This window comes from Camellia sinensis, chromosome 6 (genome assembly GCF_055761805.1).
Source record: "Camellia sinensis isolate YWXY chromosome 6, ASM5576180v1, whole genome shotgun sequence".
Lineage (NCBI taxonomy): Eukaryota > Viridiplantae > Streptophyta > Magnoliopsida > Ericales > Theaceae > Camellia > Camellia sinensis.
The window spans coordinates 197,783,553-197,834,087 of NC_138966.1; the positions used below are offsets into that span (position 1 = coordinate 197,783,553).

Sequence of the window (50,535 nt, forward strand, 5' to 3'; positions counted from 1 at the left end):
ATAAAATTACTTGAATTATTAATTAACTTGATAACTTATTAACAAAATAGACATTGGTTATAAAATTAAAAATTTCAAAGACTGAGATATAATTTTCAAAACCATAAGAGACAATTTGTATTTCAAACGAATCTATTCTAAATTTTAAATTAGGACAGCTTTTTACTAAACTCATTTACAACTTTACGTTTTTTACATGGTGGATTAAAAAGAAGATTCTCCAAGGACCAAATGCTATTGCTGCTGCCATTGACTGAGTTTTTGGAAATTGGATTAGATCAAATAGATCCCCTGCCTAAAATGGTCAGAAACATTTGTTTCATCATTTTTCATGTTAGTGTGAAAATAGTTTTTGAAAATTCAGAAAACAATTTTGAAATCAGTGTTTGTTTTTTCTATTCTCAAACAGTTTTCCACAAAATTAAAGACGGAATACAAAAAACACAATCAAACTAGCTAAATTTTCAGAAAGTGCAGTTTCATAGCACCAATAAAAGAATTTCATTCCACAAAGCAGTCCATAACTCTTAAATTCTAAAGATTCGTCTGAACATTGCATTCCATGGCAATACAGATCAAGAGGAAAACTACTCAACAAATTGCTCGTCAAAATAGATAACTAAACCACTATAATGAACCAAAATCCCATGAAATCTGAATGACTCAGTTTTTCTCAACAATGCTACAATTTGTTAGATCAACTCAAAATACATCAAAGATGTAACATTGGAACAAAAAAAAGATAGGCATAAACAGAGATGTTTCTGAAGATGGAACCAAGAAAAACAGCACCTATTGAGTTAGGTACTTCTCACTGAGCTGAGGAGATGTATCTGAAGATAGCCTTGGCGATTGGAAGAATACCCAAGACTGCAATTTGAAGTTGCTCCGAGCTGCTTGTCCTAATAGAGATCTGTCCGCTTAACTTACTATTCAGTCCAGCTCGAACAACCATTTTAGAACTCCGTCCTACGGAGAACTGAGACTGCAAATTGCCACTGCACACAAGGTCACCTCTCCACCACATTAGAGACAGACCGAGCGTGGTTTGGTCCTGCCCAACAGGAAAATCCTTTTCCCTGACACGCACTTCGAAATTGGCCCCATAGGCAGTGTCACTTTGAGACCTCATGGCTCCAGTACTTCCCACCAAAACCAGCCGTTTTCCAATTGCAATCTGATCCTCAATTTTCAGTCCAGTGGCAACATTTTCACCCAAGAAAGTAATTGATACACCAGCGGTTGTTTTGTTTGTTTTGAAATTTCTTATCTTGGTTTCACCCTTGAGAATGTAGGCAAGTTGCTTTCCAACAGCTTGGATGTCAAGTCCCGCCATGGTTGATCTGTTCTCCCCTTGCTTTGCTGCAACGGACGAATCCAAGTGGATATTGAAGTCTTTTTTGTCTTTCGTGATCTGAACCGCAATTACTGCTGGAAAACAACCTGCAATGGCAAGACTGCTCTCTAGGCTGACACCATTATATCCACAATCATGGTCCCAACCTTGCACATCCAAAACTGGCCTCGTAAGAAGCTGGGACGTGGGCTCCAGAAATCGATACCTGTGAGCAGGATTGTCTCCATCAAATGAAGGAGGGAGTGCCATGTCGGGTAAAGGAACCGATACAGCTGCTGGACTTCCATTTCCATCATCCCCATCTTCCTCCACGTAACCATACTTCTCTGGACCATCTTTGCCTCTCTTCTTCATCTCCCTTGACCTTTTTACCTCATCTCTCCACTGTTTCTTCTGAAGAAGCCTCACCCGGTAATCATACTCCTCAAAATAAGCTTTACTTTGCTCTTTGCCGAGTTTCACAATCTGGGATCTCTTCAGGGGCTTGAATGGTGGAAGTTGTTCATACTCATTTTCATCTTCTTGGTCAGAATCAGACATATCACCCAACTCAGTATCCGAGTCAATATTGTCACCGCCTTGCTCAGATGAAAGTTTTGGATGAGCATTGGACTGCAACAGAGAAGACAATAAATAGTGTAGAGGCGGAGTACGTGCCCTGAAGCCAAAGAGCTTTCTATGATCAAAAAGATCTTGAGTTTTCACCGCAGAATTTGCCTCTGATAAGATCTTCATTGAGTAGCACAAAAGCAATAATCGGGGCCTCCAGCATTCTCCACTGGGAAGCACTACTTGCCCATCTGCCCTCTTTTGACATAATGGGTGGTTTTCAACAAGAGACACCGGACTCATTTGACTTGGATTCATCATACGCAGATCACCAACTGCTTGGCAAATCAACTGTAGAACAACGCGTGATCTTTGCGCAACAAACAAATCATAGCTTAAGGGTGAACCAGACGGTCCATCAGGGGGGCTAGATGCCGCATGGGTCAGGGTAACAATGGCATTGTGCCATATTGAAGAACCAAGCAAACTAGTTATTGACCTTAACAAAGGCAAATCATTAAGATCTCTTGTTTGTGTGTCTAACCGATCAACATAGAGGACAATATCAGGGGGGCATTTTTTTGTTAATTTCTTCACAGACAACAAAATTTTCCTGTTAAAAGCTTGTTCCATTACGGAAGATCTAAGACCGGGAGTATCAAAAATCCTAACCTTAATTCCATCTATCATTCCAACAATATCTTTCACGGCAGTTGTGGCAGGCTCAAATGCATCAATTATAGCTTTCTTTTCACCAAAAATAGAATTTACCGTTGCACTCTTTCCAACTCCGGTTTTCCCAAGTACCAAGATGTTCAATGAGAAATCTAAATCATTTTTACCCTCTTCTTCGAGCTGCAAAGCTGTCCTCTTGGCCGATTCAAGGTTTAATGATTGACTTGAGGGCCTCCCTGCAGCAAGGACCAACCGATATAGAACCTGCGAAGCCATCGAATCTTCAGGAGACAAGCCCACTCTCTGAAGAAGCCTAAAAAATTTCACTCTTATCATCTGTAGCTTCTCCAGCTTCTTCTTTTCCTCTTCACTTACGATTTCCTCAGACTCAACCCTAGCCCTAGTCCTAGCCGTGAGCTCTGAACCAGTAAAAAGACTAGGACCGTTTGGTTGGAGAGCAGGGCTCAAAGAGTTGACCAAGGTGCTTGAATGTGCAGGGTGCTCAAGGGAGAAGGCTCTAGAACCATTAGCAGAGGCGACCGTGAAATTGGCGCCACCTGACCCAGCATTTGTAGCTGCTTTCAAAAGAGCAGCCAACACAGAGGAATCAAATAATTCTTTTCCTTCACCGTCCCCATCTGCCTCCACTTCCTCGTCTGAGTCCCCGATTACTGGTATTTCAGAACTCTCTCCAAGGGAACTGGGGGTTGAACTTTGCTCTAAATCATCCATAATTAGCTTGGTTGTGTCCAATACTCCAAAGTCCAAACCTTTAGAATCATCTTCTGATAATGAACCATCTTCTGAATTGCCTGGATCAAGGGCTGTTTTATCTTCCATTTCTATTGTTACTTCAGGGTCATAAATGGAATCTATAGACAAAGGATTGGATTCACTGTGCAATCCATCTGCCTCAAACAACTTTGATTCAATAGTTTCATCACTTGCACAATTTGTAAGATCAGACCCCAATTCAAAAGTCCCTTCTCCCTCCAAGACTTCCACCCCTTCAACTGTAAAACCCTTTTCACCACCCAAATCCCCATCAGCATTTGCTTCAAACTCCATCAAAATTGTGCCTTTTTCATCAGTAAGAGGTCCTGTTTTATCAATTTCACTGCTTTCCAACACTTTCTCGTCCCCTGCACATTCAATCACCACACCCATTAGTGTTTTAGCATCCGCATGATCACCCAAACCAACTCCATTAAGCACCCCTATACTCCTCTCATTCGATTCACTTTCTCGCTGCATCAAATTTTCAAGTCCTTGATTTTCCCCAACCAAATGTGGATTTTCCTGAGGAAAATCATCTTCATTTACCACAAAAGACTCAACTGTTGCTCCTTCAACATCATCAAAACCCCTATCTTCAATCATTTCAACTGAAACGTAGTCATTAGCAGAGTCCTTCAAAGCAATGCACCCTTCTGATGAACCCATAACGGGTTCAAATTGTGACTCATCTTCTCCTCCTTCAACCTCAGTCTTCTCCAAAATGCGGATACCAGGAACCCTAACAGAACCCAAAACTCCATCATCTTCCTCCTCCTCAGAGCCCACAGAATCATCGTCGCTGTCTCTCGACAACATGGCAATCGGGACACCCTGTTTTCTGAGTGGTTCATCAACATATTCCTCCTCCTCCTCCTCCTCCTCCTCCTCCTCCTCCTCCTCCTCCTCTTCCATGGATATTTCCAAGGTTTCTTCATCTGGGTCAGTCACAAAAGGCCTAGAAACAACACAATCCTCAACAACCCTACTCTCTCCTAGGGTTTCATCATCTGGGTCTGTAACAAATAGCTTCTCTGAAGCCGTATCAAACCCGTCTTCACCACTCACAAACCCATCAGACTCGAACGCACTGTCACTTTCATAGCTACTGCTATAATTTTCTTGACGGTTGGTTGATAGAGAGAATTCAAAATCAGAATCAACAGTAGGAGGAGCTCTGATTGGGAGAGAAGAAAAAGAAGAAGAACCTGGTGATGAGGTGGAAAGAGAGAGCTTTGGCTTTGGGTACAGCTCAGCTGCTGATGGGGTCGCTTGTGTTGCAGAAAGAGGGACACCACAGAGCTTTGAGTCCATGGAGGTTTCTTTTCTTTTTCTTTTTCTTTTTCTTTTTCTTCTTCTTTTCTTTTCTCTAGAAGCAAACAGGCAGAGATGCCAAAGCAAAAGTGGGAGGAACAAAAAGATGACTTTGGAAATGATGGGGTTGGTGGGCTAGGGTTTGTTGTGTCGTGTTCTGTTTGTTTTATAAGCTTGGAGATGTCAATGGTGATGATTGGGTTTGGAGTGCTGGGTCGGCGTTGGTGTGGAGAGCAAGACAACACAGGAGAGAGACAAACGAGAGAGAGCGCGAGAGAGAGGAGCTTGATAAGGTTTGGGGATGTTTTGGCACTTTTTAGTGGTGTAAAATATAAGAGCATCTCTAACAAATTTTTATTAAAAAAACATTTTAAAAATAGAAACTTATTTTTTTATTTATTTGAGAAGTCCAATCACTCTATTGATTTTAAGTTTTTAAATATAATTTTAAAAAAAAAAAATTTGATGTTTTTATTATTTTCAGTAATTTTTTTATATTTTAAATGTATTTTAAAAGTAATTTATTTTTTATATTTATTTTTTAAAAAAAAATTATTACAAATATTTTATTTTTTAAGTACATCAAATTTAAATACATCTAAAAATAAAATAAATTTAATAATTAAAAAAGTTCACCAAATATATAAAAATACATAAATAAAAATTTAAAAACTAAAACACAAGAGTGAATAATAATCTCTCCTATCATTTGTAAGATGGAGAAATGGTTTGCCAATACTTTTTTTAGTCTATTTTTTTCCCTTTCTTAAATCTTAAAAAAAAATTCATGTACTTGATAATTGCTTTAAAAAAAAAATCTAGACGGAGATTTTAAAAAACAGTGTTTTGTTCTCAGAGTTGTACAAAGCAGAACTGAAATTCATTTGGTTTATATTGCTCTTGAAAACTATCTTTACAAAATTAACAAAATCACCTTTTTATATACCGAGTACTTTTACGTAAATTCATATATTTAATCTCAATTAAGAATATATCGCTACACAAATAAAGATAATTTTCATTTTCAACGTAATACCATCACATTATTAATCCTCTCACTTATGCCCACTATACTAATAAACAAACGGGGCAAAGAAGTAAAATTTGGATTCTTCAAGGACTTGGGATGAAAAAGAAAATGATCAATCAAGTAATTCAAGGGACATCTCCCAAATACATTAATGTGAATATGTGTTCTACTTGTACTCCTGCAGCTAGTGTTGTTATTACTGCATTCCTCATTACCACAAACGCTACTGGAAAAAAACAACTTCGACAATGGACTCTGCATCAATAGCTGGTAAAATTGGACTGGAAAAAGGTTGGCCATGACTGCTGTTTCTGTTCTTCATTCTCTGTGAATGCCGCATATATCAAAGTGGAAAACCCATAATCATAGCACTCACAATGGCAGAAAGCGTGTCCACAAAACTTTTCCTTGATTCATGCCAAAATTGGGTGTTTTACCACCAGAAGTGCAATATAAATGTAACTAATTGGCAGTAGCATGAGCTGATAATTATGTGCAAAGCTCTGATTTCATAGGTCGTATGCTCCTAAAAGTTTTCACTGAACAGATTAGGAAGTACCTCTGGAGGGTGCAAGATTCAACTATTTTATAAGGTTTGATGAGATAAAGAATTCATATAAACTGCTGCGCTCTGTGCCATAAATTGCTTCTTCAGCAAGATGACACGTGCCTAGCAGGTGTCAATTTACCAAAAAAATTTGTGTTTATCCGCCAATGATCAACAAGTACTACAAAACTGAGATGTCATAACGACCTTGAAGCATGATGCGACTCTGCCGTTTCCCTCAACACAGCATCCACAATCGCTGCCTGCTCAAGACATTCAGCCTTGTGCAAAGCATCCAAAAGAACGACGCAAGTTTTGGTATAAATATTGCAACATTTCAACCGAGTTTCCTCAAAAAGCAAGTATGCTTCCATTGCCCTATTTGCAAAGCTTAAACCCTCTATCATTGTATTATAACAAGCAGCATCAGGTAAACCACCATTTGCCTTGAACTTTTCAAAGAGTCCATTAGCCTCCAATATATTTCCTGCTTTTGCAAGACCCGAGATCATGGTTGTGCAGGTGATCATATCGGGTTTTAACCCTTGCTTTTGCATCTCCTGCCAAAATGCAAAGGCCTTGTTGAACTTTCGTACCCTACAAAGACCATTTATGAGAATGCTATAAGTTACGGTGTTGGGGGGACATTTCAAGTCTTTCATGGAAATAAAGCAAACAAGGGCTTCATTAATTTCCTCAGCCTTTACTAATGCATCAAGCAAACAATTCCAAGTGTATATGTTCGGTGTCAATCCTTGTTGCATCAACTCTTCCATGATCAGATATGCTTCATCGATTCTGCCCACCTTCCCAAAGCCATCAATGAGACTACTATACACAACTACATTTAGTTCCACACCCCTTGATTTTGCTTCTTCAAAAAGTATGTAAGCTTCATCAAGTCTGTCAATTTTAGCAAGCCCATCAATTACCGAACCATAGGTGACCACGGTCGGTTGATGACCCTGCACCTTCATTTCCTCCAGCAACTGGTAAGCTTTATTCACTTTAGCGGACTTGCAAAATCCATCAATAACGGTGTTGTAAGCAAGGGTATCCAATACACATCCTTGTTCTTTCATAGCATAGAACAACTCATAAGTCTCACTAGCCAAACCTGCTTTTGTAAGGCCATGAATTAATATAGAGTAGCTCCACACATCTGGGGTGAACCCTTGAGACTTAATTTCCTCAAACAAGGCCCTCCCTTTCTCAGTTTCACCAGCTTTGAAAACGCAATCCATGTAAGTATTGAGGAGAGTAAGGTCGGGAGAAACACCCCTACAAACCATTTCTTTGTAGACTTTGTGCCCATCACCCTTCCTTCCAGACTTCAAAAAGTTTCGGATGAGGGATGTATAAACTATGGCATCTGGAACCCAACCAGAATCTAACATCTGTTCATAAAGTGTATAGGCATCATCTACTCTACCGTGTCTGCCCAAACCATCTATCAGACAACAAAACGTAACAGCGTTTGGGGAGCAAACATTGTGATCCATTCCTTCGAATATAGAGCAAGCTTCATCAAGTTTTTGAGCCTTACACAACCTATCAATCATTATATTTATTGTCATAACATTTGGAAATAAGCCAGCTTCTTTCATGGCATCCCGAATCTCCAAAGCAACCTCTAAATTCCCCGTCTTGCAAAGCATGTCTATAAGAATATTATAGGTCGAAAGATTGGGGGCAGCATCTTTCTTCATTGCCTCGAATATCCTTAAAGCCTCATCTACTTTGCTTTTCTTCCCAAGGCATGTGAGAATACAATTATATGTGATCACACTAGGAATGCTTCCTTTTAACTTTTGTCTCTCGAGTAAGTTGTAAGCTTCATCGAACTTTCCAGCTGAGCCATAACCCATGATCATGGTGCTATAAGCATATGCACATGGAACTTTCCTGTTAAGTTCCATCTTCTCAAATAGCTCCACGGCTTCATCGAGTCTATTAGCTTTGCAAAGAACCCCTATCATACTTGTATATGTCACATCATCGGGCACGGGGCCATGCACTTTCATCTCGTGAAAGAACTTCCAAGCCATATCCACCTTGCCCGCTTTTCCAAAGCAGTCTATGCAGACATTATAGAGAACGGTATCTGCATCAAAATTGTTGCTGTTCAACTCATCTAACAAAGAAAGAGCAGCATCAACCTGGCCTGCCTTGGCAAATACACGAATAAGAGTCGTAAATAAATGCACACTTACTTCATAGCCTAGCTCCTGCATTTGACGAAAGAGAGTGAGCATGAGATCAGGTTGGTGGACTAAAGACAGAGCACCAATTAGAGTTGTATAAGCTGAAAATGCGGGACGGAATTTGAACTTCCTCATGGACTGTATGAAATCAAATGCTTCTTGCATCTTCTGAGACTTGACGCAGCTGACAACTATCTCAATACATGTATTATTAGAAGGGCCAAATCCAGCAAGGCTCATTTCTTCCAAAATCTGTTCCAGATTATCAAATTTTTTACTTCTACCCATTACCATGAGTAGTGAATTATATGCTTCTGGACAATGTGCCTGGTTGGTTTTTGTCTCAGCCCATCGAAAATAGTTCACAGCTAGATTAACATCTTTAAGCCTCTTTAAGACTCCAATGACTAACTCTGTTTGAGGGTTTTCATCAAACGCAGTAAGAGCATTTTCCAGGGAAGGTCCCCAAGGACTGGTCACCAAGATCTGACACACACTGTTAATTCCTTGCCTTAATCCTTCCAATTTTCGTAAACATTCCTGATTACCCCCGTCCACAAAAGAGATGACTTTCCTTTCCTGATCAGAGGGCCCATTGCAAGAGGATGAAAACCTCACACCAAATGTGAAAATGGGACAGAATTTTGAATAGTAAAGTATTATCCCTGTGGCACCAAATGAATTACAATTAGCTAGTGAATAACACTCCTACAAAAATAGTATAGACGTGACAAATATTAGTAGCTCTTGGAAAAATTGGTGTCTACAGTCAGCACCATGGATTATCTACAATCTGTTAGATGAATGTTACCACCCAATTGGTAAAGTAACCTGTGAAAAGTGCATGATAACTGTACTGCATGGATGATTGAAATTCTGTGACCACATTAGTTTTTGTTTTAACTGTTACCACCCAATCCACCCCAACTGCTTAAGTAACAAACCAGTGAAATGTGTACAATAAATGTACTATTAATCTTTGTTTTTTACTTTTAAGTAAGTCTCCTGAACAAACTAAAAATAAAGTTTGTGCACATGGATCTACAGACAGCAATGAAAGCATAGACAATTAAAGCTACAGATGATATAAAATACAAATTGAGGTAGGAAATATCCCTAATAGTATGAACTTTACTCAAATTATTATGTTAAAAAATAATAATGAATAAATAATTAAAGATTAAAACAACAAAAAAACTGTGTGCGCCCAATTTACCTCGGTTTCTTAAGAGTGTCTTCATCCTTGCATCTCTAAGCTGCTTCTATTCCCTTAATTCTCCAGACCTCTTGTTAGTAACATTGAGTGGTCCATGAAAACTAAGAATATTGCAGATAACCTTGGACAAAAATAATACATTTCAACTAAGGTGCTTCTGCTTCAACATAAAATGATTCAATCACATCACTTATACATTTATATAACATTTTTTTATATATAAATATTTATCTATATATCTGTGTGTGTACATATAATATAACACATACACTCATGTTTCTGGGAGCTGCAATGAAATTGAAGAAATATTGTGAATAGCCACAAAACTATTCCATAGGTCAGTTATGATTGCCTAAAACTGTATCTATTTTACAGGAACTATTAGGAGGAAAAAACAAGAGAGTTAAAAATAAGGAGCATACAAACTCCCCAACGGATGCAAATCAAGTTACAAAGAAAGCATAAACCAAAGTTCTTCCTAAAAGGACTTCCAAAATATGAATATACATAGTTTTTTCCCACTTCAAATTGTTTACTAGAGAACATTTTCCCCAATAATCTTCTTCTTCCTTCTACTTCTTCTTCTTATTCTTATTCTTTTTCTTTTTTTTCTTTTTTTGTTTTGATTCCCTATAAATTTACAGCTTTGAATGTAAAAATTCCATTATTCAGGTTGCCAAAATCAAAACCGTTATTCAACAATTTAGCCTGGCAGTGGTAAGATGAGAATTTCATCTTTTGATAACCAAATCAATAACAAAACAATAAATGTTGTAACTTTTGAATTCTTACCAGTCCCCTTATTTTCTGGGCACCAAACAAAGAACCAAGATGTAACTCAAAACAAAGCCATAAATATGTAGCTTTAAATGTACAAAAACTCCACTATTCAGATTATGAAAATCAATAATTTAACTTAGCTATAGTGAGAATTTCATCTTTTGATAACCAAAGCAACAATAAAACAAGAAAAGCTCTAATTTCTTTAGTTCTTACCAGTCCCCTTATTTTCTTTCCAGACAAACAGAATGTAAGTCAGAACCGGAATAGATCAACCTCGCCTCAGATAGCTGAGACTGCATTATCAGTATATGAATTCGAGTTCAAGCATCAATAAACGAATGAAGATACAAGTAGATGTGGCGAGATTGATAAATTTCACAAACTAGGGCACTAAGTCGAGTCGAGTCGAGGTAAGAGATTGATGCACAGAGCGAGACCAGAGAAGAAGGGTTTATCTGACAGTGAGCGTGAAAACAGAGAGACAGTGGTCGTATAAAACTTCTGTCACCCGCAGGTGACTTTTGCAGATTGCTCTGCTAATTGCCGTTTTTTGTGAATTTTCAGTTTTTTAAAGTAAAATGACTACCCTAAATAAATAAATAAAAATATGAAAAAATTACAAATAAAATTTTAGAATTTGACCCTATTAATAAAATAAACCCTCAATTTTAATTTTATTAATTTAAATCTTAATATTTTGATTTATTTTTAATGTAAATTATTTATTTATTTTTATTAAATAAAATTAATAAAAAATTTAAGTCATTAAATTAAATGTAGATATAAATAAAATATCTAAAATATTTTTTTTTTGACTTTAATGATTAAAATATTTTTTATTTATTATTTTAATTATTAAACTCAATGTAAATATACATAAAATATTTAAAATATAATTTTTTTATTGAATTTAATGATTAAAATATAATTTTTGTTGTCAACTTTACTTAAATTAAAATAGTAAGATTTAAATTGATTAAATTAAAAATTCATAATATATTTTTTTATAATAGTCAAATCTTAATTTATTTTTTAATTTCTCCTGAAATTATTCATAAAAAAAATATTTAAACATTTCAAACCTAATTTATTTATTTATTTATATAGTGAAATTTTGAAGCCACGAATATTTTGTATAGCAACATTATTTACATGATAATGACAAAATCACATGATTTAAAGAAAAATAATATAACAAATTTCTTGTACTATAATTATTATTTTATTTTATTTTTGTATTAATTTATAGGTATGTCCTATCTTCTCAATAAATATCCAACAACATATTATTGATATTTATTTAAACTAGCATATTCTCCGTCCTATGTATGAAATTTTATGATTTAAAATGAATCATTGTTGAAAATTTGTAAGTGATCATTTTTATCAAATGATTATATATACAACTATCTTAGATATTGATTTAGAGACTTGTCAACTATCTCTTTTTAAGAGGAGCGTGATACTAAGGGTTGGTTTGGGATATTTTAAAAAAATGTACTTTTTGACTTATTGGCTTATATGAGTTGGGTTTGGGTTGGGTTTGATGTGATATGTTAGAGAGGTGATGTGATTTAAATAAGATGATGTGACTTAAATAGGATAGTGACTTTTTAACTTTTTGACCTTTTTAGGTTATGCCAAACCAACCCTAATTCTCTCAATAACCGTTATGAAGTCTCCACCCTTCACCAACCATCATCTCTCCAAGTTTCATCTACGCTCTATTGACCACGTCGATTCTTATTTAAAGCACATCTGTTATATAACCACCACTACTTCTAACTTCCCTTCCTTACCTTTCCCCGTGTCGACTTTTACTTCCACCTGCAACCTCTCTTCTGTATTCTAATGTTGTCTCTATCATTCATCACATTGTTTGGCCATTAAAATTATGATTAACCATTAATTGATAATAGATTGGTTGAGTTGGTATAGATTCTCAAATAAATTCGAACTCGACTCGTATAAAATAATGAATAACTTTGTATGCATTGTATATATAAATACTAATAAATTATGATTAACCATTAATTAATTGAAATTATGATTAACATGAATTGACAATAGATTGGTTGAGTTGGTATAAATTCGAACTTGACTCGTATAAAATAATGAATAATTTTGTATGCATTGTGTATATAAATACTAATAAATAAAAAATTAACAAAAAATGCCTCTTAGTTAAAATAAATAAATAAAATTGTAGTGCTTTTTATGATTACTGTTCTTTTGTTTTTTATCTATAAAATCATAATAATGAAATTAGTTATTGATTTTATTTATTTTAGAATTAATTAAATTTTAACTATTTTCACGACTTATGTAATTTTTTTTATTGTTATTTCATTAAATTTGTTTAAGTTCTTAATAAGAAATACATGTATGGTTTAATTGGTATTAAACAAAAATAAGCTAAATTTAAAAACTATATTTACAATTAAATATAAATATATTTTATCTTATGGGTTTTATAATTTTAGTTTATCCTATCTTAAAGTTGATATAATAAATCACATTTGTCAGTGTATTAATTACCCTTTGTTTATTTTGTAAAACTTGAAATTTGTTTCCTAAAGCCTTACCTTAGGTTGTAATTCTTAAATAGAAACATATAAGAATTGGTTTGTTGTATTAAAATTGGGCTTGGCATTAAAAGTGGAATAGATCTTTACACCCGCCCGACCCTGACTTAGCCTCCGTTTGGAAAGTGAGTTAGTTTTTTGGCTTTTTTATTTTTTTGACTATTTTAGCCTGGGCTAAAAAGTTTGGTTTGAGAAGGGTTTTTTGACTTTTTGACCTTTTTTTTTTTGTGAGAGAATAATGTAATGATTATGGGTTGGATGTGATATTTTGTATTTTGTGGCTAAAATAACCTATTTTGTCTTTTGTGGCTAAAATAGTCAAAAAAACCTCATTTAGCTCTTGCCAAACGGAGGCTTAATCATTAAAAAATTGTTATTAATCTATACTTAACCCATGGACCAGTTGACCCATTTATTAAATTAGTAAATACATAACTCTTTTTTTTTCTAATAAAATAAGAAATATGTATATGTTTATACCTATTGATTAAAATTTATATATTTATGGTTAAAACTATTACAGGAATAGTTTGATATATTTGTGGATAAAAATAGCTATCGAATAAGACCGTGTCAGTTTAAACTATGGGCCATGTTCTAATGAAAGCCTTATGTCTCATCTAAGAAATTGAGCGGTTAATTAGTTGAAATATTGGGTAATAATAGATTTAAAATATATATATAAATTATATCATAATTTTTCAAGTTGTGATGGACATAAGATAGAGATAAAGTGCAAACATTGGGTAAAACACTACAAGTGACATTAAAATCGAATTTGAGTGAACTTTTATGCCAATAATCCTTAGCTCAAGTTCAATTCTTAGTCTGAGTTTGTTTAGGATGAAAGTGTTGAAAAGTAATGGAAAGACAAAAATATATATAATATTTTATAAGTTTGTTTAGTATGAAAGTGGTAAATATAGTTAAAAAATAGTATTAAAATCAAATCTAATTTTAAGCATGATACATGTATATTTAGATGTTACATAAAATATGCATAACACAATAAATTTTCTCTTACACGTATATGTAAAATTTCTTTTTTAAATAATAAACTGACTGTAAATATTTAGTCACCTAAATTTTTTTAAAAAAGATCACATGATACAATTAATTTTTTGTTTTAAAAAATAAGAAACAAAATTTTTTATTTATATTTTGAAATTATATAAGACTAAAGTTACATTTAAACAATTCCCTTCAAATTTTTAAATTTTAAATTAAATATGAATTATATATTACTAATTTTTTTAATAACTTTTTGTATGAAGATTCTTAAGTTTCAAAATTATAGATATGGTTAGGAGTGCTAATATTTTTATGTTAGGTATATTTCTTAACTTTAAAAATAAAAATAAAAAGTTTAGATTAATACTTTAAAGTTTATTGAGCTTATGCTATTATAATATATAGATACAGATACAGATATAGATATAAATTACATACCAAATTTTGAGGAAGATTTATTAATTGAGCTCAGTTTTAACATAGTCATCAAGACTTTGCCAGGTTTAATCATTGTTATTGATATATAATATGTAAATTATACTATGTAGTGTGTATCCTAACAAGAATATCAAATAAATTCTTAAAATTGACATAAATAATATATTAGGTTAGATAACATAGATGGCAGAAAAGATATAATGTGAATATTTATAATTTAAAAGCCATAAATCATGCATTTTAAAATCCATAAATCAAGCGATAATTACTTTTTAAATAATTAATTAAATATATTGACCAATGAACTTTTTTGTAATCTATTTAGTAAACTAAAAATTCAACAATTTTAGAATAAAACTTTGAAACTTTCATGGGCGTCCTTATTATAAACTTCATTTTGCTTATATAATATAGCATAAATTACGTTGGCATTTCATGAGGTTTCAATTTAGGCTAAGTTTGAGAAGACTAAATAAGTGTACTTTTTGTCTTTTTAGACAAAAAAATTGAGGTTGAAAATATGAATGTTTTGGTTAACTTTTTGACTTTTTATGGAAAAATGTGTAATAAAAAATTGTAAAAATTGATTTGTAGGAGAAAATTAGAATTGAGAGTTGTGCAGCCGTAATTGTTGACTTTTGGTGAATAGTGATAACTTTTTAACTTTTTGAATAACTTTTTGACTTTTTAACTTTTTGGGGTGTTCCCAAACTTGGCCTTAATATGGATCCCTTTTGATGTTTTAGAAATTACATTTCATGATGTTTTATAAAATTACCATCATCTCTTTCCCTTTCATTTTTCTCTTCTACTCTCAATGCTACTAGCATAGCTATTCTCTCACCGCTACACTATGGGTTTATAGCGGTGACCTACCTTTGTAATCCCATAAATAAATAAATAAATAAAATGACAAATTTAATATCAGTGGTCTAGATTTATTTAAAGTATGGGTTCACAACACTTAGGTGGTGTTTGATAAAGCTGAAAACTAAATATTGAAAACTGAATGCTTAATTTGTTAAACTAAAAATTGTTTGATAAAAATTTAAAAGCTGAATTAAAAATAAATTGTTTGATACGTATTAAATCAAATTTGTTGTTGTTGTTGTTTGTTTTTTGTTTTTTTTCCCAATTTGTACATTTTAATTTTTATATTGTGATGGTAGTGATGGTAGTGGTAAGGGTGACGGTGGCATAGTGGCAGTTGAGGTAGTGATGGTAGTGATAGTAAAGTGAACATGGTATTTATAACAATAATGACAATGGTGATGAAAGTGATGATAGCAGTGGTGGTGGTGGCGGCGGTAATGACAGCGATGGTAGTAGTAGTAGGGGTGGCATGGCGGTGATAGTGGTCGTAGTATGGCGGTGATGGTGGTCGTACCATGGTAGTGATGGTAGTAATAGCAGTGGCGGTGGCGATTGCATGATTTATTTATTTTTATTTTTTCCCTAATTCCATTTATGAGATTGTAGAATTTTTTATTTTTGAATGCATGTCGAGTCAATGTTAGGTGGGGTGCAATATTTAGATTTTTCTTTTTTTTTTTAGGGACAGTTCAATAGTTGGTATTGTTAAAGCAGGGTAATTAAAGTATGTAAGGTTGTGGCTGGTTTATGTAATACAAAGAAGTGGGTTGGCTTTTTGACTTTTTTGGCTATTTTAGCCTGGGCTTAAAAGTTTAGTTTGGGAAGGGCTTTTTGGTTTTTTGATTTTTTTGAGTTTTTTTGTGAGAGAATAATGTAATGATTATGGGTTGGATGTGATGTTTTGTTTGTTATGACTAAAATAGCTTATTTTGTTTTTTGTGGCTAAATAGCCAAAAAAGCCTGCAAACCCACTTGCCAAACACAGGCAAAGTGGTCTGGAATGAATGAAAAAGAAAATGATGGATAAAAGACCAAAGGTAAATATGGTATTTTAAAAAGAATTATTGTTGACAAAAGTAAATATTGGCCTCGTTTGGGAAGTGGCTATTTTAGAGGTTTTTTGACTTTTTGGCTATTTTAGTCTTTATGTTTGGGAAGACGAGATGGATTTTATTTGAGTTGTTGTATTGAAAAATGTGTTGAAATGATGTTTGAAGTTAAAATGACAAATTTGTCCCTAAAAATATATTTTTTTAAATTGATGTAAAGGGGTAAAATCGTAATTTACTCATTGATGGAACAATTTGTGTAGCTAACAGTGTAGGCAACAGTGCAGTCTATTTTATTTATTTATTTTTTTTTGAAAAAGCTTTGAACAGTGGGCTTTTTGGCTAAATTTTCATTTGAGGCTATAATATCCTCAATCTACTCTTCCCAAACAGCGCCATTGTGTGTTGACTTAAGCCTATTTTGGGAAGTGGGTTAAAAGTCACTTCCCAGCTTTTAACCCACTTTCATCTCTCACAAAAAGCAAAAAAAAAGTTAAAAAACATTTTTAACCATCTTCCCAAAACACTCTTTAATAATTGTTTGATAAAATATTTTGGGGCTAAAAAATACAAAAAGACAAAATAGACTATATAAGTCAATAAGATAAAATGTCACATCCAAATTATAATCATTACACTTTTTCTTTTATAAAAATTTAAAAAATCCCAAAACAAAAACCAAACCAAACTAAAAAATTGACTACCGTAGTCAATGCCAAATAAAGCTTTAACAGTTAACTAACATAAGGTACAATTAATAATGCAACTTTAAACCTTGAAGCGGGAGTTGTAATTTTTAAAATGTGCAACTTTAAACCTTCAAGAGGAAGTTGTAATTTTCAAAATGTAAGGGGAAAGTTGTATTAATTACAAAGTGTCAATCTAATTTACCCTTATGATATATAGATTTTCCATTGAGAGAGAGAGAGAGAGAGCTTTTCGAAAATGGCGTCGATCTACACTCTCATCTCCCATTAGCCAACCTGGAGAAAGAAAAAATGGAAGCAGCACCACCACAATACGCGAAGCAGCGATCGTACGGAGGTCCACCAATAGAGATGATGACAAGACAGCAGGCGGCATCGTCGCAGCAACACTCCAATGACAATGACAACGATCGCAGCAGCGGAGAGCTTCGCGCCCTCGACTGTAACCTCACCTCCCTCTGCGACCACGTCCAGCTCGAAGGCTTCAACAATGGCTCTTTCTCTGACATCCTCGTCCACGCTATGTCCTCCACCTACCGTCTTCACCGCCTCATCCTCTCTCGCAGCTCCTACTTCAGGTCTCCAATCTCCCCTCTTTTCTTTTCTTTTTTAATTTTTTTTATAATTATTATTAACTGTTGTTGGTTCGTCGTGTAATTGGAACATTGGTTATTTATTTGCTCGAAATTGTTGTTGTTGAATTCCAATGGTTACTGGGTTGGGTTTCTTTGTCTAATTGGAATTTTTTTTGTTTGGTTGAATTGCCCTCTGCCCATTATTATTTGTAGGCCTTTGCCTCAGAGAGGAATGTTCTAATTACTCGTCAACATGTTTATAGAAAACTGTTGTTTAGGTTACACTAAGTGGTATAGTTTCATATGATTGAGGATAATTATTCCGTCTATCAAAAGAAAAAAATAAATAAATAAATAAAGAAAAGAAAAGAAAAGGCCAATGGATAGTTATTCCATCTGTGCAAGATTTTTCAAGTTTTGTGTGGTAGTTTTTATCTATTGAGGAGGGCCAAATTGAGCAAGGTCGGATTGGGCAAATCGCCCATATGCCCTTGGGCCGGGTGACCAGACTTTCTTGGGCTGAGCTGGTCGATGATCCTCGATGTACTGGTGGGCAGGCCTTGGCTTGGGGGCTGGACACAGGCCCAGGAAATAAGCCGGCTTGGATTGGGCTGATCCCTTTGCTGAGAGTAGGACTAGTAGTGAGCCAGGCAGTCCCAGATGGATACCAGCCAAGACGAAGGGGGTAGGCTGGATAAGGCTGTCTGTCTGGAATTACACGTCATAAGTCCCAGAGATTTCTCGAGATCATAATGAGAAGGCTCTGTTACATGGGATAACAGATTGCCTTACATAACGGAATGGTTGTTCTCCTCTATCTAGGGATAATCATAACCCATCTAGGGGGACACGTGAGGTAGTTATCCTTCTTGGAGAGCTAGGGAGAGAGAACTTTATAAAAGGTCAATCTCATCCTATTTGAGGGGACACATTCTTGACTCTAATTTTGTTCATTTCTCTACATGTTGTGTGGTTTGAAAATTTAATAAAGTCTACAATTAGGTGAGGCTAAGGATTATAATTTCTTTATCAATTGAAGAATAAGTTCATCTATAGAAAATATGTCAATGTGTGTCTCCCATGTACACTAGAGGTTCACAAAAATAAAACTCAATGCTATAATCCCTTCCCAAGCCTAAGCTATCCTAAAATTTGACAAAAACAAAAGGACTGCAAAATGTATCTTTGAGCAAAAAATGAATGTGAAGAAGCCAAGATAACTTAGCTGATAAAAGAGAAGCAATTAATCTTCTATATTGTTCCCTCTCTATCTGCCTGTGTAATATGCATATTATTTGCCTACATATACATCTAACACATTGACATCATCTTCTAAGCCTTTTACACCCTCTTCAAGTGACATTCATATAATCACATGGCCAACACTCAAAGCATTGATGCCAGCATAACTAAAACCCTCCTGCTACATTCATCTGGCCTCCATGAATCTTGGGCACTGGGGGCATTGGATTGGGTGCAAACCTATTCTCCAGCCTTATTTAAATAAAGCTGTTAGCTCTTATAATTGAAGCAATGTTTTCACATGCATAACCTGATATTTTACAACTGTGTAAAGTGATGGCCCCTGCTCACATGCTCGTATGCACACACAGGCACACACAAATGGCTTCCCAACAGAAAACATATGCATATAAATAGAGGGCGAAAAGAAAGATGGGGTGAATTTAGACTATTGTTAAGAGCTTGTGATAAAATTGTAGCACGTGTGCTTCATGTGCACTAATCACACCAATTTACAATTTCATGGCAGTTTACTTATGACATCTGAGGTTGAGTAATAGTTGTTCTCTTTCGTCTTGACATTGGATTGGAACACTTTCTTTTAAATTTCCATCGCCCAGTGTTATTAAAGGCGCGCCTAGGCCCAAGTTCCATTCAGGCCCAAGGTTTGCGCCTTGTAGTGTTCCAGGTCAGGCATCTTCGATAAGGTGCGCCTAGGCCCAAGTCCTATCTAGGTCCAAGATTTGCGCCTTGTAGTGTTCCAAGCCAGGCGAAGGTGCCTGACTAGCCCAAGGCTTGCATCTTGAGGGTTTTTTTTTTATTGCTGCTTTAATTGATTTTGTTTAAAATCTTATGTAAGAAAAACTAATGTATTATTGATTGATATAATGTTCTATATATTACAATGATTCATGATTCCTATAAATAGAAGAGGGTGAGTGTGTAGTAGGTAAGGAGTAGGTGAAGTGGAGGTGGTAGTGGTGTAGTGGGTTAGGTTTAGTGGAGTAGGTGAGGTGGTAGTGGTGTAGTGGGTTAGGTTTAGTGGGTTAGGTTTAGTGGAGTAGGTTTAAGTGGGTGAAGTAGGTGATAGGTTTTAACAGCCCCCCGCAAACTTAAGGGGGATAGGAACTAGCCAACTTGAGTTTGGAGAAAGTAACAAAACAAGAAAATAGACGAATACATAAAAGAAAAGAGGATAGGAGACACTGTATAGTCGTGTCAGACCGTTGTAGAAGACTGTATGGTTATGGCAGGCAGACCGATGTAGAAGACACTGGCTCGTGTTGGACCGATGTAGAAGACAGTTTATGGGGTCATGTCAGACCGTTGTAGCAGACAATGTTGTGACAGTTGTTGTGACAGTTTACGGAGTCTTGCTGGACCCTTGTAGAAACTAACCGGAATCAATGTCGGGACAGTTTACAGAGTCTTGTCGGACCCATGAAGGAGCTAACCGGAATCAATATCGGGACAGTTTACAGAGTCTTGTCGGACCCATGAAGGAGCTAACCGGAATCAATGTTGGGACAGTTTACAGAGTCTTGTCGGACCCTTGTAGAAACTAACCGGAATCAATGTCGGGACAGTTTACAGAGTCTTGTCGGACCCATAAAAAATACACTGTATGATGGTGTATATAGGCTGCCCAAATATATATATATATGGATATATATAGTGAGCCCTCAAAAGTCGCGCCCTCAAAAGGCGCGCCCACTCCATCAAAAGGCGTGTCCGACAGAAAGCGTCGAGCCATCAAAAGGTGAGCCGGAGACGCGGCGAGGCACGTGAGCGACAGAGTGGCGTGTCGGCCGCGTCGTCAGTGTCGATATAAACCAATGCGGAGGCTGTGCTTGAGGCAGAAGCGAAGACAAAAAAAACCTGGGAAAAACTTCTGAAAAACTCTTCATTTTCTGAGAGATTGCCTCTAAGAGCTGCAAATCTTGAAACACTCCCCTTCCGAACATTATCAGTCTGAAATTGCTATTTCGCTGAAACACTCAGCAACCCAAAAAACATGGCCTCTTCTTCCCGTTCAGCTACCTAGAATATGGCATCCTCTTCCCGTGGTCTGCTCACGCTCTTTCCAGACCTGAACGAGTCCACAAGAGAAATAACTGGTGCGGTGGCACTGGAAACTCAACCAAGCGCCCCGGAGTTTGCTCCGTTGAACTTTCCTATGCAGTCTGTGGAGCAAAGAATGGCAGTGCAGTCGGATGTGGAGGCCAATCAGTATACATTGAAATCATGTGTGGAAACCATGACTGCGGTTACAAATTTGTCGAACCGGCTGCAGAGTAGGACAAATGAGGTGCAGCAGTTAAACGCCCAACTGGCTCTGCTCCAACGCATGTATAAGGATGCGCGAGCAGAGATAAGTGTGCTAAAGGCGGAAAACAAGGAGCTGAAACGGAAGGCAACCGTGATGTTCCGATTTGGAGGGCCGCCATATGCTGCAGTGGAGGAGCAGGGAGTAGTGATCATGCCCAGTGGAGTGGGAAACACGGAGGCAACACCGGCAAGGGCCGCCCAGGACGGAGGCAAGAAGAAAAGACCGGCGGTAGAGTAGAGAAGAAAAAATCCCACCTGTGAATGTGGTTGTTTGTTTGTTTGTTTGTTTGTTTGTTTGTTTTTTTGTTTTTTTTTTGTTTTTTTTTTTTTATGTTGGTGTAAAATGGTGATCGGGGTTGATCCCCTGATATGAATAAAACAAATGAGTTGTGCAAACCCGAATGATAGGAAGAACATGCAGAAAAAAAGGGGTGAGATTTTTTTTTTTTTTTTTTGGTTAATAATAATAACAATAATATATGAAGGAGGAAAGCATGTGGTGGGGAACATGAGTGTGTGGAAAGAAGGAAAAGAAAAAGTATGGGTTGTATGCAAAAGTTGACAGAGTGGGAGTAGGATATTAAAAGAAACATATATATATATATATATATATTAAAATAAAAGAGAGTGGAAGAGAGGGGGAACACGAGATAGTTCTACTTTTGTCTGTGTAGAGAGAGGTTAAGTAAAGGGAATCATGGATATGATTAAAGTGGGTCTAGTGGAGAGAAAGGGACGAGAGAGAGAGAGAGAGCTCGTGTGTGTCTCCATGGTGTGTTTGGTAGCAAATTGAATCAAGGGGTTGATCTCTCTGCATTCCGAAATATCCTCGAAATCGACAAAGAGAGAATAATCTGCCCCAGGTTTGAGAATAAGATGTGGAACACAACAACCTGAAAGAAAGAGAGAAGGGTAAAAGGGTTTGGTGGTGAGATCTCTCAGGCGACGCCAACTAACCCCTTTTACAGCCATATGCAAGGCAGTCTGCCCTTTCTTGTTGCAGCAGTGGGAAGGACGTGATTTCATGGAGAAGGTCTCGGCGGCGGCGGCGGAGTCGGAGGAGTTGACTGTGGAGGAGCGCAACCTCTCCTGACCGTGCTTGCAATCTTGCCAAACAGGCTTTTGATGAAGCAATTGCTGAATTGGATACCTTGGGAGAGGAGTCTTACAAGGATAGCACATTGATTATGTAACTTCTTAGGGATAACCGCACGCTGTGAACCTCAGATATGCAGGATGATGGAGCAGATGAGATTAAAGAAGCTCCCAAGCAAGATGAAGAACAAAAGTGAAACACCAATGGCGGAGTAGAGTTGGCGTCGGAAACAGTCGGAGCTGCGACAGTGGGCAGCGTGCGAATGGCGGTGCTCCTCGATGATTGCAAAGCTCTGATATACTGGCGGTGAAGAAGAGTGAAGGTATGTGTAGAAAATTCTAGTGGGCTAGGTTGAGGTCCGACGGGCGGCCAAGGCGAGATTGCCGCCCGCCGGTGAAGCGAAAATATTAGGTTCTAAACCTGCTCTGATACCATGTAAGAAAAACTAATGTATTATTGATTGATATAATGTTCTATATATTACAATGATTCATGATTCCTATATATAGAAGAGGGTGAGTGTGTAGTAGGTAAGGAGTAGGTGAAGTGGAGGTGGTAGTGGTGTAGTCGGTTAGGTTTAGTGGAGTAGGTGAGGTGGTAGTGGTGTAGTGGGTTAGGTTTAGTGGAGTAGGTTTAAGTGGGTGAAGTAGGTGATAGGTTTTAACATCTTACTATTGATTTAATATGGTGCAGCTACAGAAGATCCCTACTCTTAGTACATATGCCAATACATTAGGCATTCAACCCCAAATCAATAATTCCTAATCTCCAAAAAATATTAAATGGTTAACATTTTATTTTGTTTATGTTGAATCCTAAATTATTTACTTATATTAAGTTATATATTTTTTTCCGTACAAGGTGCGCCTCACTTCGGTGAAGCCTGCGCCTCATCTTGCGCCTTGAGCCTGGGCCCCAAGAGACCTTGGCGCCTTGGTGCACTTATCGCCTTTAATAACACTGCCATCGTCAATCTACTCCTTCTGTATTGTCCAAAGTATGGAGTTTTGTATTCATTAATCTTATTCCAACTTCTTTCATTTTATTTCACTCAGCAGTGCACTTCCATTCTTCAGGAGCTTACTCAAATATGAAGTACTAAATTACATGTTTATATTTGGAGTCCCATGTTTTGTGTTCTTTCTCTTGCAGAATTTGTTCTGTATTCAAGTTTTATGGGTTCACCCAAGGGTGAAGATGGTTTTTGTGTGCATAGCTCTGAATTATATGTGATTAATCACTCATTTTGTTTTTGAGTAGCACTTAAAACTGATGGTTGCATGTAGCTAATATTTGTATCTGTGCATATGCATGTGTTGGTGTACATCTATGATATATTTTTGTATGTATAGAAGAAAGTGTTTACAACTCGCTATGTGCAATTTCTTTACTACCTGTCATTTAATTTTGACTGGCAGGAACATGCTTCATGGTCCTTGGAAGGAAGCTAATGCTCCAACTGTGACCTTGCATATTGACGATAAGAATGTTAATGGGGAGGCAATTGCAATGGCTTTGGCATATCTTTATGGGCATCACCCCAAGCTTAATGATAACAATGCATTTCGTGTGCTTGCTGCTGCTTCTTTTCTTGACCTTCAGGTATTCCATACTCATTAGTTAGTGCGGGTTTCTTGTGTTTCTTTTATAGTTACTCCAGACATAGGATAATGATGTTAATAGATCTTTCTGTCATATCCATCTTCAATGATGTAATAATCACTTCCTTTGTGTGTGGTTTTGCATGCAGGATTTATGTGCAATTTGCACGGATTTTATTATATCCGAACTGTGGACTTCAAATTTCTTAGAATATCAGGTTCAATATGCTTGTGTGGGCTTACTATACATTAATTTTGTGCTTCCTAGTTTATTGTATTAACTGCTTTATTTATGATTTAGATTTTTGCAGAGAGCCAAGATTATGGTATACATGGAGAACGTGTTAGAACTGCGTGCTGGGGATACCTTTGTCAAAGTGGTGCCATGGAGTTGAAAGAGGTAACGGGTAGAGATATTACATTCTGGTGTGCTGGTTCCGTGTCAAAGATTTATTTTCTATCATCATATGGGATTGCTGTGGAAAGAACGACCCTAGTGGTTGATCACTGGGGAGTAATAGGATGGGGTGATTTAAACATGGTCTTTTGACAGACTTTTAAGTGAGGTTATACTGTAATTCTTTAAGACCTTCTATGGGGTGGAGCATTTGGGAGGTGGGGAAGATAGGATCTAATGGACTGACTCTAGTTTGGAAGGCTTGAGGTCAAATCATACTATAAAAAGTTGATTTGCAATTCAGGTGAAACTTTCCCTTGGGATGGCATTTGGAAGAATAAAGTTCCTACCCTTCAGTTGGTTGGTTGCAGCACTAGGGAAGATGCTTACAAGCAATTGATAGTTTGTTAAAAGACCCAAATTTCTTCCTACTTGGTGTTTGCTTGTTCAAGGAAGGGGAGTAGGTAAACCACCTCCTTATTAACTGTAAGGTGGCTGCCTGAAGGAAGGCATAGGCGGTGCCTCCCCTTGTGTTTGATGCAGTGCCAATTGGATGTGTGTGTGTGTTGTTTGCGCGCGCGCGCGCACACAGGGGGGGGGGGGGGGAGGTGTTTAGAGATAATTCCCAATTTTTTTGAAGGAATTGAGGCTAGTTTATTAAATGAAGGGTAGACTTTTTTTATATTGTTGGGTTACAAAAAGGGTTAACCTTCTTCAAATTCAATTTTGAATTTTGTTCAGTATGGAGTTTTCATGATGTGTAGGGGTATAGTAATATTTCTAATTTTATTTATTGAATTTTTTTTAGTAATAGTGCTATATAAATATTTTTTTAATATTGGTGGTACCCCTCGTTTTCTTTTATTAATAAAAAAATTATGTTATATGTTTAAAAATTCAAATGCTTGGATTGTTTGAGTTCGTGGAAAAAATTCTATAAACATGCATTTGAAAATGGAAATTTATCATCTGAAACATAAATACATGAACATATGAATGGAGTTAGAAATAATTTTTCTTGTTCTGGCTCTTTTGGGTGAAAAATGTAACTTCTTGTGGAATGTGTTTTTGTTTTTTGAAAGATGGCAGCGATACTTGTTAGCATATGAAGCATTGTATGTCGCTCTTCTGAATTAAAGTCACCAAAAAAGCAGGAAATCTTGTTTTTTATGTTGCCTTTGGGACTAGCACTTTTATTTTGCATCACTGTTTTACGTTGTTTCTCTGATGCTTTAATCATAAATGAATTTGCTTTTCTGTCCAATATCTCAAAATATAGGTTTTGAATCTTTGATGTATGAAGTGCAAGTATTCCCAACATGATATTTATTTGTTGGTGTATTTTCATTTTGCAGGGTGCTAACACACACACACACTATTATACTTATGAAATGTTTATTAGTTATAATATGCATTATTAATTCTCCTTTTGATTATAGGTGCTTCCGAAACTATCTTCTCAAACTTTGCATGCATTGTTGACATCAGATGAACTGTGGGTACCTAGCGAAGAGAAACGGTAAGGAGAATCTGAACTGCTTCCTACCTGATTTATATAATTTTGAAGTTAAATTCTGTTCAAACTGGATAACACATCTTTTTCTTCTAATTGAAAGGTTTGAATTGGCATTATACACATTCCTTGCAAAATGTTCTTTTTGCAAAGGAGAACATCCAGAGCAAGGAAGTTCATCTTCTGAGATGGGAACAAGTACTCACTCTAGTTCTCCTAAAGTAAAGGGAAAGAATTTGATTGATAGTGGCACTAATAAACAACTGGAATCTGAACTGGGGTGCATGAGTTTGAATGATGACCTTGAAGGTCATAATGCTGCTCATAATATTTTGGTTGAACTTGCGGACTGTGTGGTTGATTCTCAAACTGGGGTTCATAGTTCAAGACAACAGGTGCAACAAGGTTCATGCACCAAATCACATATGGAGCCAAGATATCATTGCAACATTGAACGGCATTCATCAAGTAACTCATTTTCATATACCGATGATGTTAGATCCTCGTGTTCTTATCTTGAAATGCCAATTGGTATTGGAGCAAGTGGATTAGCAGGTGATGGTGGTGTTATGGAAGGGCCATCTGAAGAAGGATCTTGCTACCAATTTAATAACAATAGTTGGCTTTCCAGGGACCAGAGGCACTGCAATTCGTTGAATTCTTCATACAATGGGTTCATGCCCAATGAATGGGGAAGATGTGGCATGCCTCCTCTATCATGGGGTGGCAGGATTGTGGGTCGAAGACAGGTAAAAGGTTATGCCAAAGGGAACTGTGGGGTAAGTGGGGAAGAATATGATTCGTTTGTCAATATTTTTGAAGGGGGTTCTCTTTTATATTGTAATATGTCTTTTGAAGCACTTTTAAATGTGAGAAAGCATCTTGAAGAATTGGGGTTCCCTTGCAAAGCCATCAATGATGGTCTTTGGCTGCAGGTCTGAAACTCATATCATATTCATTTCCATGCTTTGTTAGTTGCCATGTTTGGGCTAACATCAATTAGACTCTGATAGCACTATTGTTTTTAAAATGCATATCTTGTAGATGCTTTTGAGCCAGCGGGTGCAAGAAATCAGTGCCGACACTTGCAAAAATTGTTGCCTTGTCAGTATGTCATGTGCATGCAGGCAACAATTTGGGTTTTCACATGGAGTTTCTGCTCCTGGTTATTGTGTGCAAGAGCATGATCATAATAATCAATCAGGCAACATGGGAAATGTTTATGTCACTGATTCCACCCAAGGTGAAGGAAACGGCCTCTTTAGGCCCGTGAGAGTTCATGTTAGGGGGGCTATTGATGGACTAGCCGGTATTGGACGTGGAACCACATTTGTGCCCGCAACTGCTTGGCCTCCAACACGTTTTGTCTTTTCTCGTGTACCATATGGTATGGGCAACCGAAACTGCCAGCAGTCTCTTGCCAATGATGATTCAGAGGCTCGAGCTGACCACAATGGGGACCTGACTGGGGATGGGTTGACAGCTTTGGTTGGGCTCAGCCAAGGTGTGAACATGGCCAATGCTCCTGGAGATCAAACAGATAGAGGGTACGAGACGGATCTACAAAGCAGATTGGCTGGACCTTCTGTTGCTGGGCCTAGTACAAGTGGCATTACTGTGCAGATGCTAGAGTCACCGGAGCACACCATTGGAATTGAGTGGGAGAATGCAAACAGTTCTATATCCTTGGATATGAAAACACCTTTGAATCACTTCCCTCCCTTCCGCTTTGCGTAAGTTATTTCTTGGCGTGCTCATTAACTTTTACACTTTTCAATGTGGGAGGATGTGAAATAAGGCTGCTTCCCTGACCCTTAAACTGTTCCGGACAAAAGCAAGGCCAAATCTTCCTTTTAGTTTTTGGGTACTGTTGTGCTTTATGTTTGTTCTTGTATCTCTAGCATCCGTAGGGTAAAATTTATTTGATGGGATTCTACTGAAGTTTTAACTGCGTATTGAATCTTATTTTCTGGTTTCAATGAGCTTTCTGAATGATCAAATGACTTGTTTTATTTATTTATTTTTGAGGTTATTTTCTTAAACAAAAAGCCTTCAATATATGTGGTTGATAATCCGATACTGTTTCCACAGGGTGGAATTCCAGGATGTGCACAGGCTCAGTGATGGCCAAGTGAAGCACTCTCCAGAAGTATTTTATGCTGGTTCTTTGTGGAAGGTATTTCATATCCTCTAGTTGATGCTGTTGTGATAAATTTGTAGATCTATCTCTTGAATGTTATAACACCAAGTTGATTTTATGACCTCCCAAAATAGAGGAATTATTATTTTGATTAATTGGATCTGTTGAATCATGTAGGTTAGTGTTCATGCTTTTAATGATGAAGACCCTCAAGGACGCAGGACTCTTGGTAATATTCCACCTAACTGAAGCATTTTGCCTTGAAATTGTATTTTTGATGCTGGGCAAAAATTATTATGTTGTCTTGCTTGGTTTCTTTCTTCTAATTCTACGCAATATTTCAGGATTATTTCTTCATCGACGGAAGGCAGAGATAACAGATCCCCTTAGAAAGGTCAGCCGTGTTCTTGTTTCTCAAAGCATGAGGCAATCTATTATATTACATGACATCTGTGAACATGTGTTTTCTTATGAGTTTTTCTTTTTCAGTGACCAATCACCTTTTCTCCCCCATTCTGTAATGTCCAGTTGCAAATTAACCAACTCCCTGTCACATATACATCAAACTTTCATTTGCTAGTGTACTTTTGATAGCTATTCAAATCTGTTAATTTTCTCTTATACTTTCCAGAACTAATGTTGGTGCTAATTTTCTCTTAAAATCTGCTAGTGTTGTTTTACTTTTCAGAACTGGGGTATTTCGTTCGTATGGCCACAAGGGGTGGGCAGGTTCGAGCACCCCTTGGGGACATGGGGTTTGGGTGGGTGGGAGGGTAGGGTTCGAGCCTATGGGCCACCCTTAAAAGGGTCTAAACCCTGATCCTTTTCGCTCAACTACCAAAAATAGAAAGTATTTAGTTATTGATTAGTATGCTTTTAAAGTTCATGTGTTTTTGTGTTCCTTCTGTTTTCAGGTTCATATGTACGTGGATTCTCGTGAAAAGGTCACCGCGCGTTATCAGGTGAGTTTAAGTTAGCATCAACCATACTTTTTACCGATGGTGTTACTCGTGCAACTTGTCTGATAGTATGGAGTTCTTACTTGTGCTTTCATCTTACAGTTGATTTGTCCATCAAAAAGAGAGGTCATGGTGTTTGGAAGCTTGAAACAGACGGGAACTCTTTTGCCTAAAGCACCCAAGGGATGGGGTTGGCGCTCAGCTTTGTTATTTGACGAGCTTGGCGATTTTCTCCAAAACGGGGCCTTGCGAGTAGCTGCTGTTGTGCAGCTGGTTTGACATTGTAAGGAAGTTCAGTTGCATTTTACGAAACGCATGTTTTATTAATGTAATGTTTCTCATGTCACATGGAATGTGTAAAAAATATATATTTTTTGTTTGGCAATGAAAAACAATTTATTAAAAAGTGAGCAAGTAGAAGAAGAGGGGGACAAGAAGTCCACCGAAATCAAGGCATGATCCTCACAATCCACAAATGGCACTCGAATCTCTAGAAATTAAAAATGATTAAAAACAGGTGCCGAAACCCAGAAGCCAAATAACAATCTTTTCTCAAATTGTTAAGATGGTCAAAGATATCCCAACATTTATGGGATAAGTTTGTATTGTGATTACTATAATATATTGTTGTAGTTAGCTGTAGTATTCAGATTCCTATTACATTTAGATTACCTATAATAGATTAGCATGATTGGAGGAATTTTATTGTATAAAGTATACCTTCTAATTCAATGAATTTAATTCAAAAGAAAAACATTCGATTCCTTTCTTTACATGGTATCAGAGCAGGGAAAAACAAGCACTCTGTTCTTTGCTTTCTTTCACTATTTCCCATCATCATGGCAAACGAGCAATCTTCGAATGGAGGCAAGCTCGATGCCACCAATCCATATTTCCTTCACCATTCCGATCATCCCGGCATGATGCTTGTTTCCAAGCCGCTCAATGGGGATAATTATTCAACATGGTGTAGAGCCATGACCATCTCTTTGAATGCCAAATCCAAATTGGGTTTCATAGATGGAACTATCACAGCGCCAGATGCCAAGACCGAACCAAATGACTATGCATCATAGAAAAAATGCAACGATATGATCCTATCTTGGATTCTCAATTCACTCACACCAGATCTTGCCGATAGCGTTATTTTTTCAAACACTGCCCAGGAGGTATGGGAAGACCTTTAGGATCGCTTGTCTCAAGGCAATGCCCCACGTATTTTTCAGATTGAAAGGGACATCACTTGTCTCACTCAAGATCGAATGACCGTTGCAGCTTACTACACCAGGCTTAAAAAATTGTGGGATGAACTGGGATCCTATAATGATACTGTTTGCTCTTGTGGGGCAGACCATAAGCGACGTCGATTGATGCAATTTCTCATGGGACTCAATGAGTCTTATAGTGCAATCCGAGGGCAGATCCTCTTGATGAATCCGCTTCCTGATGTTGCCAAGGCTTACTCTTCTATTGTCCAAGAAGAGAAGCAACGAAGCCTAGGCGCTGCACGTGAAATCACGGAGACCTCAGCCATGGTTGTTCGAAGGGATGAACCGGTAGCTCTGGCTCTTCGACATGGCCAAAGTTTTTCCTCTCGCTCCAACTCATCTAATCGAAAACCTTTGCATTGCTCTTACTGTGATCGAGACCATCATGTGCGAGACACATGTTGGAAATTGAATGGGTATCCCCCAGGACACCCAAAACATGCATCAAACAGGTCCAATCAAGGAGGCACTCATTCTAAACACAACAACAATCATCAATCTTCGGTCAACAATGTCAAGGAGGGTCACAAGATGCTGGAAATACAGTCGGTGACCAATGGCTTATCTGATTTGCAAATCAAGCAAATATTATCTATTGTGCACGGTCAAAACACATCTCAATCCGCCACTCCTAAGGCTAATGCTGCCAGTGCTTCTTCAGGTTTGTCACAAGTGTTGTTGCACCTCCAACGATTAATTATCGATAGTGGTGCCACAGACCATATTACTTCTACTCCAGCTCTACTTGTCAACAGTAAAGAGAACACTCTTTTGCCACCCGTTGTCATGCCAAGTGGAGAACATGCCCCAATCACATCTACTGGAACTTTACCCTTGAATTCATTTATTTCTTTGAAAAATGTGCTTGGGGTTCCATCTTTTAAGGTGGATTTAATTTCTGTGAGTAAAATTGCAAGAGACCTCAACTGTTCCGTAACTTTTTCCCCTCATTGGTGTGTTTTGCAGGACTTGATGACGAGGAAGACGATTGGTTTGGGTGAACAACGAGATGGACTTTATTACTTGGTTGCGTTAGCATCAGAGCAGCCACACCATAACAATCAATCCACAACCGCCATTACTAGCCATTCATCCTGCTCTCAAGGCAATGTCTCCACTGATTTGTGGCATCGCCGATTGGGGCATTTATCTTCCTCTAGATTAGATTTTATGGCAAAAAATTTGTTACATTTTCCTTTCAAGTCTAATAATGCTTGTGATATTTGTGCACTTGCCAAACAGAGTCGGCTTCCTTTTTCTCCTAGTTCAATTTCCTCTGTGAGACCTTTTGAATTAATTCATTGTGACATTTGGGGCCCTTACAAAATTGCTTCTCTTTCTGGTGCTAAATATTTTTTAACTATTGTGGATGACTATTCTAGATTCACATGGGTTTTTTTTATGCAGCACAAAAATGAAACCCAGCCTTTACTTACCAATTTTTTTACTTGGGTCCACACCCAATTCGATGCCTCTATCGCTACCATTCGGGTTGATAATGGTGGGGAATTCTTTTCTATGCGCGAATTTTATAAACAACAAAGCACCATTTATCAAACTTCTTGTACATCTACACCTTAACAAAACGGGGTGGTCGAGCATAAACATCGCCATATCCTTGCGTCTGCTCGTGCCCTTCGTTTTTGTTAAATTCACCCCATGTGAAAGGAGTGATCATCCAAGTCAAGTTTGGTTGGCAACAATGGGAAGGCAACCAACCAAAGTCCACCTTGGCGGCCACCAACCATCTTGAAGAGTCAAGGATGGAGGCTACCCAAAGGCTCTCCCACCTACTCCCTCACCTATAAATGGAGGTTGAGAGGAGAGGCCAAAGTGTGAGTAAGTGAGTGAGGAAGAAAAACCGTGAACCAAAGAGTGCGAGAGATGTGAGGCAGAGAGACCGTCTCCCTCGGTGTGAGCGAGGGAGACGGGTGAGTGGCTGAGTGAGGAGAGTGTGAGCTCCTCCTCTATTGTAATCTTTCTGTAATCTCCTCATTGGTATAGTGATAACCGGTTACTCTCCCGTGGACGTAGGCATTGGGCCGAACCACGTAAAATATTGTGTCTCCTTGTGTGTGGGTGTATTTTTCTGCTTGCAATGATTTCTATAAGGTCTTGGGCGGGATCCCAGATCCCAACAAGTGGTATCAGAGCCTCGTCGGTGGCGTTTCGGAACAAAAACAGCGTCGTGTTCGAAACTGCCCAGAAATTAAGTTGCTCGAAATCAGGTTTTGAGCATACCAGGAGCAAGGGCTCGAGAAGAGGAGTCCAACCATATAAAGAAGACACCCAGAGGAGTTCCCACGCGCCCTCACGCGCTACCTGAAGAAGGAGAGTGAGGCCCAGTCGCTGCACGCGCCTCCACGCGCCGTTCAGGCAACCGGCGCGTGGTCCCAGTCTCAAGCACGCGCTCCACGCGCGGCTGAAGGAAGAAGGCAAGTGGGGAAGGCGCGTGTAAGGCACGCGCAGGCCACGGGGCGCCACGTCAGCAGCCACGTCAGCTGCCACGTCATCCGCAGGAGGAAGAATCCTGTGTTTCGCGGCGAAGGTACAGCCGCAGATCTGAGGCGTACAAAATGTTTTGGCTAGATCGAAGCCATTTGGAGTCCGTTTTTGATGATCCAATAGTGGTTTCCGACTATTTGGAGTATTCCGGACACATCCGTACGGTTAGATTTTGGAGATGGAGTTTCTGTAAAAAGAAGGCAGATTAAAGTGACAGACGGCGTTAGGGACAGTGGGCAGAATATTTCGTTGGTACACGGAATATTCCTTGAACTTCTGAAAATTGCAATTTGGCCCAACATTTTCAGAAAATTGTGGTGTGGCCCAGCTTTCGGGGATAGTTTTTCAGTGAGGTCCCTGGAAGTGCAGCGAAGGTTGGTCCTAGCTAAACGGACCGCTCCGGACGCAACCGCGAGGTCAGAATAGTGAAATTCTGAACGTTTTTGAAAGATTGTCAAAACATGGGAGTTTGTCATCTTCAATAGTCGAAGGAAGGTTGCCGGATATTGTGGAACGCTGCGGATTCACTGAAGAGGTTAGAATGGGCAGATTCTGACCAGATTGGACAACCAGATACAGATTGAGATAGATCATTGAAGACCAGAGGAGATCAGGCTTGATCAAATGGCAGATCGAGGGAGATCAGGATTGGTCAGGGGCGATCAGAGGATTGCAGACATGATTATCTCAAAGGTCTAGGAAAGTTCTGTCAAAAAGACACTGTCTAAGGAGACTGGTTCTTAAGTGGGACCGGTTGTGACCCCACCAGTCTTTCCTGGGAACTTTCCTGGTTGTTGAGGTGATCGGAGGATCTGGTTCAATCAAAAGAGAAGACCATTCATCGACGGATAGATGATTTGGCAACCAGTACAGGCTCAGGGAAATACTGTGGCTGTTGGAGCTACTGTATACGAGAAGGTACTAATGGTATGTGGACATGTAGAACAATAGTTGCAGAGGAGCATACTAAGCGCAGAAGTACAATTGCAGACGTGCAACAGTGCAAGGGTACGCTAGAGTGTCGTACAGAGGCGCGAGAAGAGTGTGCAGCAGCGGGTTGTTGACAGTTCACAGGAACTTCCAGACAGAGAAATTGAGACAGGTAAAACGCAAGAGTGCGTGCCAAGGAGTGGCAAGTCTTATTTCTCTATGGTGGTTTCTTTAGTTCCATGGCAGCAGATGATAGAGTTGATGCAGATCTCTCAAGCAAGCTTGACGCAGGGAGACCAGAAGCCATGGGTGCGAGCACTATGCACGGAGTTGCATAGTGGTAACTTGTACAGACCGGTGGAAGTTGTCTTGACAGAAGGGCTAACTGTCAAACATCAGTACGGACAAGTGAGACAGAACCGAACATCAGGGATTGCAGCACAGACAACAAGCGTATGTGGAAACGCCAGGAGGTTGTTCAGAAGTGCAGAAGGGCAAAGGCTGGTTGTTTAGAAATAAGCTCCGAGCAAGGAAACTTAAGGATGTTGATGTGTCAAACTCTGAAGTTTTCTAGTTGCTCCAGTGTTCATCATGCAAGGAGTTGCATGATAGTCAAGGGCATCCAAGCAGGGGGTGCAGGACATCCAATCAGGGGGTGTCGGATATCTTGGTTGCGCAAGTTCAAGCATAGCAGGTATAGACATCCGAGACAGGAAGCATGGAAGAGATCTGTGGGAGATAGGAGCAGTGGCTCTCTCCAAATCAGAGAGTGGTGTGAGTTGAGTTGAGGATGTCGGATTCCCTCCTCCTCTTGTATCTCTGGTGTTTTATCTCTAGCTTCAGGGGATGCAGCGTCTCAGTGAAGAGATGCAGACTTTGTTGAATTTGGGCGTGACAAGATTAGCAGCAGTATGTGCAGTGGATCACCTCACATGGGTTGAGGGGGTGATTTGTTGAATTCACCCCATGTGAAAGGAGTGATCATCCAAGTCAAGTTTGGTTGGCAACAATGGGAAGGCAACCAACCAAAGTCCACCTTGGCGGCCACCAACCATCTTGAAGAGTCAAGGATGGAGGCTACCCAAAGGCTCTCCCACCTACTCCCTCACCTATAAATGGAGGTTGAGAGGAGAGGCCAAAGTGTGAGTAAGTGAGTGAGGAAGAAAAACCGTGAACCAAAGAGTGCGAGAGATGTGAGGCAGAGAGACCGTCTCCCTCGGTGTGAGCGAGGGAGACGGGTGAGTGGCTGAGTGAGGAGAGTGTGAGCTCCTCCTCTATTGTAATCTTTCTGTAATCTCCTCATTGGTATAGTGATAACCGGTTACTCTCCCGTGGACGTAGGCATTGGGCCGAACCACGTAAAATATTGTGTCTCCTTGTGTGTGGGTGTATTTTTCTGCTTGCAATGATTTCTATAAGGTCTTGGGCGGGATCCCAGATCCCAACAGTTTTCAAGCCCATCTCCATTTACCTTTTTGGGCTAACTGTGTTTCCACTGCTGTCCATATAATTAATCGTTTGCCCACACCACTCCTTTCTCGCCAAACTCCTTTTGAACGGCTTTATGGCAAGATTCCTTCTTATTCTCATATTCGGGTTTTTGGATGTCTTGCATATGCTACTGAAGTGCATGTTTCTCATAAATTCGCTCCCCGTGTCAAATGTTGTATTTTTCTTGGTTATCCGGTTGGTCAAAAAGCTTACAAACTCTATGACCTTGCCACCCATCAGGTGTTCACTAGTCGCGATGTTGTTTTTCATGAAACTATATTTCCCTATGAGTCCCCTCCATCATTTTCCACAAATTCTGCCCCTGTCCTTCCTCTCTCGATGCCTGATGCTACTCTTTCCCCACCGGACCCTATTCCTACCCCTGTCCCACCCATCCCAGTCCTCGACCCAGTCTCTCTCATTTCCCCTCCTAGCCCTGTTCTACCACCTTCCGCCAGTCCTCCTCCCGCACCAGCTTTATGTCGTTCTCAACGACATCTTGTTCCTTCCACGGCTTTACGCGATTATGTTTGCAACCAAGTGACGTCTCCCCACCAATTGTCGCCTTCGTCATCTCGTTCTACACCAGGTACACGCTATCCTCTTTGGAATTATATTTCTTATCATCGTTTTTCACCACCCCATTGCTCATTTCTTGCTACTATCAGTCAAGATTTTGAGCCTACATCCTATGCCGAAGCCGCTCCTCATTCCCACTAGCAAGCTGCCATGCAATCTGAATTGGCTGCTTTAGAGGCCAATCACACTTGGTCTCTCACTTCTCTCCCTCCTGGAAAGCAACCCATTGGTTGTAGTTGGGTTTATAAAATCAAACGTCACTCGGATAGTACTATTGAGCGTTACAAAGCTTGTTTGGTTGCGAAAGGCTACACCCAGATGGAAGGTATCGATTACCATGACACTTTTTCTCCCACTGCCAAAATGATTACTGTTCGTTGTTTATTAGCTTTGGCCGCTGCCCAGAATTGGTCTCTTTACCAACTTGATGTCCAAAATGCATTTCTTCATGGTGATCTCCATGAAGAAATTTATATGTCTTTGCCTCCTGGTCTTCCGCGACAGGGGGAGAACTTAGTGTGTCGCCTCACCAAGTCGTTATATGGCTTAAAACAAGCTTCTCGTCAATGGTTTGCCAAGTTCTCTCAAGCTATTCAGGCTGCCAGTTTTGTTCAATCTAAAGCAGATTATTCATTGTTCACGTGTTGGAAAGGCACATCCTTTACAGCTTTATTGATATATGTTGATGACATTCTTATTACGGGTAATGATCTCACAGCCATTTCTGCTCTTAAACAATTTTTGCATAGTCGTTTTCGAATTAAAGATTTGGGTGAATTAAAGTATTTTTTGGGCATTGAAGTCTCGCGGTCAAAGAAAGGTATTTCCATCTCACAACGAAAATACACTTTAGAAATTCTAAAGGATGGTGGTTTTTTGGGCGCTAAACCTGTGAACTTTCCCATAGAGCAAAGCATTAAGCTCTCGGATGAAGGTGAATTACTTCGAGATCCATCGCAATATAGGCGACTTGTTGGACGCCTAATTTATTTGACCATTACCCGGCCGGATATCACCTATTCGGTACATGTCTTAAGCAGATTCATGCATGCACCACGCAAGCCACATATGGAAGCTGCCTTGCGCGTTTTGCGTTATTTGAAAAGTAATCCAGGACAGGGTTTGTTCTTTCCTTCTCGGAACAATTTATCTTTGCGAGCCTTTTCTGACTCAGATTGGGCTGGTTGTCCAACTTCTCGTAGATCCACCACGGGTTATTGCGTTTTCTTGGGATCTTCTCTTATTTCATGGTGGACAAAAAGGCAGAAAACTGTGTCTCTCTCCTCAGCAGAAGCTGAATATAGAGCCATGACGGGTACCTGCTGTGAATTATCTTGGCTGCGATCATTATTGAAAGATTTGAGAATATTACATCCGAAACCAGCATTGTTATATTGCGACAACAAAGCAACTTTACACATAGCAGCCAATCCTGTTTTTCATGAAAGAACTAGACATATAGAGATGGATTGTCACTTTATTCGCGATAAAATACAAGGCGGTTCGGTTGAGACCAAATATGTTGCTTCGGCAAATCAGCTTGCAGATGTGTTCACCAAGCCATTGGGAAAGGAAGCTTTCTCAACTATGATACGCAAGTTGGGAGTTCTAGACATACACTCTCCAACTCGAGGGGGAGTGTTAAGATGATCAAAGATATCCCAACATTTATGGGATAAGTTTGTATTGTGATTACTATAATATATTGTTGTAGTTAGCTGTAGTATTCAGATTCCTATTACATTTAGATTACCTAGAATAGATTAGCATGATTGGAGGAATTTTATTGTATAAAAGTATACCTTCTAATTCAATGAATTTAATTCATAAGAAAAACATTCTATTCCTTTCTTTACACAAATGTTCTCCATATTCACTGCTCTCCTAAACTATTCTAGGATTTCTCTCTCTCTATATGAATATTTTATTTAAAAATAGAAAAATACAATATAATAATACTGTGTGCAATGCGTAATTTGGGTCTAAAAAATTACTTACCCAAAAAAGGGTCTAAAAAATTAACCAAATAATTCTGATTAGTGTTATGCTTGTTCTTGGGTTGTGTTCCTCTGTAGATGGCACTGTTTAGTTCAGGACTGATGCTGCGTTAGTTGGTTCAGATGGGAACCTGAGCTGAACTGTGATGTTTTTGCCCCTAGTGAGTTGCTTCACCAATGTGACTATAAATGGAAATTTATACCTTATCATTCATTTACGATATTCAAATCTTAGTTACCTTAGTAATTTGTTATAATTTCTATGCTCTGTTTGGTTCAATAGAATAAAATGGTATGGAATTATTGTTTCATTATAATGTTCATTTTTACATTTGCTTCACTAAAAAAATGATGAAAAATGTATTACAAATAAGATTATCATTCATTACGATAGAAAAATAGTTAATTCCCCTTTATTTCATTTTGTAGAACCAAACACTACTTTAGTATCTCACATTCCAGTAGTTTTGGTGATTTATATTTATTACCATATGTTGTGGCCATACATGTTGTAAAGAAAAGCACATATTTTATCTACACAATAGCCAGGATTATAATGTTATAATTAGTGTCTAGAGATTTTTTTTCCTGGATTTTTTTTTACATACATCAATATTAAAGATATATATGTGACCACTCAACATACTTGGATTGATTGACAAGGAACAAAGAAGATGAAAGAAAGCGCAAAATTATTCAACAAAATTGAAAATGAATTTGCTAAACCTAATAGAGTTGGTCTGACTTTACTTTTAAGCAGGATGAAATCAGGATTTTATTATTGGATGGGCCAAAATTTGAATTAAAACTTTTCACCCTATACACTATGTATATATAATATGATATGTAAGTTATATATGCACAAAAATAAATAAATAAATAAATAATTCAAACACTGTGAAAGTAATTTGGTATTGGATGAAGAAGTTTTTTTTAACAAAATAAAAAGAGACTATAAGGTTGGAGAATGATGAGATATATAATTTTTGTTGAAGCAAACAGTATCATTTAAAAAAAGATAGGGTCATGGTTTCCATAGTCTTCACTTAGTTTTACCCTTACTTCAGAGACTCTGTGGTTGATACTGACTGCTTTATGACTGTATTTAGTTACATGTCTTTTTCTTCTTCTTTTTTTTAAATTCCTTTTCAAATTCTCCAATTAAACACATTAGAGGATTTGATGAAGAAAAAAAAAAAAGGAAATAGAAGGAAAAAAAAATTAAGATTTGAATTTCAAATTATATTTGGTGGAGTTGAAAAATAAATTGACTCAAAAGATAAAAAGTGAGAATGTATTTCCTTTATTAATTCTCATACAATCTATACATGCATGCCTCTATAATTGATCCAGTTAGAGAGGTATATTATCCTCTGCTGCTGCTTTTTAATATGATTGTTGCTAATGTGTGGCTGCTGATGCATACTGCCTCTTGCTTACCCATACTCTCATCATATATATATATACATATATATTATTCATCTTATTATTGAAAGAAACATATTTCTCTCAAATGTTTTTCCCCCCAATGATAAACATCAATAGGAGTTAGTAGGGATTACATGTTAGTTGGAAAGTAAGAATTAAAATTGAATTCATAATCTCAAGTAGCAAGTTGACTTTCTTTAAAAAAATGTGTAAAAATATAAATATGTGATATGATTTGAAAAAATCAAAAAATTAAAAAGTTGACTCTTATCTGTGTTGTCAAAATAGACCAGTACCATTTGGGAAGTGGTTTTGTGGGTTTTTTTTGGCTACTTTAGCCACAAAAGGACTATTTTAGTAACAATAAACAAAATATCACATCTAACCCATAATCATTACACTCTTCTCTCACAAAAAAAGTCAAAAAATCAAAAAATCATTCCCAAATAAAATTTTTTAACCCAAACTAAAATAACTAAAAAAACTAAAAAATTAAAAAATTAACCAACTTCCCAAACCAATCCCAAGTATGTAGGGTTGGTGAATTACTTGGGCAACTGCCCAAAAGTAGAGAGATAAGATACAAAAGGAAACTAACATACTATTTTGTCATGATATGAAAATTGCCTATTTATATATTAGAAACAAAAAATATATATATTTAACCCTTTTAAAAAGTTATTTTAGTAATAAAATAGGAAATATATATATATTTTTTTATTTAATGTAACTTAGCCTCCGTTTAGGAAGTGGGTTAGTTTTTTGGTTTTTTAATTTTTTTGACTATTTTAGTCTGGGCTAAAAAGTTTAGTTTGGGAAGGACTTTTTGGTTTTTTGACTTTTTTGACTTTTTTTGTGAGAGAATAATGTAATAATTATGGGTTAGATGTGATATTTTGTTTTTTGTAGTTAAAATAGCTTATCTTGTCTTTTGTGGCTAAAATAACAAAAAAAAAAATCTCGTTTAACTCTTGCCATAGGGAGGATCAAATAAGATAAGTGATAACTTATTATGTTTACTTTTCTTTAATCTTCTCTCTTCTCCTATTTATTTATCTAAACAAAAGAGAGAACATTTTTTTTCTTCTTTTCATAATCATTTTATTTTAGGGTAAATTATAAATACACTTCCTGAGGTCTGATTAAAATACAAATCGCCTTCTGTGGTTCTAGAAATTACATTCTACTTTCCGAGATTTCTAATTTCATAACAAATCGTTCATTTTATTAATAAATCATCAAGTCAATTAATAGTTTTTAATGATATTACAAATATGTTTCAATTAATAATTTAGGTAATTTTGTTATTGTAGAGCAATTATGAATTTCTATTTTTTAGTTAATTCTGTTAAGTAAATTTTTTTAATGAGAGAGTTTTTGTAATTTTTCAAATTATAAGGAACAATTTATACTTTAAGCAAACCTCAAGGGATGTATTTATAATTTACCCTTTATTTTATTTTACTCTTGTGAATTCTTAAACAGTTATGTGTGTTTGGGTTTGTTTATTTGATTTTTTTTATACTTATTTTCGTATTCAGTGAATTTTTTTTAAAAATCTAAAATTTTTAAACTTCTAAATTCAGTTCGAGGAGAAATTTTTTTAAAAAAATTAAATCCATAAAAGACAAAAATGGCTTTTTCAATTTTTTATAAACTTTTTTATATTCATCTACACAAGATAATTAAAAAAAAAAATGATGGGTGTATTTGGTTTGGTTTTGAAAGATAAAGAGTTTAGAAATTTTTTTAGTTTGTTTGGTTGTATATTTTGAAAATAATTTTGGAGTATAGGGGTTTGTGATGATTTGATAATTTGTTGTAGTTGAGTAGATGCGTGTGTGTGAGAAAAAGTGATTGAAACGGAGAAATGAGAGAGAAAAAGTGATTGTTTAATGTGTAGGAAAAAGAAAGTGATTTAAAAAAAAAAATCAAAAATTTCTAACCAAACAAAATTTTGAATTTTTGTTTTAAAATTATGTTTTAAAAGTTAAATCAGACAAGATCGATATATTTTTCTAAAAAATCATTAAAAAAGTGATTTTATTAATTATAAATAAACTTCTCAGACAGTACGAGTTCAACCAACTAACCCCACTTTAATAATAGGATCACTTTTTTAATAGCAGGAGTATTTGGCTAAAAAGTCTCTCTTATCTTTATGGGGCATCGATGTATTGTACCCAGAGAAGTTCCACCAAGCCTTCAATCATTATCTGCACTCACACTGTCAATCGCAATCGCAAAGTACATAAGCATAAAAGATGTTGAATTAAAAGTTGTGGCTGCAATATAGGTAAGGACAAAAGATGAAGAATTGAAAGTTGTGGCTGCAATGAAAGTGATAGATGTATTATAGATTTGGAAAAAAAATTCAAAAATAAATTGTGGATAAAATATAATTATATCTTGTTTATTTATTTTTTAAATTTATGAATTAAATATAATCTTATAATATTTTTTTTTATCAATGAGAAGAGTAAAATTTATAATTTTGTTTGTGTCATGAATTTTGATATGGGTTTGAAAGATAAAGTGAAAAAATAAGTGTAATGTATTTGAAAAGAGGAGGAAAAAAAAGTAGGTAAAAATATAAATAAAATATAAGGTGAAACACAGATAAATTTTAAAATGTAATATTGTGAACTGCTTAGTTCTTCATTTTCTTCTATGAACCCAAATGAAAAGGAAGTCATTTACACATTTAGATTTAATTTTTGAAGGATAAAAGTGAATTTCTTCAAATGTGAAATTACACATTTGGATAATACGCACTATAGAGGTTTTGGATTTTTTCTCATTCTGGAATAAATCCCAAATTAGGAATAAAAACATAACACTCTAATGCAACATTTCAATATAACATACTAAAAAACTACTTAGTGTATTTTTTTTTCAAATAAGACAACGTAACAAACAAACAAAAATTCTTAGTATACTTTTTCCAAGCATAACACTCTAATCATTGTAATCCCAAACGTGATACTTCAATGTAATACATACAAAAACATTGAAAAATTCCTTATAATACTCTTCCCAAACGTAACACTCACATTTGAAATTATACATTTGTCCAAAATTTATTAAGGAATTTTTGTATTGCTTTTTGAATGGTTTGAAGACTCCCACATCTTTTTTTTACAGTGTTACATTAGAGTGTTATGTTTATAAAAAGTAAACTAAAGGGTTTTTTGTGTGTTATATTGGAATATCACACTAAGAATTTTTGTTGGAGTATTATATTGCAGTGTTACGTTTGGGAAAAATATACTAATAAGTTTTTTTGGAGTGTGACATTTGAGTGTTACGTTGGAGTGTTACAGTTTGAAATTATACATTGGACAAATTACACTAATGATCCCCATAGTTTGGGTTTTGTGTTACTTTGGTCCCTGACTTTTCAATTATGACACATTTGACTCTGAATTTTAAATCTTATTCCAAATAAGGACAATTGAAGATATCATTACTCAATTTGAAGGGTAAAGTTCTTAATTTGATAAAATATAAACTAATTTGACAAAAATAAATGACAAAAAAATATTTTTGAATTTTTAAAAATTATTTATACCCACTAAAGATAAAATTATATAAAATTAATAAATCTTTTGGACATTTATTTTTTTTTACCAAATTAATTTTTGTTATGTATTTGAATGATGATCATATAATAGGTGGTTATTTTTATATTCATTAAATTAGTTTCTATTTTTCTAAAAGTCAAATATAACGAAAACTTTGATATCATTATTAAACTAATCTATTAAATCAAAAAATCCAAAACTATAAACATTTCATATATTAAATATATCAATTACACATTAAAAACCTAACAACCACCCACTACATAATCATCATCCAAACACAGAATAAAAGTTAATTTGGCACAAAAAAAAAAAAACTAAATGTCTAAAAGATTTATCAATTTTTATCTTTAATGGGTAGAAAATATTTTTAAAAATTTAAAAATATTTTTTTGACATTTATTTTTGTCAAATTAGTTTATAGTTTTATCGAATTAACGATTTTACCCTTCAAATTGAGCAACGGTATCTTCAATTATCCTTATTTGGAACAAAATTTAAAATTCAGGATCAAATGTGTCACAATTGAAAAGTCAAGGACCAAAGTGACATGAGCCCCAAACTATAGGTACTGTTAGTGTAATTTGCCCTTATACATTTGTCCAAAACTTACTAAGGAGTTTTTGTATTCTCTTTGAAATGTTTGAAGAATCTCATACCCTCTTAAAGTGTTTGAAAAATCTCATATTTTAAGTAATTTTTGTACTCGTTTTATAATGTTTTCTAAATAAAAAAGATTCTCATATAAAAATTCATTCTAAATTTAATTCTCATGGATTGTGCATCTTACATTTCTAGCAAAAAAGAAAAAAATAAGAAAAATAAATATTGTGGGGACATAATTTTTGAATGACAACACGTGGCCGAGGTGTCATCGAAGTGCTAGCCGAGGTGCCACGTGTTCTGGTCATGGCGCCGAGATGATCTTGGCTAGGCCGAGATTTTCTGCGAAGATACCGAAATTCGGAATAAGTGGATAAGGGACAAGAGTCCTAAAATGAGAGAAGACTTCAGTTTGGGTAAAGATAAGACTCTTAGAGAGTTTATCCTAATCCTACTGGGAGTCCAAGATTAGTAGTAATCCTAAGTCCATTGAAGCTAGGCTTCTATTGGGACTAGGATTATGTTGGCTATAAAAGAGAGGCACCCTCATGGGTCTAAGGTATGTCTTTTATGCTTTGTCCAGTGAGTTTAGCACTATTGATTATCTTTGAGAGATATACTAACTTGATCGTCGGAGTGCCCCCGGGTGGACGAACCACTGTCGGAATATTTTCTTTCTGTTGCAGGTCAGACATGTGCCATCTATTCTGTTAGTGCTCTCCAGCAGAATACTAAGTTTGGCAGTGTGGTCGGAAATTGACACCCATAATTTGGCATCGTTTGCGGAAAAGAAAGGAGAATAGATGGCCAACGACGGACAGAAAGAAAAGGTTGGGGACGACACCCCTACCGAGAGTGAGAAACATATTGACCTTGACGTCGAAGAAGACAACTGCAACAAAGAGACTCATGATAAGAATCACGGAGGAAAGGACGTCGGCCAGGAGAGCGGCGTACCGAAGAAATCGGACCGGAGCGGGTATTATAAGGAGGACGACCTCTAAGTATGGAAAGATAGATGCTTGCGGAGGGACGACGAGATAAAGGGAATGGCGAACAAATTGGCAGACTTGTAAACGGTCGTCAATTTCATGATGCAGAACAACGTCATGCAGCCACCATTCCCGCTACAAGATGCGCTAATTCCAGCGACAAAGAAAGGTGCCTAGAAAGGGGGGCAAAAAACGGTTCCTACAGTCCCTCAGCATGGCGGGACCAAGGGACATTCTCACCGGCCTTCACGGGAGATCGGGCATGGAGAATCCCAAAAGGCACGTCGAACAAAAGAAACCTGCACCAAAGAACATCGGGATGTTTAGGGGAAAGAACTCTGTTTCGACACGACCAGTGGAGGGAGGTCCAAAAGGACTCACGATGACACTAGAAGTAGTGCGCCAAAGAGGCTGAAATCCGGAGATAGTCGAGCCCTTGGACGAACCAAAGAGGATCTGGGAGATCACCTACAGAGGAAGCAACAAGATGCCGAGGTAATCTCCCCGGTCAAACCGAGAACGCCGTTCTCAGAAGAATTAGACAAAGTTGAGGTCCCGAAGAGATTCAGTATGCCAAGGTTCCAGATATACAATGGGAACTTTCACGTCGGATTATACTTGAACGCGATGGCGTTATACACTGGGAATGAGCCGTTGCTCTGCAAAGTATTCCCCTCATCATTCGAGGAAATTGCATCGGACTGGTTTCATAAGTTGCCGAAAGGAATTGTGAAAACCTGGGAAGGCCTGGCCGAGATGTGTGTAGCCAGGTTCGTGACAAACAAACTACAGCCATTGAGGGTAAACGCCCTAATGGCCTTGAAGATAGGCGAGGATGAAAATCGTAGGGCCTATGCCAAAAGGTATTATGAGGTATTCAACCGAATACCAGGATGCAACCAAGAGGTGGCGGTCATGTCGTTTAAAAACGGCTTGAAGGATGACTGCCTGCTTCGAAAATCACTGGCAAAGACATTGCCGAAAAGTATAGAGGAGCTGATGGCCAGAATAGAAAAGTATGCCAGAGCCGAGGAAGACACGCCGGGGACAAAGGTGTCCAAACAAGAGAAGAGAAATGGTTCGCCGAAGCAAAGCCGAGATAATACTGGACACGAGAAGACAAGAGCTTTGCCCAAGTGAGCAGATCCTAGATTCCAGATCTGGAATCCCAGATCCCAGAAGACAAGATCTCGGCTTAGATAATTAAGTCTGAGAAGAGAAGAGCTTGGCCTAAGTTAAAGAATTTTTTCCACAAAGGAGTATGTGGAAGCCATCTAGGGGGCAGATCCCCTACCCATAGAGCAGTATCAAGGTCAAAGTCACATGTATAATGAGAATCCAAGTGGAACTTAGGTTCACATTAAGGGGTAGAGAGAAGAAAAATTATGTTTAACACTTGTTGAAACTTGAGAAAAGTTTACAAGTTGAAGTTAAACCGAAATGATGTTTAATACTTGTTGAAACTTGAGAAAAGTTTACAAGTTAAAGTTAAACCGAAATGATGTTTAACACTTGTTGAAACTTAAGAAAAGTTTACAAGTTGAAGTTAAACCGAGATGATGTTTAACACTTGTTGAAACTTAAAAAAAGTTTACAAGTTGAAGTTAAATCGAAATGATGTTTAACACTTGTTGAAACTTATGAAAAGTTTACAAGTTAAAGTTAAACCGAAATGATGTTTAACACTTGTTGAAACTTGAGAAAAGTTTACAAGTTGAAGTTAAACTGAAATGATGTTTAACACTTGTTGAAACTTGTGAAAAGTTTACAAGTTGAAGTTAAACCGAGATGATGTTTAATACTTGTTGAAACTTAAAAAGTTTACAAGTTGAAGTTAAACCAAGATAACGTTTAACACTTGTTGAAACTTGAGAAAAGTTTACAGATTGAAGTTAGACTAAGGTAAAACACTTATTGAAATTTTATGAAAAATTTACAAGCTGAAACCAAGGTTATGCTAAGAAAGGTACTTGGGTACTTGCCGAGGTAAATCATCAGTTTGTATTACCGAGGTGTTTCACCCCGAGAAGGTTGCACAAGACTAAGGAGCATTTTGAAGACACAAAATTATTCGAAGTATGAAAGTCATACAAGAGCAATAAAGGAAAGACAAACATATAAGCATTCAAGAAATAAGGAAGTTGTATTCATAAGAAAGCATATCGGCCATATGAAGAGTTTACATTGTCCCAAAAACAAAGAAATACAAAAGGCGAAAAACAAAGGAAAAAGACACCAAAATTAGTAAGATTCTTCAGGCTCCTTGGCAAGCTGGGTCTGGACCTTGGAAGACTGCTGAAAGGACATCTCGGCCGCCTTCTTGGCCGCAAGCTCAGCATCAATTTCTTGAAGAGTTTGATCAAGGCTCTTGTCGGTAAGAGGCACGTCCAATGATACCTGCTCAGGGGTAGCTTCCTTGGGCACCTCATCACCCTCCTCATCTTGAGTCAAGTCTAGGACCTGCTCATTCAAAGAAGGGGACTTGATCCCAGCAGTCTCCTTTGGTTTCCTCACCAAAGTCTCCTCCTCGGACTCAGATTCGTCGGCGGATTGACTTGGGGTTGGAGGGAACGGAAGAGGAATAGCGTCAGTATTCCTAAGGGGATAGTTCTCTGGGACTTCAAGCCTTTTTAGAAGAGACATCCAACCAAGGGTGAAACCCTTGTTGCATGCTTGCTTCACTTGCTTTTCATATTCTACCGTGACATCGGCCACCCCTTTGTTATAGCCCTTCTCGTCGGCGGCCTTGACTTCGGCCTCTTTTGTGGCCAGGGCATCTTGAAGTTCCTTCTGGGCCTGGGTCATCTTTTCTTCAGCCTCTCTCTTTTCAGACTCAAGAACCTTTTTAATGGCCTCGGCGGATTCTGCTTTTTCTTCGGTAACATTTTGAGCTTTGATGACAGCCTCGGCCTGGTCTTCCAACTTCTTCATTTTTTATTGCAAGCCTTTGTTGGCCTTTTGTAGATTGGCAACTTCTCTCTTCTTGTCGGCCAGTTCTTTCCGGTTCTCAAAGGATTATATTGAGAAGGAATGAGCATGCTGGATGACCTGAAAGTGAACAAGACAAAAGTTATTAGAAAATTTTCTAAGTACAAGAAAGAAAGCAAAATGACCAAATAAAGACACTTACTTGGACAGAGTGCTGGAGCATTAGGGCATAGTTTTCATATTCGCTCAGCTCGGCGTTTCGGTCAAGATCGCCAGGAATGAGGAGAACGGTACTAAGGGCAACGCCGACGTTTATGTCATCGGCACTATCGTTAACCTTGACTGACATATCTTCCAGGGGGCATCATGCTTTGAAGACCCCGAGGTGGTTGTATTAGATGACCTCGGCTTCTTTGATTTTGGGGAATCAGATGGTTGGGCCTCGGCACGCCTTTTCTCGGCAGCAGATTAGAACTTATCGCTCTCAGCCAATTTCGAAATTGGCAAAGTATCTTCAGTGTCAACCTAAGTTACCTTTGCTTTTGGTTGAACCTTCTTTATTCTTTTCGGCTTCGCAGGGGGCTGAGATTGCGCTGGTGGAGCGTCAATGGTTGATAGGATGCTGGCCAAAAGATCTTTGACAATTACTTTCTGGCGACCCATCCCGGCAGAAAAAACAGTTCGTCGCCGACGTTGGCGCTGAGATATTGGGATCAGATAAGGAGCTGAGGTTGACGGTTTCTTGGCTGGATCAGAGGTTGATCCTTGATCTTGCCAAGATGTGAAGGTAGTCTGAGGAGTTGTGGCAGAAGGAGGAGACAAACTATTCTTCTTCTTCTTCTTGGAGACGTCGGGAAGAGCTGACTTGTACGTAGGAATGAAATTGAGTATAATAGGGGCCTTCCGTTTGAGAACTGGCAGGTCCAAAAGTTTCCTCAAGTCTTTGCTGGAAAAGAAAGACTGACGGAAACCCTTTAGTGGCTGAGGAAGAGCTGTAAGAAAAACAGACGTTAGAAGCAAATAAAGTACTGAAGACTTTGAAAACAAGTAAATATGAACGGAGGGCTCTTACCATTGCCCTCTACAAAGACTGTTCGAGGAAGAGGATAGAGATGGAGGTCATCGTCTGGAGCAAACTCCCAGTTCCCTGAGGTAATGAAATAGTCATCCCCAGCTCCCTTGTTGGAGTCTGGGAGGTCGGTTACGATTTTGTACTCCATGGACCTCGGCTTAAGGTAGTAAATATAGTCTGTGTCTTTTTTGAGGCCACACATGGTGTAGCAGTACTGGATATTGTCTAAGGTAATCCTAGCGTTTTCTTGTTTGGCTAAGGTTATTATGCCATTAATGACTCGGTAGAAGTTGATGGAAGTTGCATTGGGTTCAACTTATAGTAGTGGATTATCTTGCAGAAAAGGATATTGAGTGGGAGCCGAAGTCCGCATTCGATGAAAGCTACAACAGGAAGGGGCATGGAATCAGCTGTGGGCATGATAGAGTCTTCCTCTCTAGCCAACCTCAAATGGACGTCGGCAGGGATGTCAAACTCACGCCTAAAGTGATCTAACTTGGTCGAGGTATCTACCATATGTTTCCACATACACATGATATCGGCCTAACTAAGAGGAACTGGGTTTCAGAATGAAGGTGTTTTAGAAAGGTTATTGGGATCTCGACGAAAACCTAAAAATTTGCTGGGTAAGAATTTGTGGGAATCATTTTAGTTTTTCCTAAAAATTCGTGGGTTCTACAGACAAATCCCAAACCTAGATTTATGGAAGCAAGGATCGAAGACGAGAATCTGGAAAAACACGGCAAACAGAAACAAGAATACGATTCAGATTCAAGAGCAAAGATGGACTATCAAGAACATCGCAAGTACAAAGGGTATGAAGTCAAGAACAGTGGTAAAAGTGCAAAAAAGTTGTGAACAGTGCGTGTATTTAAGGCATGGGTAAAGAGCAAGGTTGTGAAATAAATATACTCAGAAACAAGATTCATAAATCGAATACTTGAGTAAAACAGTAATGGCGACCAAATAATGAAGCAAAACTTATTGGAGAACAATAAGAAATAAAACAAGAAGGAACAACGGCTTACCAGGAAAATAGAAGCCGGAATGGGGATTGCCAAAGTCTGACAACGGTTGTGAAGACGGAGGATCGGTGAAAATCTCGCCGGAAGTGGTGAACGGAGCAAGTTGTAGAGCTAAGAAAGCTTGAACAATGGAGGGTTTGAGAAAGCTAAGAGCTAGAGAGAGAAAAAACTAGAGGATTGAACAAGAAGTGAAGCGACGAAAAGAGGGAGAAAAGTTTTGTAAAAACTTGAAACGGCTGCAAAACAGAATTAATGTGCCTAAAATAACGTGTGCGTCAGACGGCGCACGCATACACGAGACAATTTAGAAGCACGTACCACGTACAATCCAGTAAGAGAAGGACACGTGGCTGAAACGATTGAATTGTGATGCATGACAGCTCATACGCGTGAAGGAGATCTTAGAAGCTTTTAACGTTAAAGAGATATGTTGGCCTATAATGATGATCTCGGCTTAAGCCGATGTATTGGTAGGAAGTATCGATATAGGTTCCATCACCTCAGAATACCGAAGTAATAGAACCTAGGGAGCAGTTGTGGGGATATATTTTCTGAGTCCCAACACGTGGCCAAGGTGACGCCGACGTGTTAGCCAAGGCACCACGTATCCAGGTTATGACGCCGAGGTGATCTCGGCAAGGCCGAGGTTATCTCCGAAGATATCGAAATCCGAGATAAGCGGATAAGGGACAAGAGTCCTTGAGTGAGGAAGGACTTCAGCCTGGATAAGGATAAAGCTCTTAGGGAGTTTATCTTTATCTATTGGAGAGTCCAGGATGAGCACTGAGCAAGAGTCCATTAAAGTTAGGCTTCTAGTGAGACTAGGATTGAGTTAACTATAAAAGAGAGACACCCCCGATGGGTCTAAGGTACGTAATTTATATTCTAAACAGTGAGTTTAGCACTATTGATTATCTTTGAGAAATATACTGACTTGATCGTCGAAGTGCCTCCAGGTGGACGAACCACTGCCGGAATCTTCTCTTTCTGTTGCAGGTCAGCCAAGTGTCATCTATTCTGCCAGTACTCTCCAGCTGAATAACTAAGTTGGCAGTGTGATCGAAAAATCACTCACACAAATATAATAGAAATAAATGTATAATCGTAAATCTAATTTTTAAATAATATATTTAATCTACATTTCTCAAAATCAATGGACTAATTAGCCTA

At 37.6% G+C, this 50,535-nt stretch overlaps 5 protein-coding genes across 6 annotated transcripts; 3 read left to right on the top strand and 2 right to left on the bottom strand.

The window, feature by feature from the left end:
• Positions 1-461: 461 nt before the first annotated feature.
• Positions 462-4,981, bottom strand: LOC114279741 (translocase of chloroplast 159, chloroplastic). The gene has a single exon (XM_028222021.2). The coding sequence runs from the start codon at positions 4,667-4,669 to the stop codon at positions 812-814; it is 3,858 nt and encodes a 1,285-aa protein (XP_028077822.2). The 5' UTR covers positions 4,670-4,981; the 3' UTR covers positions 462-811.
• Positions 4,982-5,667: 686 nt separating this feature from the next.
• Positions 5,668-10,935, bottom strand: LOC114279742 (uncharacterized). 2 transcript variants are annotated; one of them, XM_028222022.2, is made up of 3 exons: positions 10,663-10,935; positions 9,667-9,787; positions 5,668-9,115 (listed from the first exon to the last, which is right to left on the bottom strand). In XM_028222022.2, exons 2-3 carry the CDS (start codon positions 9,689-9,691, stop codon positions 6,444-6,446), a joined length of 2,697 nt encoding a protein of 898 aa, XP_028077823.2. In that variant the 5' UTR covers positions 9,692-9,787; positions 10,663-10,935; the 3' UTR covers positions 5,668-6,443. The 2 variants fall into 2 exon arrangements, with proteins under 2 accessions (XP_028077823.2, XP_028077825.2); XM_028222024.2 differs by having other exon boundaries at positions 9,667-9,823; positions 10,663-10,916.
• A 6,293-nt stretch (positions 10,936-17,228) lies between these two features.
• LOC114269108 (BTB/POZ domain-containing protein) lies at positions 17,229-29,369 on the top strand. The gene is made up of 12 exons (XM_082872930.1): positions 17,229-17,690; positions 23,772-23,955; positions 24,104-24,172; positions 24,256-24,354; positions 25,791-25,870; positions 25,968-26,799; positions 26,909-27,597; positions 27,956-28,040; positions 28,182-28,233; positions 28,349-28,398; positions 28,919-28,966; positions 29,066-29,369. Exons 1-12 carry the CDS (start codon positions 17,404-17,406, stop codon positions 29,240-29,242), a joined length of 2,652 nt encoding a protein of 883 aa, XP_082729056.1. The 5' UTR covers positions 17,229-17,403; the 3' UTR covers positions 29,243-29,369.
• A 514-nt stretch (positions 29,370-29,883) lies between these two features.
• LOC145792199 (uncharacterized) lies at positions 29,884-31,558 on the top strand. The gene is made up of 2 exons (XM_082872931.1): positions 29,884-30,892; positions 31,198-31,558. The coding sequence occupies exons 1-2, from the start codon at positions 30,226-30,228 to the stop codon at positions 31,230-31,232; spliced, it is 702 nt and encodes a 233-aa protein (XP_082729057.1). The 5' UTR covers positions 29,884-30,225; the 3' UTR covers positions 31,233-31,558.
• Positions 31,559-34,781: 3,223 nt separating this feature from the next.
• LOC145793982 (uncharacterized) lies at positions 34,782-35,877 on the top strand. Its single transcript, XM_082876899.1, has 2 exons — positions 34,782-34,812; positions 35,105-35,877. Exons 1-2 carry the CDS (start codon positions 34,782-34,784, stop codon positions 35,875-35,877), a joined length of 804 nt encoding a protein of 267 aa, XP_082733025.1.
• The last annotated feature ends 14,658 nt before the right edge of the window (positions 35,878-50,535 follow it).

Excerpts from the sequence above, each read along its gene's own strand:
- LOC145792199 (XM_082872931.1), top strand. The coding sequence starts at position 30,226 with ATGACCGTTGCAGCTTACTACACCAGGCTTAAAAAATTGTGGGATGAA. Across the intron at positions 30,893-31,197 it reads TGCTGCCAGTGCTTCTTCAG|GACTTGATGACGAGGAAGAC; the intron begins GTTTGTCACAAG and ends TGTGTTTTGCAG.
- LOC114279741 (XM_028222021.2), bottom strand. The coding sequence starts at position 4,669 with ATGGACTCAAAGCTCTGTGGTGTCCCTCTTTCTGCAACACAAGCGACC.
- LOC145793982 (XM_082876899.1), top strand. The coding sequence starts at position 34,782 with ATGGAGGTTGAGAGGAGAGGCCAAAGTGTGA. Across the intron at positions 34,813-35,104 it reads GAGGAGAGGCCAAAGTGTGA|ATCCCAACAGTTTTCAAGCC; the intron begins GTAAGTGAGTGA and ends GCGGGATCCCAG.
- LOC114279742 (XM_028222022.2), bottom strand. The coding sequence starts at position 9,691 with ATGAAGACACTCTTAAGAAACCGAG. Across the intron at positions 9,116-9,666 it reads GACACTCTTAAGAAACCGAG|GGATAATACTTTACTATTCA; the intron begins GTAAATTGGGCG and ends TTGGTGCCACAG.
- LOC114269108 (XM_082872930.1), top strand. The coding sequence starts at position 17,404 with ATGGAAGCAGCACCACCACAATACGCGAAGCAGCGATCGTACGGAGGT. Across the intron at positions 24,355-25,790 it reads GTGCCATGGAGTTGAAAGAG|GTGCTTCCGAAACTATCTTC; the intron begins GTAACGGGTAGA and ends TTTTGATTATAG. Across the intron at positions 28,967-29,065 it reads AGGTCACCGCGCGTTATCAG|TTGATTTGTCCATCAAAAAG; the intron begins GTGAGTTTAAGT and ends TTCATCTTACAG.